Here is a 72,089-nt window from a genome sequence, read left to right as displayed (position 1 = left end):
TTATTATTATTATTATTACAATTCATGCCTCTCATCGGTAAAATGAGGATTAAATGCCCGTTCTCCCTCCCTCCTAGACTGAGTCCCACGTGGGACAGGGACCGTGTCCAGTCTAATAGCCTAGATAGATCCCAGTGCCTGGTAAATAGTGAGAGCTTAACAAATACTGCAATTATTATTACTTGGCTTTCTTTTATAAGGTCAATTTTATTTTTCCGCCCTTCGCCTTCTGGGTTGGTCAAGTCACTTCGCTTCTTTCTCTGCCTCGGTTACCTCATCTGCAAAATGGGGAGCCCCGTGTGGGACATGAACTGTGTCCAACCTGACTGCCTTGTATCTGCCCCAATGCTCAGTACAATGCCTGCCACATAGTAAGTGCTTCACAAATACCATTAAAACAAAAACAGAAAGTACCCAACTCTTTGTTTCCCTTTCACCTCCTCTCTGATCAAGCTCTTCCTTGTACCAGCTATCCCTTGGGTCCCCAAAACACCCCGATAATCAGGTGCTCCTGAGCATCTCCATTTCCCCGGCTACCCTGGTTTTCCCTCATCATCATCATCATCATCAATCGTATTTATTGAGCGCTTACTATGTGCAGAGCACTGTACTAAGCGCTTGGGAAGTACAAATTGGCAACAATTCCCAATCCAGGAGATCCAGAGGCTTCCCTCTATCTCCTGGTTCGTGGGGAGGGCCTGGAGGGGGTGAGAAGAAGGAAAGAGAGGGGTTTTTCTCCCTTCCACTGTTGATAAAGCCCATCATTGACCTCCCCTCCCCCAGAAGGGGAGAATCGGGGTGACTAATAAATAACTTTCCTGGCATTACACAGAAACTTTACCATGACGGTTGGCTAATTTTCCTGAGCGGGCCTCTGAGGCGGTTCTAGACCCTCGTCATGAAGAGGAACAAGGTGATAGACGCTCGGCTTTAAACAAAGAATGACTCACGATGTGTGCAAGAGCATGGGAAGCCCTCTGGTGTCATTTCCTGATTTCTTGACGGGAGAGGCCGTACAGCCTTCCCGACGGTCCTAACAACCCATTCTCCGCTCCCAGGGAGCAAAATAAGGGCTTGGCCAACAGGGAGGAAGCGGGAAGAAAATCCCCCCCAACACGGCCTGGGCCCAGGGAAAGGTGAGGAAGACAAAACCCTGGCTCGCTGTTAATGGCTCCAGCGATTTAATAATAATAATGATGGCATTTGTTAAGCACTTACTATGTGCAAAGCACTGTTCTAATAATAATAATGATGGCATTTATTAAGCGCTTACTATGTGCAAAGCACTGTTCTAAGCGCTGGGGAGGTTACAAGGTGATCAGGTTGTCCCATGGGGGGCTTACAGTCTTCATCCCCATTTTACAGATGAGGTCACTGAGGCCCAGAGAAGTAAAGTGACTTGCCCAAAGTCACACAGCTGACAATTGGCGGAGCTGGGATTTGAACCCCCGACCTCTGACTCCAAAGCCCGGGCTCTTTCCACTGAGTCACGCTGCTTCTCTACTTCCCTACTCTTCTCTACTACTACTACTACTATTCATTCATTCATACATTCATTCATTCAATCATATTTATTGAGCACTTATTGTGTGCAGAGCACTGTACTAAGCGCTTGGGAAGTACAAGTTGGCAACATATAGAGATGGTCCCTACCCAACAGTGGGCTCACATTCTAGGAGGGGTAGACAGAGAACAAAACAAAACATATTAACAAAATGAAATAAATAGAATAAAGATGTACATTCAATAGTATTTACTGAGCGCTTACTGTGTGCAGGGCACTGCACTAAGCGCTTGGGAAGTCCAAGTTGGCAACATATAGAGACAGTCCCTACCCAACAGCGGGTTTACAGTCTAGAAGGGGGAGACAGACGACAGGACAAAACATATTAACAAAATAAAATAAGTAGAATAAATATGTGCAAGTAAAATTAGTAGAGTAATAAATACGGACAAACATATATACAGGTGGCGTGGCAACATATATATGTTCTAAGCGCTGAGGGGGGATACAGGGTGATCAGGTTGTCCCACGTGGGGCTCACAATCTTAATCCCCACTTTACAGATGAGGGAACTGAGGCCCAGAGAAGTGAAGTGACTTGCTCAAGCTGACAAGTGGCAGAGCCGGGATTAGAACCCATGACCTCTGACTCCCAAGCCTGGGCTCTTTCCGCTGCTTCTCTGATTTGCCAGTTACGGAAGGCTGAGGTCTCTAGAGACTCGGCCAGGGACCCGGTCTGAGCCGTGGGAGCCCCTCGTTGACGACGGACGCTGACTGGAAAGGTTGCGAGGGGAAGAGAAAGGGAGAGTTGTAGATTGCAGCACGCCGCGTCTGCACGCCACGTCTGTGGGAAGCTTGAGGGCAAGGTTTTGGGGTGAGGGAACTCTTTCTGTCCCCCAACTCGGTCCCCTTGGCGTCTGTGGGAACCTTGAGGGCAAGGTTTTGGGGTGAGGGACCCCTTCCCGTCCCCCAACTCGGTCCCCTTGGCCGGCCGACGGATCCTCCTCCTGCTGAGTCACGGAGGCCAGGGCCCTTTCCGATGTCACTGGGCTTGGGGATGTTGCCAACTTGTACTTCCCAAGCGCTTAGCACAGTGCTCTGCACACAGTAAGCGCTCAATAAATGATTGATTGATTGATTGGGAACAACCTTCAGGACAGGGATTTCAGTGGCGTAGGTTGGAGGGGCAGAGAGGGAGAACTTCCAGTCTAAAAGATATGGTGGGGGGGGGGGTTTGTCCTGGTTTGGTTTGGTCTCTCCATCCCCCCCATCTTACCTCCTTCCCTTCCCCCCAGCACCTGTATATATGTTTGTACATATTTATTACTCTATCTTACTTGTACATATCTGTTCTATTTATTTTATTTTGTTAGTATGCTTGGTTTTGTTCCCTGTCTCCCCGTTCTAGACTGTGAGCCTGCTGTTGGGTAGGGACTGGCTCTATGTGTTGCCGACTTGTACTTCCCAAGCGCTTAGTACAGTGCTCTGCACACAGTAAGCGCTCAATAAATACGATTGATTGATTGATTGATTGATTGATTGATTAACTTCCCGGAGTGCTGACGTCACTTCGTGTCCCTTCCCACAAAGCCCTGTTCAATTTCCGTGTTCTATGTGTTGCCGACTTGTACTTCCCAAGCGCTTAGTACAGTGCTCTGCACACAGTAAGCGCTCAATAAATACGATTGATTGATTGATTGATTAACTTCCCAGAGTGCTGACATCACTTCATATCCCTTCCCACAAAGCCCTGTTCAATTTCCGTGTTCTAGGGATGGGCTCCCCAGCTTTCACGTGCGGGTGCCCCTGTTTCGCATTGGTTTGAGGCTCTGGAGTTCAATTATTAATTATGATGCCAGTATTGAGAAGCAGCGTGGCTCAGTGGAAAGAGCCCGGGCTTGAAAGTCAGAGGTCACGGGTTCTAATCCCGGCTCCGCCACGTCTGCTGTGTGACTTTGGTCAACTCACTTCACTTCTCTGTGCCTCAGTTACCTCATCTGGAAAATGGGGATTAAGACTGTGAGCCCCAAGTGGGACAACCTGATTACCTTGTATTCCCCCCCACCAGTGCTTAGAACAGTGCTTGGCACATAGTAAGTGCTTAACAAATGCCATTATTATTATTATTATTATTATTAGTTATGCACTTACTATGTGCCAAGCACTGGGACGATAAAATATAAGCAGATCGGACTCAGTTCCCATCCCAGTTGAGCTTCACAGTCTAAGGGGGTGGGAGAACAGGGATTTAATGCCCGTTTTAGAGATGAGAGAACTGAGGCACAAGTTAAGTAACTTGCCCAAAGTCACAAAGCAGGCGAGTGGCAAAACCGGGATTAGAATTCAGATCTCCTGAATCTAGGTCCATGCTTTTCCCTCTAGGTCGTGTTTCTTCTCAATGTCATTTTAATATTCCCTTCTTTTTTGGCGTGGCCTGGTAGATAGAGCACAGGCCTGGGAGCCAGAAGGGCCTGGGTTCGAATTCTGACTCTGCCACTTTTCTGCTGTGCAACCTTGGGCAAGTCACTTAACCTCTCTGGGCTTCAGTTCCCTCATCTGTAAAACGTGGATTAAAACTGTGAGCCCCACGTAGGACAGGGACTGCGTCCCACCCGCTTAGTTTATATCTACTCCAGAGCCTGGCACCTGCATTATTATTATCATCATCGTTATTATTATTCATAATGAACAACAACACCTGAGTGCCTTCACTTGGACTTTGAAACAGTCTCGGTTGCGGGGTGGAAGAAGGGGAAAATCCTGCAGTATTTTCATACCTGAAGTCAGTTATTTGGCCTTAATATCGATCATATGAGGCTGACCCCTTTTGACAATTTTCAAGATGTTGGCAGCGTTTCTATGGCCTAGACCCTTCAGGAAATTGCTGATTTAATTTCTTCTCACTCTCTGCTTCTCACTGTTCCCTTGAAAGAAGTCTGGAGAGGAATTTCATCCTTTTTCGGAGCCTCTGGGTCTCCCTGTGTTTTTACCAAGGAAGATAATAATAATAATAATAATAATAATAATAATAATAATAATAATAATAGCATTTGTTAAGCGCTTACTATGTGCAAAGCACTGTTATAAGCGCTGGGGGGGACACAGTGTGATCAAGTTGTCCCATGTGGGGCTCACAGTCTCAATCCCCATTTTTACAGATGAGGTAGCTGAGGCTCAGAGAAGTTAAGTGACTTGCCCAAGGTCACACAGCAGACTTGTGGTGGAGCGGGATTCGAACCCATGACCTCTGACTCCAAAGCCCGGGCTCTTTCCACTGAGCCACGCTGCTTCTCTAGATGTTAAGGAGTTGTTAAGAAGATGTTAAGAAGTTAGAGATGAAAGGGAAGCAGTATGGCCTGGTGGAAAGAGACGGAGCCTGGGAATCAGGGGATCTGTGTTCTAATCCCTGTTCTGCCACTTGTCTGCTGTGCGGCCTTGGGCAAATCACCTAACTGCTCTGTGCCTCCGTTTCCTCATTTTCATTCATTCAATAATTTATTGAGCACTTATTGTGTGCAGAGCACTGTACTAAGCGCTTGGAAAGTACAATTCGGCAACCAATAGAGACAATCCTTGCCCAACAACGGGCTCACGATTTCCGAAACAAGATGGCATCTCCAGCGGGAAAGTTGTGGAACTCTTGGCAAGAGGACTAGTGACAGCCGAAAAAGTATTTATTGAGTGCTCGCTGAATCTGGCTTGTGTACTGAAGACTTGGAAAAGTAAAACAGAAGCACAAAACACATCTCCTGCCCACAGTGTTCACCCTCTAACAGAGGAGACGGTCGTAAAAATATTTTCAAGGAGAATAAACAATCGAATGAACAACTGATAGATATAAAAGTAGGTGGCTGTTGGGTTTTTTTTAATGGTGTTTGTTAAGCACTTACTATTGTGCCAGGCACTGTACTAAGTGCAGGGGTAGATTCTAGACTGGGAGCCCATTGTTGGGCAGGGACCGTCTCTATTTGTTGCCGATTTGTACTTCCCAAGCGCTTAGTACAGTGCTCTGCACACAGTAAGCGCTCAATAAATACAACTGAGTGAAGGAATGAATACAAGATAATGGGGTTGGACACAGTCCCTATCCCACAGAGGGCTCCCACTTTTCATCCCCATTTTGCAGATTGAGTGCTCCAACCACCAGGCAACGCTGCTTCTCGTGGGTAGATGGCCCGAAGATTACATAATCAATCAATCAATCAAACAATCGTATTTATTGAGCGCTTACTTTGTGCAGAGCACTGGACTAAGCGCTTGGGAAGTACAGGTCGGCAACACATAGAGACAGTCCCTACCCAACAGCGGGCTCACAGTCTAGAAGACTGACATTTCAATCAGTGGTACTTACTGCTCGCTTACTGCGTACAATGCAAGAGTTGGTAGACAATTTCCCTGCCCATAAGTTGCTTACAGTCTAGATGTACTACTGTTACATCCACTACTAGCAGAATATTTACTCTGTTGTCATCTTTGTCATTTTACTGTATTAAACACTATGAAGTTCATTCATTCATTCATTGTCGTATTTATTGAGCGCTTACTGTGCGCAGAGCACTGTACTAAGCACTTGGGAAGTACAAGTGGGCAACATATAGAGACGGCCCCTACCCAACAGCGGGCTCACAGTCTAGAAGGGGGAGACAGACAACAAAACATATTAACAAAATAAAATCAATCAATCAATCAATCAGTTGTATTTATTGAGCGCTTATTGTAGAGCAGAGCACTGTACTAAGCGCTTGGGAAGTACAAGTTGGCAACATAGAGAGACAGTCCCTACCCAACAATCAATCAATCAATCGTATTTATTGAGCGCTTACTGTGTGCAGAGCACTGTACTAAGTGCTTGGGAAGTACAAGTTGGCAACATAGAGAGACAGTCCCTACCCAACAGTGGGCTCACAGTCTAAAAGGGGGAGACAGAGAACAAAACCAAACATACTAACAAAATAAAATAAATAGAATAGATATGTACAAGTAAAATAAATAAATAAATAAATAGAGATAAATAAAAAATAGAGATAGATAAATAAATAAATAAATAAATAGAATAAATACGTACGAGTAAAATAAATAGAGTAATAAATACGTACAAACATATATACATATATACAGTTGCTGTGGGGAGGGGAAGGAGGTAAGGCGAGGGGAGGAGGGAGAGAGGAAAGAGGGGGCTCAGTGTGGGAAGGCCTCCTGGAGGAGGTGAGCTGTCAGTAGGGCTTTGAAGGGAGGAAGAGAGCTAGCATTTAGAACAAATACCATTAATATTATAATGTTGGTATTTGCTAAGCGCTTACTATGTGCAAAGCACTGTTCTAAGCTCTGGGGGGGATACAAGGTGATCAGGTTGTCCCACGTGGGGCTCACAGTCTTCATCCCCATTTTACAGATGAGTGAACTGAGGCCCAGAGAAGTGAAGTGACTTGCCCAAAGTCACGCAGCCGACAAGTGGTGGAGCCGGGATTTGAACCCATGACCTCTGACTCTCAAGCCCGGGCTCTTTCCACTGAGCCACGCCGCTTCTCATTATTATTAGTGATCGTACTAAGCCAAGATGCGACAAGTACCTGGCCAAGCCGGATAGCTGCTTTGATGTTGGGTAGGGACTGTCTCTATATGTTGCCAATTTGTACTTCCCAAGCGCTTGGTACAGTGCTCTGCACATAGTAAGCGCTCAATAAATACGATTGATGATGATGATAGAGAGGATGAAGTTGCCAAAACAAGCCTCCAGTTTCTCCCCGAGATCTGCTAGAGGACAGCTCTCCCCGCGTTCAAAATCCTCCTAAAATACCTCCTCCTCCAACTAGTCTTCCTTGATTCACTCGCAACCCCCAGACCTGAATCAGCTGCTAGGGAAGCAGCATGGCCTCTAATCCCGGTTTCTAATCCCGGCTCCGCCACTTGACCGCTGTGTGACCTTGGACAAGTCACTTAGCTTCTCTGGCGGGGGATCGTTAGCGGGTAAGCTTTAATTTTGGTTTTGTTCTCTGTCTCCCCCTTCTAGACTGTGAGCCCCCTGTTGGATAGGGACCGTCTCTATATGTTGCCAACTTGGACTTCCCAAGCGCTTAGTACAGTGCTCTGCACGCAGTAAGCGCTCAATAAATACGATTGATTGATCGATTGATTTTTTCTTACGGTATTTGTGGAGTCAGGCACAGTACTAAGCACTGGGGTAGATACAAGCTAGCGAGGTTGGACGCAGTCCCTGTCCCGCACGGGGCTCACAGGCTTAATCCCTATTTTACCGACGAGGTAATGGAGGCCCAGAGGAGTGAAGTGACTTGCCCACGGTCACACAGCCGGCAAACGGCAACTCCCCGGCCCGTGCTCTTTCCACCGAGCCACGCTGCTTCTCAAACCACGGGGCGGAACGGTCTTTCCCGGGCCCCTCTCCGGAGCACGCGAGTTGGAAGAAAGGAAGGCCGGAGCCCGCGGAGAGGGAGCGAGCTAAAGAGGGTGGGTCGTTGAGGAAGGCAAGCCCAGCAGAAAAACACCACCGCTCCCTGTGAAATTCATCCCTGCAAACAGGTCAGCAAGAACCAGACCGTATTTAGCTGGCCGGGAAACGGCCGAATTAGATCGCTCCAACAAGAGAGGCCCGGCCTCCCTGTCTCCCGTCAGAAGCTTGCCAGTCTCCGAGGGCATCCTGCCCAACTAAGCTTGGGTACTTCCCAAGCGCTCAGTCCAGTGCTCTGCACACAGTGAGCGCTCAATAAATCCGACTGAATGAATGAATCCTACCGAGAGGCTCAAAAGAAATGAAGTGGCTTTAGTTTCCAAACCAATGACAGCGCTCTGGACCCCAGCCAGTAAACTCCCGGATGTAATCTGGGGAGGATTTTTGTTTTTATACGGAATTTGTTAAGCGCCAAGTCAATCAATCATCGTATTTATCGAGCACTGTCCCGAGCGCTAGGGAGAATACACGATAATAGAGATGGTAGACGTATTCCCTGCTTATGGACAGTCTAGAGGGGGAAGCAGATATTAATATAAATAATACAAATAAATGCATCAAAATGCCCTCAATAGTCATTCATTCATTGAGCTCTTACTGGGTACAGAACACTGTACTAAAAGTTCGGGAGAGAATAATACAACAATAAACAGACACATTCCCTGCCCACAATCAGCTTACAGTCTAGAGAAGCAGCATGGCCTAGTGGCTAGAGCCACTCTGTCACTTAATGATGATAGCATTTATTAAGCGCTTACTATGTGCAAACCACTGTTCTAAGCGCTGGGGAGGTTACAAGGTGATCAGGTTGTCCCATGGGGGGCTCACAGTCTTAATCCCCATTTTACAGATGAGGTAACTGAGGCCCAGAGAAGTTAAGTGACTTGCCCAAAGTCACACAGCTGGCTATTGGCAGAGCCAGGATTTGAACCCACGACCTCTGACTCCAAAGCCCGGGCTCTTTCCACTGAGCCACGCTGCTTCTCACTTGTCTGCTGTGTGACCCTAAGCAAGCCCCTTCACTTCCCCGGGCCTTGATTTCCCTCATCTGTAAAATGGGGATTAAATCTTTGAGCCCTACGTGGGACGGGGACTGTGTCCAACCCAATTAGCTCGTATCTACTCCAGCGCTTAGAACGGCGCCTGGTACACAATAAGGGCTTAATGAATATCAGAATTATTATTATTATTATTATTAGAGGGCTAATAGTTCAAGTCAACCAGGGAATATGGAAGTCCCAGGGGAGCAGCGGGAAGACTGCACAATGACAGTTGTGACCTCAGTTGCTCTCGCTGCCCCGGCTTGCCTCGCCCTAGACTCGGGGGGCTGCCTCGACTGCTTCACCTGTGTCTGCTTCTGGGGGTCCAGTATAGTTCCCCAACACCACAGCCCCCTCAGAGTGCAGATACTCACAGCCGGAGCAACGGCAGGATTAACAGGAGCCCTGCTTCTCTACAGCAGGCCAGGGGGCAGGGCTGAAAAGAGTGGCCTAATAATAATAACAATAATGTTGGCATTTGTTAGGCGCTTACTATGTGCCAAGCACTGCTCTAAGTGCTGGGGGAGAGACAAGGTAATCAGGTTGTCCCACAGGGGGCTCACAGTCTTCATCCCCATTTTCCAGATGAGGCCTAGAGAAGTTAAGTGATTTGCCCAAGGTCACACAGGGATAGTGGCCTGAGCTGTTGGGTAGGGACCGTCTGTATGTGTTGCCGACTTGTCAGTCAGTCAATCATATTTATTGAGCGCTTACTGTGCGCAGAGCACTGGACTAAGCGCTTGGGAAGTCCAAGTTGGCAACATATAGAGACAGTCCCTACCCAACAGTGGGCTCACAGTCTAAAAGGGGGAGACAGAGAAAAAAAAAACATACTAACAAAATAAAATAAATAGAATGATCAATCAATCAATCAATCAATCGTATTTATTGAGCGCTTACTGTGTGCAGAGCACTGTACTAAGCGCTTGGGATGTACAAGCTGGCAACACATAGAGACAGTCCCTACCCAACAGTGGGCTCACAGTCTAGAAAGGAGAGACAGAGTACAAAACCAAACATACTAACAAAATAAAACGAATAGAATAGATAGGTACAAGTAAAATAAATAGAGTAATAAATATGTACAAACATATATACATATATACAGGTGCTGTGGGTAAGGGAAGGAGGTAAGATGTGGGGGATGGAGAGGGGGTCGAGGGGGAGAGGAAGGGGCTCAGTCAGTAAATAGTATAGATATGCACAAATAAAATAAATAAATAAATAAAGTAATAAATATGTACAAACATATATACAGACTTATATACAGACAGACATATATATAGGCTTGTACTTCCCAAGCGCTTAGTCCAGTGTTCCGCACACAGGAAGCGCTCAATAAATACGATCGAATGAATGAATGAAAGTGGCGGAGCCAGGATTAAAATCCATCCCGGGCCCGTGTTCTAATCACTAGGCCAAGTTGCTTCTCCGGAGGTGAGGCGGCTTCGAGCGGCCGCACTGTGCTTTGTGGATCGTTCATTAGCTCGAGGCCCTAGGCAGGGGTTTGAAATTTCTCCCCCCTCACCCATCCACACGAGAGCCCCAGTTGGCTGTGGAAAGAGCCAGGCATGGCTGTTCATTCAGTCGTATTTATTTGCTTCTTATGAGAAGCAGCGTGGCTCGGTGGAAAAAGCCCGGGCTTTGGAGTCAGAGGTCATGGGTTCAAGTCCCGGCTCCACCCCTTATCAGCTGTGTGACTTTGGGCAAGTCACTTCACTTCTCTGGGCCTCGGTTACCTCATCTGTAAAATGGGGGTGAAGACTGTGAGCCCCCCGTGGGACAACCTGATCACCTTGTTAACCTCCCCAGCGCTTAGAACAGTGCTTTGCACATAGTAAGCACTTAATAAATGCTCCCATTATTATTATTATTATTATTATTTATTTGAGTCACAGTTTGCCAACCCCCGCTCTCAAACCTCCTGATTCCCAGAGAGGTGACATTTACGGTTTCCTCCTTGTCTACGGGGCCCGTTCTAGTCGGTCTGATCCTACACAACGAGTCCGATCCCTTCCCAAGTGCTTAGTACGGTGCTCTGCACACAGGAAGCGCTCAATAAATACGATTGATTGATTGATTCCCTAAATGATGAGCAGGGGGCTTCCAGAATTCACCTCTGCCTCGGCCCCCAGGCCCCAACAGGACCAAATCTGGCTGGGAAAACTGGGCCGGAGGCAGAATTGTCCAGCTTCAGCGGTGCCCAGAAATGCTCTCAAGTTCCTCTCTGGATTGTAAACTCGTTGTGGCCGGGGAATGTTTCTGTTGTACTCTTTCAAGAGTTTAATTCGGTGCTCTGCACACAATAAGCACTCAGTATAGTGCTCTGCACACAGTGAGCGCTCAATAAATACGATTGAACGAATGAATAAGCACTCGAGAAATACAATTGCCTGATGATGCTGATTACGATTGAACGAACGAATAAGCACTCGAGAAATACAACTGACTGATGATGATGATAATCCTAATAATAATGGGGCTTACTATGTGTCAAGCACTGGGGCAGATGCAAGTCAGTCAGGTTAGGCACAATCTTTGCATCCCTTCGGGCTCAAAGTCTTCACCCCCATTTTACAGATGAGGCAACTGAAGCACGGAGAAGGAAAGTGACTTGCCCAACGTCAGACAGCCGACAAGTGGTGCAGGTGGGATTAGAACCCACGACCTCTGACTTCCAAGCACGTGCTCTTCCCACTAAGCCAGGCTGCTGCTCTCAATACCTGCTCCACTGATCAATTGAATTTATCGAGTGCTTACTGTGCACGGAGCACTGGACATCATGCTTGGGCGAGTACAATATAACAGTTGGTAGACCCATTTCTTGCCCACAACGAGCTTTTTAAATGATGTCAATCTAGCTTTACTTGTATTTATTCGGATGACTTGACACCTGTCCACATATTCTGTTCTCTGTCTCCCCCTTCTAGACTATGAGCCCGCTGTTGGGTAGGGGCCGTCTCTAGATGTTGCCGACTTGGACTTTCATTCATTCAATCGTATTTATTGAGCGCTTACTGTGTGCAGAGCACTGGACTAAGCGCTTGGGAAGTACAAGTTGGCAACATATAGAGAGGGTCCCTACCCAACAGCGGGCCCACAGTCTCCCAAGCGCTTGGTCCAGTGCTGTGCACACAGTAAGTGCTCAATAAATACGATTGAATGAATGAATGAATGAATGAAAAGGTCCTTCCCACACTGAGCCCCCTTCTCCCTCTCCCCCTCCTCATCCCCCGGCCTTACCTCCTTCCCCTCCCCACAGCACCTGTATACATGTATATATGTTTGTACGTATTTATTACTCTATTTATTCTACTATACATACTATACTATACTATACATATTTACTCTATTTTATTTTAATATGTTTTGTTTTGTTCTCTGTCTCCCCCTTCTAGACTGTGAGCCCACTGTTGGGTAGGGACCGTCTCTAGATGTTGCCAACTTGTACTTCCCAAGCGCTTAGTACAGTGCTCTGCACACAGTAAGTGCTCAATAAATGCGATTGATTGATTGATTGATTGATTGATTATAGTCTAGAGGGTAATCAGTTGTAGACTCTGAGCCCCACGTGGGACAGGGACCGTGTCCAACCTCAGTCGTATTCACTGAGTGCTTACCGCGAGTTGTACTAAGCGCTTTGGAGAGTACGACATAACACTATAACAGACACACCTTCCCTGCCTGCATCGAGCTTACAGTCTAGAGGGGGAGACAGACATTAATATAAATAAACACACCACAGATACAACCAGATTACCTTAATTGTCAGCTGTGTGACTTTGGGCAAGTCACTTAACTTCTCTGTGCCTCAGTTACCTCATCTGTTGGGTAGGGACTGTCTCTATATGTTGCCAATTTGTGCTTCCCAAGCGCTTAGTACAGTGCTCTGCACATAGTAAGCACTCAATAAATACGATTGATGATGATGATGATGATCTGTAAAATGGGGATTAAGACCGGGAGCCCCCTTTGGGACAACCTGTAACCTCCCCAGCGCTTAGAACAGTGCTTTGCACATAGTGAGTGCTTAATAAATGCCGTCATTATTATTATTATATCTACTGCAGGGCTGGCCACGTAGTAACCGCTTACCACACAGTGCTAGTATTAGCCAAAGGCCACCGACTCAAAGGGAGGACCGTGATCGGCTAGAGGTAGCCCCTGACCGATTAATCGATCAAACCGTGTCTCAGTGGAAAGACCGCTGCTCGGAAAATCAAGAGTCCTGAGTTCTAGTCCAGGGGCTTCCTGCAGTTGGAGATCACGGGGAAAGGTCACACATGCAGTTCACGTGTCCTGCTCCTCCGCCTGCCTATTTGCTCACTGCACCATTAATGATGGCATTTATTAAGCGCTTACTATGTGCAAAGCACTGTTCTAAGCACTGGGGAGGTTACAAGGTGATCAGGTTGTCCCACGGGGGGCTCACAGTCTTAATCCCCATTTTACATATGAGGTAACTGAGGCCCAGAGAAGCGAAGTGACTTGCCCAGAGTCACCCAGCTGACAATCGGCGGAGCCGGGATTTGAACCCATGACCTCTGACTTCAAAGCCCTGGCTCTTTCCACTGAGCCGCGCTGCTTCTCAGCTGCCTCTGTTATGACGAGGGTTCCACTTTGCCGAACGCCATGTTAAGGAAAACTTTTGTGTCGTAACTACCTTCCCCGCCCCGCCGGGGCATCTCAATTTCCTCTGACACCACGTCACGCCGTGTCTCCCTCGTCCCCCTCTCCATTCATTCATTCATTCAATCGTATTTATTGAGCACTTACTGTGTGCAGAGCACTGTACTAAGCGCTTGGGAACTACAAGTTGGCAACATACAGAGACGGTCCATCCCCCCCATCTTACCTCCTTCCCTTCCCCACAGCACCTGTATATATGTATATATGTTTGTACATATTTATTACTCTATTTCTTTCTTTATTTTACTTGTACATATCTATTCTATTTATTTTATTTTGTTAGTATGTTTGGTTTTGGTTTGGTTTTGTTCTCTGTCTCCCCCTTGTAGACTGTGAGCCCACTGTTGGGTAGGGCCTGCCTCTATATGTTGCCAACTTGTACTTCCCAAGTGCTTAGTCCAGCGCTCTGCACACAGTAAGCGCTCAATAAATACGATTGATTGATTGATTGATTGATTGATTGGAACAATGCCCCCTGATTCCGTCGACGGCTCTTTAAAGAATAAAATGAAAGCACGAGGATTCGACGTCCGTTCCCCCTCCTACTTAGACCTTGAGCCCCAAGTGGGACAGGGAATGTGTCCGGGCCTGATTATCTCGTATTTACGGCCGGGCTGGGCGGATACGTAGCACAGATGTGCGTTTTTGGGAAAATGCCCCCGAATTCAGCTCTCTAAAGAGCGTGAGCTCCGGCAGAACTGAGAGGGTTTGGGAGTCGGCGAGGCTAGAAGTGGTAAGAGAGCTGCGAAGCGGAGATCCAGTATTTGTCCCAGTTGGTATGAGGCATGGAATTCAGTGATGATAAAACAGGGGTGTTCCCTGTTTTATCATCCTGAAGAAAGAAGGAAGACAGGATGGATCGGGGTGGGCGGGGGGCGGTGGCTCCTGGCGATGGGAGCCCACTGTTGGGTAGGGACCGTCTCTGTATGTTGCCAATTTGTACTTCCCAAGCGCTTAGTCCAGTGCTCTGCACATAGTAAGCGCTCAATAAATACGATTGATGATGATGATTGATGATGGGACCCTCCAATCCGTCTGCAAAAAACGCCCGCCTGGAATTTAGCCTCTTACAGACACCACAGCTGAGCAGAAGCGTATTCACAGATGCCACGTGGCCCGGCGGACAGAACCCCAGCCTGGGGAGTCAGGAGGACCCGGGTTCTAATCCCAGCTCTGCCGCTTGTCCGCTCCGTGATCTTGGGCCAAGTCATTTCACTTCCTTGGGCCTCAGTGACCTCATCTGTAAAATGGGGATTAAGACTGAGAGCCCCATGTACTACCTGTATCTACCCCAGGGCCTAGAACAGTGACTGGCGCATAGAAAGCACTTAACAAATACCACAAAAAAATCGGGTTCATGTGGCTGCTCTCTGCTTCCTCTGGGTGTTTGCACACCCGGCTGTAAGCTCCTTGAGCGCCGGGATCATGTTTAATAATGATCAATCAATCAATCAATCCATCGTATTTATTGAGCGCTTACTGTGTGCAGAGCACTGTACTAAGCGCTTGGGAAGTACAAGTTGGCAACATATAGAGACGGTCCCTACCCAACAGTGGGCTCACAGTCTAGAAGATAATGATAATAATAATAGTAATAATGGCATTTATTAAGCACTTACTATGTGCAAGCACTGTTCTAAGCACTGGGGAGGTTATAAGGTGATCAGGTTGTCCCTCGGGGGGCTCGCAGTCTTAACCCCCATTTTACAGATGAGATAACTGAGGTATAGAGAAGTTGAGTGACTTGCCCAAAGTTACACAGCTGACAGATGGCAGAGCCGGGATTTGAACCCATGACCTCTGGCTCCAAATCCCGGGCTTTTTCCACTGAGCCATGCTGCTTCTCTACCAATCTGCCAGTTTACCAATTTAGTGCTCCATACACAGTAAGCGCTCAACGAATACCATCGATTGATTGATTGATTATTGAGAGCTTACTATACGCCAGACAATGTACTAAGCACTGGGGTAGATACAGCGTGGCTCAGTGGAAAGAGCCCGGGCTTTGGAGTCAGAGGTCATGGGTTCAAATCCTGGCTCCGCCAACTGTCAGCTGTGTGACTTTGGGCAAGCTGCTTAACTTCTCTGTGCCTCAGTTCCCTCATCTGTAAAATGGGGATGAAGACTGTGAGTCCCTCGGTGGGACAACCTGATCACCTTGTAACCTCCCCAGCACTTAGAACAGTGCTTTGCACATAGTAAGTGCTTAATGAATACCATCGTTATTATTATTATTATTATACAAGGTCATCAACTTGGACACAGTCCATGTCCCACATGTTGCTCACCGTCTTAACCCCCTTTTTACAGATGAGGTAACTGAGGCACAGAGAAGTTAAGCGACTTCCTCAAGGCCTCACAGCAGACAAGTGGTGGAGCCAGGATTAGAACTCAGGTCCTCTGACTCCCAAGCCCGTGCTCTTTCCACTAGGCCATGCTACTCAGCACTCAGTAAGAGCTTGACGAATACCACTGATTTATTGATGGACCGGTTGATTAGCAGAGCCTCTATCCCTCCCATAGGCAGCATCTAGGAATCACGTGCCTCAGTTTCCCCAACTGTAAAATGGGGACCAAGACTGGAAGCCCCATGTGGGACACGGACTGTGTCCATCTTGATTACCTATATCTACCCCAGCGCTTAGAACAGTGCTGGGCCCTTAGTAAGTACTTAACAAATTCAATCGTATTTAATGAGCGCTTACTGTGTGCAGAGCACTGTACTAAGCGCTTGGGAAGGACAAGTTGGCAACATCTAGAGGCGGTCCCTACCCAACAACGGGCTCACAGTCTAGAACAAATACCATAATAATAATTATTACTATTATCAGGCAGATCCTGGGGCAAAGCAGGAGGATTCAATCCCTCAGCCCCAAATCCTGGCTCTGTGGGAGACCGAGGCAAACCCATTTTAGCAGGTTGGTAATAAATGATAAAACAGAACTGGTTGATGATGATGGCATTTGTTAAGCGCTTATTATGTGCAAAGCACTGTTCTAAGCGCTGGGGGATACGAGGTGATCAGGTTGTCCCACGTGGGGCTTACAGTCATCATCCCCATTTTACAGATGAGGTAACTGAGGCTCCGAGAAGTTAAGTGACTTGCCCAAGGTCACACAGCAGACGTATGGCAGAGCCGGCACTCGAACCCATGACCTCTGACTCCAAAGCCCGGGCTCTTTCCACTGAGCCACGCTGCTTCTCTAAACTGGTTGGCACCTCCCCATTCAGTCGATTAAAAATGAAACTTGATTTAAAAAAAAGCACTGGGGCCTGGAGGAAGGGAAAGGAGTTTTGCCTTGAGAAGCACTCTTTATTTATTTATTTTACTTGTACATATTTATTCTATTTATTTTAATTTTGTTAATATGTTTTGTTTTGTTGTCTGTCTCCCCCTTCTAGACTGGGAGCCCGCTGTGGGTAGGGACCGTCTCCATATGTTGCCAACTTGGACTTCCCAAGAGCTTAGTACACAGTAAGCGCTCAATAAATATGATTGAATGAATGAATGAATGAATGAAATGGCCCAAAGGATAGAGCACAGGCTTGGGAGTTAGAAGGACCTGGGTTCGAATCCCGGACTTCCCAAGCGCTTAGTACACAGTAAGCGCTCAATAAATTCGATTGAATGAATGAATGAATGAATGAAATGGCCCAAAGGATAGAGCACAGGCTTGGGAGTTAGAAGGACCTGGGTTTGAATCCCGGACTTCCCAAGTGCTTAGTACACAGTAAGCGCTCAATAAATGCGATTGAATGAATGAATGAATGAAATGGCCCAAAAGATAGAGCACAGGCTTGGGAGTTAGAAGGACCTGGGTTCGAATCCCAGACTTCCCAAGCGCTTAGTACACAGTAAGCGCTCAATAAATGCGATTGAATGAATGAATGAATGAAATGGCCCAAAGGATACAGCACAGACTTGGGAGTTAGAAGGACCTGGGTTCGAATCCCAGACTTCCCAAGCACTTAGTACACAGTAAGCGCTCAATAAATGCGATTGAATGAATGAATGAATGAAATGGCCCAAAGGACAGAGCACAGGCTTGGGAGTTAGAAGGACCTGGGTTCGAATCCCGATTCTGCTGTCCGTGTCTGCTGAGTGACCCTGGGCAAGTCACTTAGGTTCTCTGGGCCTCAGTTACCTCATCTTTAAAATGGGGATTAAGACGGTGAGCCCCAGGTGGGTCAGGGATTGTGTTCAACCTGGTTAACTTGTATTTACCCAACCACTTAGAACAGTGCCTGGCACATAGTAAGCACTTAATTACCATAATAATTATTAATTTTACAACTGGCAAAGGAGCCCTTGGCTTGTTTACATTTTACAGGGTTCTCAGGGGCAGAGTTGTCATCGTACCTCCCATAGGCACTAAACTCCCCGTCACCCCTTGGTGACAGGAAAAGAAAAGAAAGGAGAGGCAGACACACCACTCCCAAGGCAAACTCCCTCTTGGGCCATCCCCCTTTCCTCTTTCCCCTTCCCAAGCGCTTAGTACAGTGCTCTGCACACAGTAAGTGCTCAATAAATACGATTGATGATGATGATGATGTATATATGTTTGTACATATTTATTACTCTATTTATCTTGTACATATCTATTCTATTTATTTTCTTTTGTTAGTATGTTTGGTTTTGTTCTCTGTCTCCCCCTTCTAGACTGTGAGACCACTGTTGGGTAGGGACTGTCTCTACGTGTGGCCGACTTGTACTTCCCAAGCGCTTAGTACAGTGCTCTGCACATAGTAAGCGCTCAATAAATACGATTGATTGATTGATTGATTCTCCCACTCCCTTCTGCGTCACCCCGACTTGCACCCTTCATTCACCTCCCCTCCCGGCCCCACGACACTCAGTTGCCTATCTGGAATTTATTTATTTCTATTCGGGTCCGTCTCCCCCTCTAGAGTGTGAGCTTGTTGTGGGCAGGGAATGTGTCTATTATATTGTTGTGTCATTCATTCATTCATTCATTCATTCATTCAATCGTACTTATTGAGCGCTTACTGTGTGCAGAGCACTGTACTAAGCGCTTGGGAAGTACAAGTTGGCAACATTTAGAGACAGTCCCTACCCAACAGTGGGCTCACAGTCTAGACTGTAAACTCCTTATGGGCAGGGAATATGTCTACTAACTCTATCGTATTGTAATTATAATGATAATAATAATAATGATGGCATTTACTAAGCACTTACTATGTGCAAAGCACCGTTCTAAGCACTGGGGGGGTAACAAGGCGATCAGGTTGCCCCACAGCGGGGGGCTCATAGTCTTCATCCCCATTTTACAGATGAGGCAACTGAAGCACAGAGAAGTCAAGCGACTTGCCCAAAGTCACACAGCAGACAAGTGGCGGAGTCAGGATTTGACGTACTCTCGCAAGCGCTCAGTATAGCGCGCGGCACAGTAAATACGATCGACTGACTGATTTCGATGTGTCCTCAGAGACGCTACTTGAGGGCACGCTCGGCAATCAAAAAGATTTCCCGTAGATACCTTGTATCTTTCCTCCATCCCTCACCGCATCAAGCAGAATCTCCTCACCGTCATCATCATCATCAATCGTATTTATTGAGCGCTTACTGTGTGCAGAGCACTGGACTAAGCGCTTGGGAAGGACAAGTTGGCAACATATAGAAACAGTCCCTACCCAACAGTGGGCTCACAGTCTAAAACCGTCGGTTTCAAGGCACTCCATCGCTCCTCTCCCCCCGCCACCCGGCCCACGTACTTCACTCTCCTCATACCATTCACTCAATCGTATTTACTGAGCGCTTACTGTGTGCAGGGCACTGTACTAGATGCTTGGGAAGTCCAAGTCGGCAACATATAGAGACCCAACAACGGGCTCACAGTCTGTCTCCATCATCTCTCTCCCGCCATCGGCCTCTTCTTTTTCACACTGCCCCTGCGTAGACTACAGCTCTCTCCATCTTCAAAGCCCTTCTCAATCCACCATATTTACTGAGTGCTTACTTGGTACAGAGCACTGTACTAAGCGCTTGGGAGAGCACAATATAACAGAGTTGGTAGACACATCCCTGTCTCCTTCGGGAAGGCTTCTCTGACTAATCTCTGAACTCTCCAAACTATTTCCCTCCTCACTGCGTGACCTAATCACTTGAGGCCTCACCTTCTAAACACTTTGATACTCACCCCACCCTCCGCCTCCATATAATTTTTTTACAAATCAATCAATCATTCGTATTTTTTGAGCCCATTCTGGGCAGGGATTGTCCCTCTTTGTTGCTGAACTGCACTTTCCAAGCGCTTACTACAGTGCTCAGCGCACAGTAAGCGCTCAATAAATACATTTTGCAACGTGCAGAACACTGTACTAAGCGCTTTGAAGACTACAATACCACAGAGTGGGTAGGGACATTCCCTGCCCACAAGGAGCTTACACTTCTCTAAACTTCCCCTACCATGCTTGGGCAGTTGCGTCTCCTACCTTCATTCATTCATTCATTCAATGGTATTTATTGAGCGCTTACTGTGCGCAGAGCACTGTACTAAGCGCTTGGGAAGTACAAGTTGGCAACATCTAGAGATGGTCCCCACCCAGTAACGGGCTCACAGGCTAGAAGGGGGAGACAGACAACGAAACAAAACACGTGGACAGGTGTCAAGTCATGAGAATAAATAGAGATAAAGCTAGATGCACATCATTAATCAAATAAATAGAATAGTACTTGTACTATTTAATTTAGAGTCTGCCTCTCCTGCTAGATGGTGAGGTCCTCAAAGGCAGGGAGAGCATCTATTAACTCTATCCTACTCTTCTAAGCGCTTAGTACAGTACTCTGCACAGAATAAGTGCTCAGCAGATGCTATTGATTCACCCGCATAGAACTTTTTTTCTGAAAAACTGCCATCTCCTCTCTTCCTTTCCCCTGTTTTCCCACTGATTGATACAAGCGCTTAGTACAGTGCTAAGCGCTTAGTATAGTGCTCTGCACACAGTAAGCGCTCAATAAATAAGACTGACTGAATGAATGAATGCTATTCGTCTTCTTTATCCTCAGCATCAGACACATCCGTGATAGGACCCCAAAGGAATAATAATTATAATCATAATAATGATGATGATGGTATTTATTAAGCGTTTACTATGCTGTTCTAAGCGCTGGGGAGGTTACAAGGTGATCAGGTTGCCCCACGGGGAGCTCCCAGTCTTCTTCCCCATTTTACAGATGAGGGAACCGAGGCACAGAGACGTGCCTCACCCAAAGTCACCCAGCTGACAATTGGCAGAGCCGGGATTTGAACCCATGACCTCTGACTCCAAAGCCTGCTGCTTCTCGACCCCAAAGGAAGGAGAATCCTCTAGAACCAGAGCATTATACTGTACTCCTCCAGGCAAAGTGCGGTGCCCTGCATCTAGTAAGCGCTCAATAAATACCAGTGATTGATTGATTGATTGATTGGTGGCATTTCCTGAATCCTCTGCGTTTCCCCATTAAATCTTTTCTGACATCCACGTCAGAAGCAGTGCGGCCCAGTGGAAAGAGCCCGGGCCTGGGTGTTAGAGGATTTGGATTCTAATCTTTGCTCCTCCATCCACCTGCTGTGTGACCTGAGGCGAGTCACTTAACTTCTCTGGGCCTCAGTTCCCTCATCTGTCAAATGAGGATTAATCCCTCGTCTCCTTCCTCCTTAGACTGTGAGGCCTGTGCGAGAGCCAGTTATCTTGGACCTATCCCAGTATTTACAGCATAGAAAGCACTTAACAAATACCATTATGATTATGATTATTATCATTCCCATCTTTTTTCCTCCTCCTAGCCCACCAGAGGGTCCAATTGCCAGGGTCACACGACGTTCTTTCCCCACTGACATATTTACTAGTCCATTTATTTTGTTAATGATGTACATTTAGCTTTAATTCCATTTGTTCTGACGACTTGACACCTGTCCACGTGTTTTGTTTTGTTGTCTGTCTCCCCCTTCTAATAATAATAATGATAATAATAATGACACTGTTCTAAGCGCTGGGGAGGTTACAAGGTGATCAGGTTGTCCCACGGGGGGCTCACAGTCTTAATCCCCATTTTCCAGATGAGGTCACTGAGTCCCAGAGAAGTGAAGTGACTTGCCCAAAGTCACCCAGCTGACAATTGGTGGAGCCGGGATTTGAACCCATAATAATAATAATAATAATGGCATTTGTTAAGCGCTTACTATGTGCAGAGCACTGTTCTAAGCACTGGGGGTATACAAGGTGATCAAGTTGTCCCACGTGGGGCTCACAGTCTTCATCCCCATTTTACAGACGAGGTAACTGAGGCCCAGGGAAGTGAAGTGACTTGCCCAAAGTCACCCAGCTGACAATTGGCGGAGCCGGGATTTGAACCCACGACCTCTGACTCCAAAGCCCGGGCTCTTTCCACCGAGCCACGCTGCTTCTCTTCTCTAGACTGTGAGCCCGCTGTTGGGTGGGGACCGTCTCTATGTGTTGCCAACTTGTACTTCCCAAGCGCTTAGTCCAGTCCAGTAAGCGCTCAATAAGTACGACCGAATGAATGAATGAATGGGAGGAATCAAGCAGAAAGATCCTCCGAGTCTAGGAAGTCTGCTGCCCACTTGCACTTCCCAAGCGCTTAGCACAGGGCTCTGCCCACAGTAAGCGCTCAATAAATACGATCGAATGAATGAATGAATGGGAGGAAGCAAGCAGAAAGATCCTCCGAGTCTAGGAAGTCTGCTGCCCACTTGTACTTCCCAAGCGCTTAGTCCAGGGCCCTGCACATAGTAAGCGCTCACTAAGTACAATCGAATGAATGAATGAATGGGAGGAAGCAAGCAGAAAGATCCTCCGAGTCTAGGAAGTCTGCTGCCCACTTGTACTTCCCAAGCGCTTAGTCCAGTGCCCTGCACACAGTAAGCGCTCAATAAATACGATTGATTGATTGATTGCTGCTGTATTTGAGCCCGGGAGCTGTCGAAGCCAAGAGGGATCGGCAAGGGTGAGTTCCCAAGGAAGAAAGATCCAGAAAAGAACAGTTCATCGTGCATTGCAGCGGGGGAGAGTCATCTCGGTTTCCTCCCCGGTGACGTTTCAGAGGTTCAGAAGAAACTGTACTGTACATGTTTGTTACGCCCACTGGCAGTTGCCCAGGACGGGGCCCGCGCTCCCCCGGACTCGATTTCGGCCCCAGCGAGTGCTCCCTTCCCTCAACCCGCTCAGCGGGGATGTCACTGTTCCCGACTCGGCCTTTCCCGCTGACCTTTATTTCCTTTAAAAGTTAGGTCAACTAAAGTCTTGAGCTGCCCGGCCTGCCAACGCCAAGGTTGGATAAAATGCTTTTAGGGGCCCAGCGTTGTTTCCAGTTTCCTATGTCCTTCCTGAGCTGCCTCAATCAATCAATCAATCGTATTTATTGAGCGCTTACTGTGTGCAGAGTTGGCAGTCCAAGTTGGCAACATCTAGAGACGGTCCCTACCCAACAGTGGGCTCACGGTCTAAAAGGGGGAGACAGAGAACAAAACCAAACATACTAACAAAATAATCAATCAATCGTATTTATTGAGTGCTTACTGTGTGCAGACCATGTACTAAGCACTTGGGAAGTCCAAGTTGGCAACATATAGAGACAGTCCCTACCCAACAGTGGGCTCACAGTCTAAAAGGGGGAGACAGAGAACAAAACCAAACTTACTAACAAAATAATCAATCAATCAATCGTATTTATTGAGCGCTTACTGTGTGCAGACCATGTACTAAGCGCTTGGGAAGTCCAAGTTGGCAACACATAGAGACAGTCGCTACGCAACAGTGGGCTCACAGTCTAAAAGGGGGAGACAGAGAACAAAACCAAACATACTAACAAAATAATCAATCAATCGTATTTACTGAGCGCTTACTGTGTGCAGACCATGTACTAAGCACTTGGGAAGTCCAAGTTGGCAACATATAGAGACAGTCCCTACCCAACAGTGGGCTCACAGTCTAAAAGGGGGAGACAGAGAACAAAACCAAACTTACTAACAAAATAATCAATCAATCAATCGTATTTATTGAGCGCTTACTGTGTGCAGACCATGTACTAAGCGCTTGGGAAGTCCAAGTTGGCAACACATATAGACAGTCCCTACCCAACAGTGGGCTCACAGTCTAAAAGGGGGAGACAGAGAACAAAACCAAACATACTAACAAAATAATCAATCAATCAATCGTATTTATTGAGCGCTTACTGTGTGCAGACCATGTACTAAGCGCTTGGGAAGTCCAAGTTGGCAACCTATAGAGACAGTCCCTACCCAACAGTGGGCTCACAGTCTAAAAGGGGGAGACAGAGAACAAAACCAAACTTACTAACAAAATAAAATAAATAGAAGAGATATGTAGTGCTCAGGAGTGCTCTTACTTTGCCAGTGCAGCCGGGGCAAGGCCGGAGAGGGTGCGGCCCGGGCAGGAATCAATCAATCAATCAATCAATCGCATTTATTGAGCGCTTACTGAGCGCTCTCTTACAGGAAGAGGGCTGGAGGACCGTCCCGGGGGTCTGCGACGTCTTCAGGTTTGGCTGAGGAGGCCAGGCGGACTGAGGGGACACTTTGGACAGTCTATTAGACAGTCTATCAGAGAAGCAGCGTGGCTCAGTGGGAACAGCCCGGGCTTTGGATTCAGGGGTCATGGGTTCGAATCCTGCCTCTGCCACTTGTCAGCTGTGTGACTTTGGGCAAGTCACTTCACTTCTCTGGGCCTCAGTTCCCTCATCTGTCAAATGGGGATTAAGACTGTGAGCCCCCCATGGGACAACCTGATCTTGCAACCTCGCCAGTGCTTAGAACAGTGCTTTGCACATTGTAAGCACTTAATCAATGTCACTATTATTATAGAGAAACGGCGTGGCTCAGTGGGAAGAGCCCGGGCTTTGGAGTCAGGGGTCATGGGTTCGAATCCTGCCTCTGCCACTTGTCAGCTGGGTGACTTTGGGCAAGTCACTTCACTTCTCTGGGCCTCAGTTCCCTCATCTGTAAAATGGGGATTAAGGCTGTGAGCCGCCCGTGGGACAACCTGATCTTGCAACCTCGCCAGTGCTTAATACAGTGCTTTGAACATTGTAAGCATTTAAACAAATGTCACTATTATTATAGAGAAACGGCGTGGCTCAGTGGGAAGAGCACGGGCTTTGGAGTCAGGGGTCATGGGTTCGAATCCTGACTCTGCCAATTGTCAGCTGTGTGACTTTGGGCAATGTCACTTAACTTCTCTGGGCCTCAGTTCCCTCATCTGTAAAATGGGGATTAAGGCTGTGAGCCGCCCGTGGGACAACCTGATCTCCTTGTAATCTCCCCAGCGCTTAGTACAGTGCTTTGCACATAGTAAGCGCTTAATAAAATGCCATGATTATTATTATTATTATTATTCTCTGGGCCTCAGTTCCCTCATCTGTCAAATGGGGATTAAGACTGTGAGCCCCCCATGGGACAACCTGATCTTGCAACCTCTCCAGTGCTTAGAACAGTGCTTTGCACATTGTAAGCACTTAATCAATGTCACTATCATTATAGAGAAACGGCGTGGCTCAGTGGGAAGAGCACGGGCTTTGGAGTCAGAGGTCATGGGTTCGAATTCCGACTCCGCCACCTGTCAGCTGTGTGACTTTGGGCAAGTCACTTCACTTCTCTGGGCCTCAGTTCCCTCATCTGGAAAATGGGGATGAAGATCTTGAGCCCCCCGGGGGACAACCTGATCACCTTGTAACCTCCCCAGCGCTTAGAACAGTGCTTTGCACATAGTAAGCGCTTAATAAATGCCATCAAAAAAAACAGTGCTTGGCACATAGTAAGCGCTTAACAAATACCACAATAATACTACTAATAAAAAATTCCATATCATTTTAAAAGGACAAAACTTCTCCCCACCATTTAGCAATGTCTGCCTCCCCCAGTAGAGCGTAAGTTCCTTGTGGGGAGGGAGTGTATCTTGTGTTTCTGTTATGCAGCATGCTCAGTGGAAAGAGCCCGGGCTTGGGAGTCAGAGGTCATGGGTTCGAATCCCGGCTCCGCCACGTCTGCTGTGTGACCTTGGCCAAGTCATTTAACTTCTCTGGGCCTCAGTTCCCTCATCTCGAAAACGGGGATGAAGGCTGTGAGCCCCAAGTGGGACAACCTGATCACCTTGTATCCCCCCCACAGCGCTTAGAACAGTGCTTCGCACATAGTAAGCGCTTACCAAATGCCATCGTTATTATTACCAAGCACTAGGAGGTAACTGAGGCCTAGAGAAGCGAAGCGACTTGCCCAAGGTCACACGGCAGACGAGGGGCGGAGCTAGGATTAGAACCCAGGCCCGTGTTCTATCCACTAGGCCATGTTGCTTCCCTATTATTACATGCAGAGCAAGCTCAGTGGAAAGAGCCCGGGCTTTGGAGTCAGAGGTCATGGGTTCAAATCCCGGCTCCGCCGATTGTCAGCTGTGTGACTTTAGGCAAGTCACTTCACTTCTCTGGGCCTCGGTTCCCTCATCTGGAAAATGGGGATGAAGACTGTGAGCCCCCCGGGGGGACAACCTGATCACCTTGTAACCTCCCCAGAGCTTAGAGCAGTGCTTTGCACATGGTAAGCACTTAATAAATGTCATTATTATTATTATTATTATTATTATTATTATTATTATTATTATTATTATTACTAAGTACTTGGGAGAGTACAATATAACATAATTAGTAGACGCATGCCCTGCCCATAACAAGCTTATGGCCTAGAGGGGAGAAGGACGGATAACGGTTTTTTTAGGGTCCAGTGTTTTCACCTCCTTTTTTTCTTAAAGATTACTATTATTATTATTAGTAATAATAATAATAATAATAATAATGGCATTTATTAAGCGCTTACTATGTGCAGAGCACTGTTCTAAGCGTTGGGGAATTTACAAGGTGATCAAGTTGTCCCCCGTGGGGCTCACAGTGTTAATCCCCATTTTACAGACGAGGTAACTGAGGCCCAGAGAAGTTAAGTGACTTGCCCAAAGTCACACAGCTGACGAGTGGTGGAGCCGGGATTAGAACCCATGACCTCTGACTCCAAAGCCCGGGCTCTTTCCACTGAGCCACGCTTAGTAGTAGTAGTAGTAGTAATAATAATAACAATAATAATAGCTGCTGTAGTATTTGCTCAGTGTTTACTATGTGCCAGGCACTGTACTAAGTGCTGGGACGGATGCAAAATAATCGGGTTGGACACTGCACTAATAGTACTAATAATAGAGAAGCATCAGGGTGTAGTGAATAGAGCCTTGGAGTCAGGAGGTCATGGGTTCGAATCCCGCCTCCCCCACATCTGCTGTGTGACCTTGGGCAAGTCACTTCACTTCTCTGTGCCTCAGTTCCCTCATCTGTAAAATGGGGACTAAGACTGTGAGCCCCACGTGGGACAACCTCATCTCCTTGTAGTCCCCCCAGTGCTTAGAACAGGGCTTCGCACATAGTAAGCGCTTAACAAATACCAACATTATTATTATTATTATTATTATTATTATCGTCGCTGCGGAACCTCGGGTAAGACACTTCGCTTCTCCGAGCTTCAGTTACCTCATCTGTAAAATGAGAATTGTGACTATGAGCCCCAAGTCGGGCAGGGACTTTGTCCAACTCGATTTCTTCATGCCCACCCCAGCGCTCAGTACAGTGCCTGGCATACAGTAGTCGTTTAACAAATACTATAATTACTATTAGTAGCAGTAGTAGTAGTAATAATGATAGTGGTCTTTCTTAAGTGCTCACTAAAGTGCCACTAAGGAATGGCAGCGTGGCTCAGTGGAAAGAGCCCGGGCTTTGGAGTCAGAGGTCATGGGTTCAAATTCCGGCTCTGCCACTTGTCGGCTGTGTGACTTTGGACAAGTCACTTCACTTCTCTGGGCCTCAGTTCCCTCATCTGGAAAATGGGGATGAGGACTGTGAGCCCCACGTGGGACAACCTCATCACCTTGTAACCTCCCCAGAGCTTAGAACGGTGCTTGGCACATAATAAGCGCTTAATAAATGCCATCATTATTATCTTTTAGACTGTGAGCCCACTGTTGGGTAGGGACTGTCTCTATATCAGAGAAGCAGCGTGGCTCAGTGGAAAGAGCACGGGCTTTGGAGTCAGAGGTCATGGGTTCGAATCCCAGATCCACCACAAGTCTGCTGTGTGACCTTGGGCAAGTCACTTAACTTCTCTGAGCCTCAGTTACCTCATCTGTAAAAATGGGGATTAAGACTGTGAGCCCCACGTGGGACAACTTGATCACACTGTATCCCCCCCAGCGCTTAGAACAGTGCTTTGCACATAGTAAGCACTTAACAAATGCCATCATTATTATTATTATATGTTGCCAACTTGCACTTCCCAAGTGCTTAGTACAGTGCTCTGCACACAGTAAGAGCTCAATAAATACGATTGATTGATTGATTGAATGGGGTAGATAAAACTAATGATGGCATTTATTAAGCGCTTACTATGTGCAAAGCACTGTTCTAAGCGCTGGGGGGGTTACAAGGTGATCAGGTTGTCCCACGGGGGGCTTGCAGTCTTCATCCCCATTTTACAGATGAGGTAAACTGAGGCTCTGAGAAGCTAAGTGACTTGCCCAAGGTCACACAGCAGACATGTGGCGGAGCCGGTATTCGAACCCATGACCTCGGACTCCAAAGCCCATGCTCTTTCCACTGAGCCACGCTGTAGTAGTAGTAATAATGATAGTGGTCTTTCTTAAGCGCTCACTAAAGTGCCGAGCACTGCACTAAGGAATGGGGTAGATAATAATAATGATGGCATTTATTAATCAATCAATCAATCAATCGCATTTATTGAGTGCTTACTGTGTGCAGAGCACTGTACTAAGCGCTCCGGCAGTACAAGTTGGCAACATATAGAGACGGTCCCTACCCAACAGTGGGCTCACAGTCTAGAAGTGCTTGACAGTGGTCTTTCTTCAGTGCTCACTAAAGTGCCAAGCACTGCACTAAGGAATGGGGTAGATAATAATAATGATGGCATTTATTAATCAATCAATCATATTTATTGAGCGCTTACTATGTGCAAAGCACTGTTCTAAGCGCTGGGGGGGGGTTACAAGGTGATCAGGTTGTCCCACGGGGGGGCTCACAGTCTTAATCCCCATTTTACAGATGAGGTCACTGAGGCCCAGAGAAGTGAAGTGACTTGCCCAAAGTCACACAGCTGACAATAGGCGAAGCCAGGATTTGAACCCATGACCTCTGACTCCAAAGCCCGGGCTCTTTCCACTGAGCCACGCTGCTTCTTAACAACATGTACATAAATGCTGTGGGGTTGGGGTGGCCATCAAATGTCCGAAGGTCACGGATTAAAGCGCACAGATAATCCCTGTCCCAGAGAGGCAAACTTTCAGGGCAGATTTATGTATATATAGTACATATTTATATATATATCTATATATATCTATATAGATATATAGTACATATATTTATTTATATATATGTATACATAGTACATATATGTATATATAGTACATATTTATTATGTACATATTTATTATGTACATATTTATTATGTACATATTTATTGTACCTATTTATTACTCTATTTATTTATTTTACTTGTACATATCTATTCTATTTATTTTATTTTGTTAGTATGTTTGTTAGTATGTTTTATTTTGTTAGTATGTTTGGTTTTGTCCTCTGTCTCCCCCTTTTAGACTGTGAGCCCGCTGTTGGGTAGGGACCGTCTCTAAATGTCGCCCACTTGTCCTTCCCAAGCGCTTAGTACAGTGCTCTGCACACAGCAAGCGCTCAATAAATACGATTGACTGATTGATTGATTTTGATCAAAAGCCTGGCTCCTTGGATTAACTCTTTCATCCCCGGGATTCTTCCTGCTGGAGAACGGAAGGGCCTTTACCTGAGAGGTGAGAAAGGGTGTTAGGAGGAGGAGGAGAAGGAAGAGGGAATTGCGGGGAGGCTGTTTATGTCACCCTGCTCGATTTACCATTTCCGTGGTGGAAGTAAGGGTGCTTCTTTCATTCAATCAATCAATCAATCGTATTTATTGAGCGCTTACTGTGTGCAGAGCACTGGACTAAGCGCTTGGGAAGTCCAAGTTGGCAACATATAGAGACAGTCCCTACCCAACAGTGGGCTCACAGTCTAAAAGGGGGAGATGGAGAACGAAACCAAACGTACTAACAAAATAAAATAAATAGAATAGATATGTACAAGTAAAATAAATAGAGTAATAAATATGTACAAACATATATACATATATACAGGTGCTGTGGGGAAGGGAAGGAGGAAAGATGGGGGAGATGGAGAGGGGGACGAGGGGGAGAGGAAGGAAGGGGCTCAGTGTGGGAAGGCCTCCTGGAGGAGGTGAGCTCTCAGGAGGGCCTTGAAGGGAGGAAGAGAAAGAGATTGGAGGATGGGCAGAGGGAGGGCATTTGTGGGCCGGGGGTCGATGGCGGGACAGGTGAGAACGAGGTACGGTGAGGAGATTAGCGGCGGAGGAGCGGAGGGTGCGGGCTGGGCTGGAGAAGGAGAGAAGGGAGGTGAGGTAGGAGGGGGCGAGGGGATGGACAGCCTTGAAGCCCAGGGTGAGGAGTTTCATTCTCAGGAAATGACAAATGTGAGAGAATCGGAAGGTCTCAAACAGTTCACTTGTGTGATGACTGGAGCGAACGGTGGCTGGCGCCGGGCTAGTCTGGGAAGGCAACCACTAAGAGGTTGGTTCAACCTGAATTTCTTCCTTGGCCTCTGCCACCTCCCCAGGGCCCATTACTACATCCAGCAGAAAGCAGCGGCAGCGCTTGCCTGTGGATTGCAGGATGTTTAATATTCTCTTCCTACTGCCAAGCCTCCCGAGCGTCTGCTTGGGTGCGCGGCATGAGCTAAGCATCTTTCCAGATGCACAGTGGGTTGAGTTTCCCGGAGCAGAGGCGAGCCCGCTCCGCGATGGCGCCGGGCAATCTGGAAAAGTAGGTAATGCCTGAAATCAGATGCCGTGGCACAGGTTGTTTGGGATTCACAAAGTCCTTGAGGACGTCCACGTTCTTGCCCCGCGTCATCTAGAGACAAGTCTTGGGCAGGGTTCCTCCTTATGATCAATAACAATACTTGTTAATCAATCAATCAATCATATTTATTGAGCGCTTAATGTGTGCAGAGCACTGGACTAAGCGCTTGGGAAGTACAAGTTGGCAGCATATAGAGACGGTCCCTACACAGTCTAGAAGTTAAGCACTTACTATATAATAATAATAATAATGATAATAGCATTTATTAAGCGCTTACTGTGTTCTAAGCACTGGGAAGGTTACAAGGTGCTCAGGTTGTCCCAAGGTGGGCTCACAGTCTCAATCCCCATTTTACAGACGAGGGAACTGAGGCCCAGAGAAGTGAAGTGACTTGCCCCAAGTCACACAGCTGATAATTGGAAGAGCCGGGATTTGAACCCATGACCTTTGACTTCAAAGCCCGGGCTCTTTCCGCTGAGCCACGCTGCTTCTCCGCCAAGCACCGCTCTAAGGGCTGGGGGTAGATACAAATTAATCAAGTTGGATACGGTCCCTGCTCCGCATGGGGCTCACAGTCTTAAGGTCCATTTTGCAGGTGAGGTAACTGAGGCCCAGCGAGGTGAAGTGACTGGCTCAATCAATCAATCGTATTATTGAGCACTTACTGTGTGCAGAGCACTGTACTAAGCGCTTGGGAAGTACAAGTTGGCAACATATAGAGACAGTCCCTACCCAACAGTGGGCTCACAGTCTAAAAGGGGGAGACGAGGTCACAGAGCAGGCAAGAGGCAGCGTGGTTCCGTGGAAAGAGCCCGGGCTTGGGAATCAGAGGTCATGGGTTCCAATCCCGGCTCCGCCACGTGTCAGCTGTGTGACTTTGGGCAAGTCACCTCACTTCTCTGGGCCTCAGTTCCCTCAACTGTAAAATGGGGATTAAGACTGTGAGCCCCCCGTGGGACAACCTGATCACCTTGTAACCTCCCCAGCGCTTAGAACAGTGCTTTGCACATAGTAAGTGCTTAATAAATGCCATTATTATTATTATTATTATTATTCTCTGGGCCTCAGTTCCTTCATCTGTAAAATGGGGATTAAGACTGTGAGCCCCCATGTGGGACAACCTGATCACCTTGTTACCTCCAAGCACTTAGTCCAGTTCTCTGCACACAGTTAGCACTGAGTAAATACGATTGAAGGAATGAATGAATGAACAGTGCTTGGCACATAGTAAGCGCTTAACAAATACCATAATTAATTAATTAATTCTCTGGGCCTCCATTACCTCATCTGGAAAATGGGAATGGAGACTGTTAGCCCCATGTGGGACTACCTGATCACCTTGCATCCTCCAAGCACTTAGTCCAGTTCTCTGCACACAGTTAGCCCTCAATAAATACGATTGAAGGCATGAATGAATGAACAGTGCTTGGCACATAGTAAGCGCTTAACAAATACCATCATTAATTAATTAATTCTCTGGGCCTCAGTTCCCTCATCTGTAAAATGGGGATTAAGACTGTGAGCCCCCCGTGGGACAACCTGATCACCTTGTATCCTCCAAGCACTTAGTCCAGTTCTCTGCACACAGTTAGCCCTCAATAAATACGATTGAAGGCATGAATGAATGAACAGTGCTTGGCACATAGTAAGCGCTTAACAAATATCGTCATTAATTAATTAATTCTCTGGGCCTCAGTTCCCTCATCTGGAAAATGGGGATTAAGAGTGTGAGCCCCACGTGGGACAACCTGATCACCTTGCAACCTCCCCAGCGCTTAGAACAGTGCTTTGCACATAGTAAGCGCTTAATAAATGCCATCGTTATTATTATTATTACTCGTGAGGAACTGAGAGTCACCCAACTGCTGGGGAAGTAAATCACTTTAAATAGACTTGATTTCTCTGGCCAGCGGGGTGGTTTTATTTCCTTTTTTAGCTCTGGGATGACTGGGGGAAGCAGCCCGGTGTAGTGGCTACAGCATGAGCCTTGGAGCCATGGGTTCTAATCCCGCCTCCGCCATTTGTCTACCGGGTGACCTTGGACAGGTCACTTCACTTCTCGGGGCCTCAGCGACCTCATCTGTAAAACGGGGATTGAGACTGTGAGCCCCACGTGGGACAGGGACTGTGTCCAACCCGATTAGCTTGTATCCACCCCGGCGCTTAGTACAGTGCCTGACACGCAGTAAGAGCCTAACAAATCAGCGTGGTGTAAGAGAGGCAGCGTGGCTTAGTGAAAAGAGCCCGGGCTTAGGAGTCAGAGGACGTGGGTTCTACTCCCGACTCTGCCACTTGTCTGCTGTGTGACCTTGGGCCAGCCGCTTAACTTCTCTGGGCCTCAGTTACCTCATCTGGAAAAAGGGGATTGTGAGCCCCCGACGTGGGAAAACCTGATTACGTTGTATCTCCCACAGCACTTAGAACGGTGAAACAGAGAAGCAGCGTGGCTCAGTGAGCCCGGGCTTGGGAGTCAGAAGTCATGGGTTCAAATCCCGGTCCCGCCGCTTGTCAGCTGTGTGACTTCGGGTCCGTCACTCAACTTTTCTGTGCTTCAGTTCCCTCATCTGTAAAATGGGGATTAAAGATTGTGAGCCCCACGTGGGACAACCCGATCACCTTGTATCCTCCCCAGTGCTTAGAACAGTGCTTTGCACATAGTAAGCGCTTTATACCAAAATTATTATTATTATTAAATGCTTAGAACAGAGCACTGCATTCAGCATGGCAATCAATCATATCTATTGAGTGCTTACTGCATGCAGGACACTGTAGTAAGCGCTTTGGTGAGTATGAGAAGCAACGTGGCTCAGTGGAAAGAGTACGGGCTTTGGAGTCAGAGGTCATGGGTTCAAATCCCGGCTCCGCCACTTATCAGCTGTGTGACTTTGGGCAAGTCACTTCACTTCCCTGGGCCTCAGTGACCTCATCTGGAAAATGAGGATAAAGACTGTGAGCCCCATGTGGGACAACCTGATCACCTTGTAACCTCCCCAGCGCTTAGAACAGTGCTTTGCACATAATAAGTGCTTAATAAATACCATAATTATTATTATTATGAGGTAATAGAGTTGCTAGACATGTTCTCTTCCCACAAGGAGCTCACAGTCTAGAAGGGGTGACTGTCATTAAAATAAATTATGGATAGGTACATAAGGGATGAGGGTGGGTTGAACGAAGGATACGAATCCAACCGCAGGGGCGACGCAAAGGGAAGAGAGAGTAGGGGAAATGAGTCGAGGAAGTTCTCTCGGAGGCGATGTTATTTTAATAAGCCTTTGAGGGAGGGGAGCGTAGTGGTCTGTTGGTTATGGAGGGGAAGAGAGCTCCAGGCCAGAGACAGGAAGTGGGCAAGGGGTTGTCGGTGAGGTAGAAGAGATGTGGTGAGGTAGATGAGGTAGTTAGGGGCTCAGTAAGTACCACAGAGAAGCAGCGTGGCTCAGTGGAAAGAGCCCGGGCTTTGTAGTCAAAGGTCATGGGTTCGAATCCCAGCCCTGACAGTTGTCAGCTGTGTGACTTTGGGCAAATCACTTAACTTCTCTGGGCCTCAGTTCCCTCATCTGTATAATGGGGATTAAGACTGTGAGCCCCACGTGGGACAACCTGATCACCTTGTAACCCCAACGCTTAGAACAGTGCTTTGCACATAGTAAGTGCTTAATAAATGCCATTATTATTATTATTACTACGACTACTACTTCCATTATTATGAAAAACTCTGCTTTACTCCTCTGTTAAAAACCAAGACTCGATGGCTGCAGGTTCAAAGGGTGCAGTCTCCTGGGTCCAGCGGCTTCGGGCTTGGTTGGGTGGAAGGAATCGGGGCCCCCCTCAACAGATCCAGGAATTCAGAAATAACAATAACAATAATGTTGGCATTTGTTATGCGCTTACTATGTGCAAAGCGCTGTTCTAAGCGCTGGGGGGGATACATGTGGGGCTCACAGTCAATCCCCATTTTACGGATGAGGTAACTGAGGCTCAGAGGAGTTAAGTAACTTGCCCAAGGTCACACAGCGGACCTGTGGCGGAGACAGGATTCGAACCCATGACCTCCGACTCCATAGCCCGGGCTCTTTCCACTGAGCCTGAGTGTGATGGGTAATAAGGGTGGGAGACTCATAGAATCTGGAGAAGAATTTGAGGCGGGAGGCGGATAGAGTCCGGAGAATTTGAGCTCCCTCTGGGATGAATTTGGGACTTTTTCGTGGTATGCCATCAAACTAGGGCTAACAGATCGGCCCAAACTTGCCATCATCCAAGACAGGTATGGAATCAAGGCCTCCCACCGGTCGGCCACAACGGCTACTTAATTCGGAACATAAATAAAAACAAACACAGAATCTTGAGGGAGAAGTTCCCTGCCCGCGACGAGTTTACAGTCCAGAGTCCAGAAAGGTTCAAAGGACTAGTAGGCGTGGTATCTAAGTACCCGCTTAGTGCAATGCACTGCAATAAACACTTGGGAAAGTCCGGCAGAAGTCAACCAGACACCTGTTTCCTGCCCACAAAGAGTTAACAGCGTAATGAGGAAATAATGAATCAGAAAGGAACCGGCTTCATGGTACTCGAAATGTACTTTTTGTGTTTTCTTTCCCATCGAGTTACGAAACAAATAGAAGAGCCTTGAGGCGCGGCCGGGGTTTACTGTACGTCGAAAGGACGAAATAGCGCAGTAGACGCTCCTCCCGTAAATTGAGAAGTTAACAATAATGATGATGATGGTACTTGTTAAGGGTTTACTGCGTGTCAAGCGCCGTTCTGAGTGCTGGGGAAGATAGAAACCGATCGGGTTGGATGCAGCCCCTGTCCCCCGTGGGGGCTCCCAATCTCAATCCCCATTTTACGGATGAGGTAACTGAGGCACAGAGGAGTTATTCGACCTGCAAGTGGCAGGATCGGAATTAGAACCCAGGTCCTTCTGACTCCCAAGCCCGGGCTCTATCTATCCACTAGGCCATGCTGCTTCAGGGAAGATATCCTAACTGGTCAGAGAGCATCGCGTCAGGATGTTGAAATTTGGTCAGAGATCCCCCAAGGGCGAGTCTTCAATCAAGCAATGGTATTTATTGAGCACTTCCCATGTGCAGAGTACTGCAGAAAGCATCTGGGAGAGTACAGTACAACAGAATTAGCAGACGCTTTCCCTGCCCATAATGAGCTTACAGTCTAGAGAGGGAGAAGACATTGCTATGAATAAATCATTTGTTAAATACAGTTTAAAGATATGTACATACGTGCTGTGGGGCTGGGGATGGGACGAATGTTGAATGTCCAAAGGAGTCTTGACACCAGCCGAAAAGGCTCGTCTCTAGACCGTAAGTTCATTGTGGGCAGGGAATGTGTCCGTTTATCGGTATATTGTACTCTCCCGAGAGCTTAGTCCAGGGCTTTGCGCAAAGTAAGGGCTCAATAAATATAAATGAACAAATGAAAACCTCACGAGACCCTGGTCAGCCCAGAACTTTGTAAGCTCCAGTGCAGTCATCGTTATCTACTAGCTCTGTTGTACTTCACAAGCGCTTAGTACCGCTTACCGTTACTGTTACAGTACAGTTAGTACAGTATTATTGTATTATTATTATTAGTGCTCTGTATTGTCAATAATATTATTGATTGATCTGATTAACTGCGCTCAAATCCCTCTTACCCCACCCAAGCCTCAGCCAAAGGAAACAGGGAAAATGCACTGTGATTTTAAAGACGTGGCTCAGTGGAAAGAGCACGGGCTTTGGAGTCAGAGGTCGTGGGTTCGAATCCCGGCTCCGCCACATTTCTGCTGTGTGACCTTGGGCAAGTCACTTAACTTCTTGGAGCCTCAGTTACCTCATCTGTAAAAATGGGGATGATGACTGTGAACCCCACGTGGGACAACCTGATCACCTTGTATCCCCCCAGCGCTTAGAACAGTGCTTTGCACATAGTAAGCGCTTAACAAATGCCACTATTATTATTATTATTATTTCAGGGCCCGACATTTTCCCCCATCAGATTTTTGCCCTCAGTTTCAAATCTCAGAAAAAGCAGAACAGTCTGTAAACTGAGCCGTGGCCAGAGCCATGACATAAAGGAAGGGAAGCTGGCCTAGTTGGGAAAGGGGGGGGAGGGGGTTCCCGTGGATGGACAAACTCAAACCCAAATGAATCATTTGTGTCCAGATGATCCCATCTATCAAAAAACAACCCGATGGGATTTTGTGTAACTCCCAGGGTCAAAAGGGGAAGGGAAGAAAAATACAAAATGTGCTCTAAGTCAAATCTGTGGACATTGGAGGGGGGGGAGGTGGGGGGATCTGAATACAGTATTGCATATTTAGCTCAAACCCATGAAAGGGCAGGTTGCGGCAATGTCCTCAGCGGAGTGAGAAATACGGGGGCGGAGGTCGTGGCTTTCCAGAAAAAGGAATGAGAGGGTGAGGCGGTCAGGCAGCAAGGCCCAAGCTCTCCCGACTCCGGGGCCTCGACGGTAAAATGGGGGACCCCGGAGGGCCAAACGCAAAGGGGGGCAAGGGACCCCTGGGGTGGGGATGCCAAGTGACTCCTCCCTGTCATCTCCCTGAAGGCCTGACAGCCCTCTCCTCCCTTTCAAAGCCTCACTGAAGGCCCATCTCCTCAAGAGGCCTTCCCTGACCAAGCTCCCTTCTTCTTCTCCCACTCCCCTCTTTGTCGCCTTGACTCGTTCCCTTCATTCACCGCCCCTCCCAGCCCCATAGCACTTCTAGGTCTGTCATTTTATTTCATTCATTCATTCAATCGTATTTATTGAGCACTTACTGCCATCAGAGCACCGTACTAAGCGCTTGGAAAGTACAATTCAGCAACAAATAGAGACAATCCCTGCCCACAGCGGGCTCACGGTCTGGGGTGGGGGGGGACAGGCATCAAAACAAGTAAAGAGGCGATATTTATTTCTATTAACGTCCGTCTCCCCCAGGCCCAGACTGTGAGCCCGTTGCGGGCAGGGAATGTGTCTTGTTTATTGTTGTACTGCGCTCTCCCAAGAGCTTAGTCCAGAGCTCTGCGCACGGTAAGGGCTCAATAACTGTGATTGATTGATGGACTGACTGAATGACTGACTGGCTGATTGGATGACTGACTGACTGGATGACTGACTGACTTGCTGATTGGATAAATGACTGACTGGATGACTGACTGGCTGGCTGACTGACTGACTGACTGACTGAATGAATGACACTGTCTGACTGACTGACTGACTGGCTAACACTGGCTAACTGGATGACTGACTGACTGGATGACTGACTGACCGGCTGATTGGATTATTGACTGATTGACTGACTGACTGACTGACTGACTGACTGGCTGACTGACTGACTGACTGACACCGGATGACTGGCTGATTGACTGACTGGCTGACACTGGCTGGCTGACTGACTGGATGACTGGATTACTGACTGACTGACTGAATGAATGAATGACTGGATGACTGACTGACTGAATGAATGAATGAATGACTGGCTGACTGACTGACACCAGATGACTGGCTGATTGACTGACTGACTGGCTGGCTGGATGGATGGCTGACTGACAATGAATGAATGAATGAACAACACTGGCTGACTGACTGAATGAATGAATGACTGGATGAATGAATGAATGAATGAATGAATGACTGGCTGACTGACTGACTGACACCGGATGACTGGCTGATTGACTGACTGACTGGCTGACACTGGCTGACTGACTGACTGGCTGACACTGGCTGACTGGCTGACTGACTGAATGAATGGATTTCTAGACCGTGAGCCCACTGTTGGGTAGGGACCGTCTCTATATGTTGCCAACGTGTACTTCCCAAGCGCTTAGTACAGTGCTTTGCACACAGTAAGCGCTCAATAAATACGATTGAATGAATGAAGAGTGAACGAAAGAACGAAGGATCGGATGGCGCGGGCCCTGCCCAGCGCCCCTCTCCCTGCTCCCCCCACGGTCCCTGCCTCAATCCGTATTTATTTTGCTGCCATCGACGCCTGTCTCCTTGTTTTGTTGTCTGTCTCCCCCTTCTAGACTGTGACCCCGTTACTGGGTAGGGACCGTCTCTCTCTGTTGTCGAATTCTACTTCCCAAGCGCTGCACAAGAAGCAGCGTGGCTCAGTGAAACGAGCCCGGGCTTGGGAGTCAGAGGTCGTGAGTTCTAATCCCGCCTCCGCCACTCGTCTGCTGTGTGACCTTGGGCAAGCCACTTCACTTCTCCGGGCCTCATCTGGAAAATGGGAATGGAGACTGTTAGCCCCATGTGGGATAACCTGATCACCTTGTATCCTCCAAGCACTTAGTCCAGTTCTCTGCACACAGTTAGCCCTCAATAAATACGACTGAAGGAATGAATGAATGAACAGTGCTTGGCACATAGTAAGCGCTTAACAGATGCCATCATTATTATTTTTGCTGTCTCCCCCTTCTAGCCTGAGCCCATTGTTGGGCAGGGACCATCTCTATCTATGGCCAAACTGTACTCTCCCAAGCGCTTAGTCCAGTGCTCTGCACACAGTAAGCGCTCAATAAATACGATTGAATGACCGTGGGACCACCTGATGACCTTGTATCTCCAACAGCGCTTAGAACAGTACTTGGCGCATAGTATGCGCTCAACAAATACCATTATCATCATTATTATTAGTCCAGTGCTCTGTCCCCAGCAAGCACTCAATCAACAGGATTGAAGGAAGGAAGGAATCTCGGGCCCCCAGAGCTTAGAACAGTGCATGGCACATAGTAAGCGCTCAACAAATACCATTATTATTATTATTATTATTATTATTATTATTATTATTAATAACAGTGCTTGGCACATAGTAAGCATTTAATAAATGCCATCATCATCATCATCATCATTATTATTATTACTATCAGGGCTTGAAAAATAGTAAGTGCTTAAAAAATGCCATCATTACCATTATTATTATTATCAGTGCTTGGCACATAGTAAGTGCTTAATAAATGCCATCATCATCATTATTATTATTAACAGTGCTTGGCACATAGTAAGTGCTTAATAAATGCCATTATTATTATTATAATTATTATTAACAGTGCTTGGCACATAGTAAGCACTCAACAAATACCATCATCATTATTATTATTAACAGTGCTAGGCCCATAGTAAGTGCTTAATAAATGCCATCATCTTCATTATTATTATTAAGAGTGCTTGGCACATAGTAAGTGCTTAATAAATGCCATTATTATTGTTATTATGATGATTATTATTATTAGCAGTGCTTGGCCCATAGTAAGCCCTTAATAAACACCCCCATCATTATCATTATTATTATTATCAGTGCTTGGCACATAGTAAGCACTTAATAAATGCCACCACCATCATCATTATTAGTATTATTACTATTATTATTATTATTATTGTTATTATTATCAGTGCTTGGCACATAGTACGTGCTTAATAAATGCCACTATTATTATTATTATTATCAGTGCTTGGCACATAATAAGCGCTTAATAAATGCCACCACCATTATTATTATTATTATTAGTGCTTGGCACATGGTAAGTGCTTAATAAATGCCACCATTATTATTATCATTATTATTATTACCAGTGCTTGGCACATAATAAGCGCTTAATAAATGCCGCCACCACCATTATTATTATTATTATTATCAGTGCTTGGCACATGGTAAGTGCTTAATAAATGCCACCATTATTATTATCATTATTATTATTATCAGTGCTTGGCACATAATAAGCGCTTAATAAATGCCACCACCATTATTATTATTATTATTAGTGCTTGGCACATGGTAAGTGCTTAATAAATGCCACCATTATTATTATCATTATTATTATTATCAGTGCTTGGCACATAATAAGCGCTTAATAAATGCCACCACCATTATTATGATTATTATTAGTGCTTGGCACATGGTAAGTGCTTAATAAATGCCACCATTATTATTATCATTATTATTATTATCAGTGCTTGGCACATAATAAGCGCTTAATAAATGCCCCCACCATTATTATTATTATTATTAGTGCTTGGCACATGGTAAGTGCTTAATAAATGCCACCATTATTATTATCATTATTATTATTATCAGTGCTTGGCACATAATAAGCGCTTAATAAATGCCCCCACCATTATTATTATTATTATTATTAGTGCTTGGCACATAGTAAGCGCTTAATAAACGCCACCATCATTATCATTATCATTATTATCAGTGCTTACTATTATTATAGTAAGCGCTCAACATACCCCATGACCATCATCATTACTAGCCCAGCGCTCTGCCCCCAGCAAGCGCCCAATCCAGCAGGATCGAACGAATGAATGAACAAATGAAAGAACGAATGAATGAACGAATGAATGAATGAATGAACGAATGATAGTAATAATGATGGCATTTATTAAGCGCTTATTATGTGTCAAGCACTGTGCTAAGTGCTGGGGCGGTTACAAGGGGATGAGGTTGCCCCACGTGGGGCTCACAATCTTAATCCCCATTTTACAGATGAGGGAACTGAGGCCCAGAGAAGTGAAGTGACTTGCCCAAGGTCACCCAGCTGACAAGCGGTGGAGCCGGGATTCGAACCCATGACCTCTGACTCCAAAGCCCGGGCTCTTTCCACTGAGCCACGTTGCTTCTCCAACGAACGGACGAATGAACGAATGAAAGAACGAACGAATGAATGAATGAACGAACGACCGAATGGACGAATGAACGAATGAATGAATGAACGAACGACCGAATGGACGAATGAACGAACGAATGAATGAACGAACGAATGATGTGAATGAATGAACGACCGAACGAATGAATGAATGAGCGAACGACCGAATGAATGAATGAATGAACGACCGAACGGACGAATGAACGAACGAATGAATGAACGAACGAATGATGTGAATGAATGAACGACCGAACGAATGAATGAATGAGCAAACGACCGAATGAATGAATGAATGAATGAACGACCGAACGGACGAATGAACGACCGAATGAATAAATGAGTGACGAATGAATGAACGAACGACCGAACGGACGAATGAACGACCGAATGAATGAATGAGTGACGAATGAATGAATGAACACATGAACGAACGAATGATGTGAGTGAATGAACGACCGACTGAACGAATGAATGAGTGAACGACCGAATGAATTAATGAACCACCGAATGAATGAATGAACGACCGAACGGACGAACGAATGAATGAACGAACGACCAACCGAATGAATGAACGACCAACCGAATGAATGAATGAATGAACGACCGAATGAGTGAACGACCGAATCATCATCATCATCATCAATCGTATTTATTGAGCGCTTACTATGTGCAGAGCCCTGTACTAAGCGCTTGGGAAGTACAAACTGGCAACATATAGAGACAGTCCCTACCCAACAGTGGGCTCACAGTCTAAAAGGAGGAGACAGAGAACAAAACCAAACATACTAACAAAATAAAATAAATAGAATAGATATGTACAAATAAATTAAATAAATAAATAGAGTAAAAAAATATGTACAAACATATATACATATATACAGGTGCTGTGGGGAAGGGAGGGATGTAAGATGGGGGGACCGAATGAATGAATGAATGAACGACCGAACGGACGAATGAATGAACGAACGACCAACCGAATGAATGAATGAATGAACGACCGAATGAGTGAACGACCGAATGAATGAATGAATGAACGACCGAACGGACGAATGAATGAATGAACGACCAACCGAATGAATGAATGAACGACCGAACGAACGAATGAACGAACGGACGAATGAATGAACGAGCGAACAAAAGTCGGGCGGCGCGCGGCGGCCCGATGACGTCTTCGCTCCGGGCGCGCGCGCCCCAGGCGCCGACGTCACCCGCGACCACGTGACCCGTCCCCACGGCAACCGACCCCGCCCCCCCGCCGCCCGGCTATAAAAGGGAGCGCAGGGGGCGCGGCAGCCCGCAGTCCGCCCGGGGAGCCGCGGAGGACGGACGGCAGAGAGAGAGAGAGAGAAGGGAGCGGGTCGGTCGGAGCGATGGTGACGCTGGAGGTGTGCCCGCTGGACTGGCGCGCGCTGCGGGGTCTCCTGCGGGAGCGCGGCGCGCCGTGCCTGCTGCTGGACTGCCGCTCGTTCTTCGCCTACAGCGCGGCGCACGTGGTGGGGTCGGTGCACGTGCGGCTGAGCGGCCTGCTGCGGCGCCGCGCCAAGGGGGCCGTGGGCCTCCACCACGTGGTGCCCAGCCCGGACCTGCGGGCCCGCCTGCTGGGCGGCGCCTACCGGGCCGTCGTGCTGCTCGACGACCGCGGGAAGGACCCCGCCCGCGGGGCCCAGGCCGACAGCACGCTCGGCCTGGCCGCCAGGGCCCTGGCCCAAGAAGCCCGGGACGCGCCGCTCTCCGTCCTCAAAGGTGACATCACCCCGTCCGCCCGCAATAGCCGCCATCGTGACCCTCCTCTTCCTCATCAATCGTATTTATTGAGCGCTTACTGTGTGCGGAGCACTGTACTAAGCGCTTGGGAAGTCCAAGTTGGCAACGTCTAGAGACGGTCCCTACCCAACAGTGGGCTCACGGTCTAAAATCCTCATCAGTTCGTTAGGCGCTGGCTATGTGCCCAGCACCGTTCTGAGCGCCGGGGGGGGATACGAGGCGATCAGATTCATAATAATAACGATGGCGTTTGTCAAGCGCTTACTATGTGCAAGGCGCTGTTAGGGTACCTAGGCGATCAGGTATGTTGCCAACTTGTACTTCTCAAGCGCTTCGTGCAGTGCTCTGCACGCGGTAAGCGCTCAATAAACACGATTGAATGAATGATAATGATGACGGCATTCGTTAAGCGCTTACTGTGTGCACTGTTAGGATACGAGGTGATCAGATTCATAATAATGATAATAATGGCATTCGTTAAGCGCTTGGTATGTGCAAAGCACTGTTTGGATACGAGGTGATCAGATTCATGATAATAATGATGGCATTTGTTAAGCGCTATGTGCAAAGCACTGTCTGGATACGAGGTGATCAGATTCATGATAATAATGATGGCATTTGTTAAGCGCTTACTATGTGCAAAGCACTGTTTGGATACGAGGTGATCAGATTCATAATAATAATGATGGCATTTGTCACGCGCTTACTATGTGCAAGGCGCTGTTAGGATACGAGGCGATCAGATATGTTGCCAACTTGTACTTCCCAAGCGCTCAGTACAGTGCTCTGCACGCGGTAAGCGCTCAATAAATACGATTGAATGAATGATAATAATGACGGCATCCGTTAAGCGCTTACTATGTGCAAGGCACTGTTTGGATACGAGGTGATCAGATTCATGATAATAATGATGGCATTTGTCAAGCGCTTACTATGTGCAAGGCACTGTTAGGATACGAGGTGATCAGTTTCATGATAATAATGATGGCATTCGTTAAGCGCTTACTATGTGGAAGGCGCTGTTAGGATACGAGGTGATCAGATTCATGATAATGATGGCATTTGTCACGCGCTTACTATGTGCAAGGCGCTGTTAGGATACGAGGTGATCAGATTCATGATAATAATGATGGCATTTGTTAAGCGCTTACTATGTGCAAAGCACTGTTTGGATACGAGGTGATCAGATTCATAATAATAATAATGATGGCATTTGTTAAGCGCTTACTATGTGCAAAGCACTGTTAGGATACGAGGCGATCAGATATGTTGCCAACTTGTACTTCCCAAGCGCTTCGTACAGTGCTCTGCACATAGTAAGCGCTCAATAAATACGATTGATCGATTGATTGAACGCAGTAAGCGCTCAATAAATACGATTGAATGAATCGATAAATACGATTGAATGAATGATAATAATGACGGCATTCGTTAAGCGCTTACTGTGTGCACTGTTAGGATACGAGGTGATCAGATTCATAATAATGATAATAATGGCATTCGTTAAGCGCTTAGTATGTGCAAAGCACTGTTTGGATACGAGGTGATCAGATTCATAATAATAATAATGATGGCATTTGTCAAGCGCCTACTATGTGCAAGGCGCTGTTAGGATACGAGGCGATCAGATATGTTGCCAACTTGTACTCCCCAAGCGCTTAGTACAGTGCTCTGCACATAGTAAGCGCTCAATAAATACGATTGATTGCACGCAGTAAGCGCTCAATAAATACGATTGAATGAATCGATAAATACGATTGAATGAATGATAGTAATGACGGCCCACGTCATCCCCCGGGCCTGGAATGCCCTCCCTCTGCCCATCCGCCAAGCTAGCTCTCTTCCTCCCTTCAAGGCCCTGCTGAGAGCTCACCTCCTCCAGGAGGCCTTCCCAGACTGAGCCCCTTCTTTCCTCTCCCCCCTCGTCCCCCCTCTCCATCCCCCCGTCTTACCTCCTTCCCTTCCCCACAGCACCTGTATATATGTATATATGGTTGTACATATTTATTACTCTATTTATTTATTTATTTATTTATTTATTTTACTTGTACATTTCTATCCTACTTATTTTATTTTGTTGGTATGTTTGGTTCTGTTCTCTGTCTCTCCCTTTTAGACTGTGAGCCCACTGTTGGGTAGGGACTGTCTCTATGTGCTGCCAATTTGTACTTCCCAAGCGCTTAGTACAGTGCTCTGCACATAGTAAGCGCTCAATAAATACGATTGATTGATTGATTGACGGCATCCGTTAAGCGCTTACTGTGTGCAAAGCACTGTTAGGATACGAGGTGATCAGATTCATGATAATAATGATGGCATTTGTCACGCGCTTACTATGTGCAAAGCACTGTTTGGATACGAGGTGATCAGATTCATGGTAATAATGATGGCATTTGTCAAGCGCTTACTATGTGCAAAGCACTGTTAGGATGCGAGGTGATCAGATTCATAATGATAATGACGGCATTTGTCAAGCGCTTACTATGTGCAAAGCACTGTTAGGATACAAGGTGATCAGATTCATAATGATGGCATTTGTTACGCGCTGACTATGTGCAAACCACCGTTCTAAGCGCTGGGAGGGGATGCAAGGCGATCAGATTCATAATAATAATGATGGCATTCGTTAAGCGCTTACTATGTGCAAAGCACTGTTAGGATGCGAGGTGATCAGATTCATAATGATAATGACGGCATTTGTCAAGCGCTGACTATGTGCAAAGCACTGTTAGGATACAAGGTGATCAGATTCATAATGATGGCATTTGTTACGCGCTGACTATGTGCAAACCACCGTTCTAAGCGCTGGGAGGGGATGCAAGGCGATCAGATTCATAATAATAATGATGGCATTCGTTAAGCGCTTACTATGTGCAAAGCACTGTTAGGATACGAAGTGATCAGATTCATAATAATAATGACGGCATTCGTTAAGCGCTTAATATGTGCAAGGCACTGTTAGGATACAAGGTGATCAGATTCATGATGATAATGATGGCATTTGTTAAGCGCTTACTATGTGCAAGGCACTGTTAGGATACGAGGTGATCAGATTCATAATAATGATGGCATTTGTTACGCGCTTACTATGTGCAAAGCACTGTTTGGATACGAGGTGATCAGATTCATAATAATAATGACGGCATTTGTCACGCGCTTACTATGTGCAAAGCACTGTTAGGATACGAGGTGATCAGATTCATAATAATAATGACGGCATTTGTCACGCGCTTACTATGTGCAAAGCACTGTTAGGATACGAGGTGATCAGATTCATAATAATAATGACGGCATTCGTTAAGCGCTTACTGTGTGCAAGGCACTGATAGGATACAAGGTGATCAGGTTAATAATAATAATAATGGCATTTGTTAAGCACTTGCTATGTGCCAAGCACAAGGTGATCAGGTTAATAATGATGGCATTTGTTAGGCGCTTGCTATGTGCCAAGCACCGTTCTAAGCGCTGGGAGGGGATACGTGGCGATCAGATTCATAATAATAATGATGGCATTTGTTAAGCGCTTGCTGTGTGCAGAGCACTGTTAGGATACGAGGTGATCGGATTCATGATAATAATGGCATTCGTTAAGCGCTTACTATGTACTGTTAGGATACAAGGTGATCAGGTTAATAATGATGGCATTTGTTACACGCTGACTATGTGCAAAGCACCGTTCTAAGCGCTGGGAGGGGATACGAGGTGATCAGATTAATAATAATAATAATGATGGCATTTGTTAAGCTCTTACTGTGTGCAAAGCACTGTTAGGATACAAGGTGATCAGATTCACAATAATGATGGCATTCGTTAAGCGCTTACTATGTGCAAGGCACTGTTAGGATACAAGGTGATCAGGTTCATAATGATGGCATTTGTTATGCGTTGACTATGTGCCAAGCACCGTTCTAAGCACTGGGAGGGGATACGAGGTGATCAGATTCACAATAACAACGATGGCATTTGTTATGCGCTTACTATGTGCAAGGCACTATTAGGATACAAGGTGATCAGGTTAATAATAATAATTATAATTATAATAACATTTGTTAAGCGCTTACCATGTGCCAAGCACCGTTCTAAGCGCTGGGAGGGGATAGGAGGTGATCAGATTCACAATAATAATGAGGGCATTTGTTACGCACTCAACTATGTTCAAAGCACTGTTAGGATACAAGGTGATCAGATTACTAATGATAATGATGGCATGTGTTAAGCGCTTACTATGTGCCAAGCACTGTTCTAAGCACTGGGAGGGGATACGAGGCGATCAGATTCACAATAACGACGATGGCATTTGTTATGCGCTTACTATGTGCAAAGCACTGTTGGGATACAAAGTGATCAGGTTAATAATGATGGCATTTGTTACGTGCTTACTATGTGCCAAGCACCGTTCTAAGCTCTGGTGAGGGGATACGAGGTGATCAGATTAATAATAATAATGATGGCATTTGTTACTTGCTTGCTATGTGCCAAGCACCATTCTAAGCGCTGGGAGGAGATACAAGGTGATCAGATTCATAATAATAATGATGGCATTTGTTAAGCACTTACTATGTGCAAAGCACTTAGGATACAAGGTGATCAGATTAATAATAATAATGATGGCATTCGTTAAGCGCTTACTATGTGCAAAGCACTGTTAGGATACAAGGTGATCAGATTAATAATAATAATGATGGCATTTGTTATGCGCTTACTATGTGCAAAGCACTGTTAGGATACAATGTGATCAGATTAATAATGATGGCATTTGTTATGCGCTTACTATGTGCCAAGCACTGTTCTAAGCCCTGGGGGGATACAAGGTGATCAGATTAATAATAATGATGGCATTTGTTATGTGCTTACTATGTGCAAAGCACTGTTCTAAGCGCTGGGGGGGATACAAGGTGATCAGATTAACAATAATAATGATAGCTTGTTAGCGCTTACTATGTGCAAGGCACTGTTCCAAGTGCTGGGATAGATACAAGGTGATCAGATTAATAATAATAATGATGGCATTTGTTATGCACTTACTATGTGCAAAGCACTGTTCTAAGCGCTGGGGAGGAGACAAGGTGATCAGATTAATAATAATAATAATGATGGCATTTGTTAAGCGCTTATTATGTGCAAAGCACTGTTCTAAGCGCTGGGGGATACAAGGTGATCAGATTAACAATAATAATAATGATGGCATTTGTTAAGCACTTACTATGTGCAAAGCACTGTTCTAAGTGCTGAGGGGGATACAAGGTAATCAGGTTGTCCCTACAGGAGGTTCACGGTCTTAATCCCCGTTTGACAGATGAGGGAACTGAGGCACAGAGAAGTTAAATGACTTGCCCAAAGTCCCACAGCTGACAATTGGCAGAGCTGGGATTTGAACCCATGACCTCTGAGTCCAAAGCCTGTGCTCTTTCTGCTGAGCCACGCTGCTTCTCTTGTAGCCTCTGAGTCCGTTGTTGGGTAGGAATTGTCTCTATCTGTTGCTGAATTGGACTTCCCGAGCGCTTAGCACAGTGCTTGGCACACAGCAAGCGCCCCGTCAATAGGAGCGAAGGAGGGGACGCCCCTCAACGCGGGGCTGGCTGAGGGTCTGTCTCCCCCCTTCTAGCCTGTGAGCCCATTGTTGGGTCGGGACCGTCTCTATCTGTTGCCAAATTGTACTTCCCAAGCGCTTAGGACAGGGCTCTGCACACAGTAAGCGCTCAATAAATACGATTGAATGAGGGGGCACCCCTGAACGTGGGCCTGGCTGACCGCTCAATAAATACGACAGAATGAATGAATAATAGTGATGGTATTTATTAAGCGCTTACTATGTGCTAAGCCCTGTTCTGAGAGCTGGGGGAGGTCAGGGTGTCCCACGTGGGGCTCACAGACTTAATCCCCATTTTACAGATGAGATCACTGAGGCCCAGAGAAGTGAAGTGGCTTGCCCAAAGTCACACAGCTGAGAAGTGAAGCAGCGCGGCTCAGTGGAAAGAGCACGGGCTTTGGAGTCAGAGTTCATGGGTTCTAATCCTGGCTCCGCCGCTTGTCAGCTGGGTGACTTTGGGCAAGTCACTTCACTTATCTGAGCCTCAGTTCCCTCATCTGTAAAATGGGGATGAAGACTGTGAGCCCCCTGTGGGACAACCTGTTCACCTTGTAACCTCCTTAGCGCTTAGAACAGTGCTTTGCACATAGTAAGCGCTTAATAAATGCTATCATTATTATTACAGCCCACTGTTGGGTAGGGACTGTCTCTATATGTTGCCAACTTGTACTTCCCAAGTGCTCTGCATACAGTAAGCGCTCAATACGATTGATTGATGATTATTAAGTGGTGGAGTTGGGATTAGAACCCACGACCTCCGCCTCCCAAGCCCGGGCTCCTTCCACCGAGCCACGCCGCTTCTCTACATGGGGGCACGAGGGGGCACCCCGATCGCGGGCCTGGCCGACCGTCCATCTCCCCCTTCTAGACTGTGAGCCCGTTGTTGGGTAGGGACCGTCTCTGAGCTCTTAGGACTGTAAGCGCTCAATAAATACAACAGTGAATGACAGGCGCGTCCCACCTCTTTTGTCTTGGCAGGTGGCTTCGAAGCCTTCGCGGCGGCCTGCCCGGAGCTCTGCACCAAGCCGGCCACCCCCTTGGCTCTCACCCTGCCCCTCAGCGCCGACGGCCCTGGCAGTGCCAGCCCTACCCACAGCCCCTGCGGCACCCCTCTCTGCGACCAGGTCAGTGTGCCCTGGGTGGGCGGCCGGGGGGCAACGTTGGGCGGGCGGGTGGGAGGGCCGGGTGGCTCTCCATCCCCTCCTAACTCACTTCCCTTCTCTTCTTCTCCAACCCAGCTCGCACGCTTGGCTCCTCTGCTGCCAACCTTATCACTGTGCCTCCATGTCACCCTGGTCCACGTCCTCCCTCTGGCCTGGAGCACCCTGCCCTCCCTCCTCAAATCCGCCAGACGGTTCCTCCCCCCGCCCCTCCTTCAAAGCCTTAAGTGCTTGGCACATAGTAAGCGCCTAACAAACACCATAATTATTACTGCTGAAGGCCCATCTCCTCCAAGAGGCCTTCCCAGACTCAGCCTCGCATTTCCTCATCTCCCCCTCCCTTCCGACTCACCCACGGCTCTTAGGTATAGATCTGTCATTTTATTTACTTATAATGATGCCTGTTTACTTGTATCAATGTCTGTCTCCCCCTACCTAGACTGTGAGCTCGTTGTGGGCAGGGATTGTCACTCTTTATTGCTGTCTCCTACTTTCCCAAGCGCTTAGTACAGTGCTGTGCTCACAGTAAGCTTTCAAGTACTTCCCAAGCGCTTAGTACAGTGCTCTGCACCCAGTAAGCACTCAGTAAATACGATTGAATGAATGAATAAACGTGAATGAACGAATGCGGGGCGGTGGGCAAGCGGGGACAGTCGGCGTTTAAATCCCATCCGCCTGCACTTTAAGAAAGCACCAGTCTCGGCCCCAGGACCCAAAGCTGGTTCTAGGCAGGGAATACATCTGTTTATTGCTCTGTTGGACTCTCCCAAGCGCTTAGTGCAGTGCTGGGCGCACCGTAAGCGCTCAATAGATACGACCGATGGTCAGGAAGGCTACCGTTGGGCACCCCCGCTTCGAAATCCTTCTACAATTTGCAATCCTCATCGTTTCAGCTTGAGCGCGCGCCCCTCATTCATCAGAATCGGCATCCGTTTTTTCCCCAAACCATTACGTCATTCGCTTTGGCTTTAGCTTTTTGTGTAGCGGGCCGCGTGGCTGCCAGGGAAACAATGCCGGGATTCTGACCATTGTTCTTTTTCTCTGTCCTCGGATAGGGTGGTCCCGTGGAGATCCTCCCCTTTCTCTACTTGGGCAGTGCCTACCATGCTTCCAGGAAGGACATGTTGGATGCTCTGGGCATCACAGCCCTCATCAACGTCTCGGCAAACTGCCCGGACCACTTTGAGGATCATTATCAGTACAAAAGGATCCCTGTGGAGGACAGCCATAAAGCTGACATAAGCTCCTGGTTCAATGAAGCCATTGACTTCATAGGTAAGTCGGGTTTCCTCCTTCCACTCCTGCCCCCTCCTACCCTCTCTCTTCAGAGAACAATCACCTTGCGGAAAATCAAACTCTTCCCCCAAACTAACATCCTTCGGAGCTCGAAATCGGAGCCCGAAAATGGGCCTATACAAGACGCCCCCGCCCCCCTCAGCCTCCCTGAAGGAGAGCTCTTTTTAATTATAATGTACTGTTACCGAGCTAGAGGTTCGGATTTCACTGGATCTATAAAAACCTGTAAGTGGAGGAAACTAGTGGTTCTATTTCTCCGCCTCCCCCCCACCAGGACTAGGGTGTGTTAGGGTCAGTCATCATTACGGGACCTAGAAGGTTGCCATTTTGACAGTTGTTCAGATTCCCTGGCTCCAGAGGATTTGGGTTAAAACTGGGTTCGGTGTCCCCGGGGCGGCACCGACAGGTCCCCCCTTCTAGACTTTGAGCCCACTGTTGGGTAGGCACCGTTTCTATATGTCGCCAACTTGCACTTCCCAAGCGCTTAGTACAGTGCTCTGCACACAGCGCTCAATAAATACGATTGAATCAATGAATGACAGGCAAGGTCACCTGTTTGCCCTCAAATTTCAGACTCGGTGAAGAATGCCGGAGGACGAGTGTTTGTCCACTGCCAGGCAGGCATCTCCCGCTCCGCCACCATCTGCCTCGCCTACCTCATGAGGACCAATCGGGTCAAACTGGACGAGGCCTTCGAGTTCGTGAAGCAGAGGCGAAGCATCATCTCCCCCAACTTCAGCTTCATGGGGCAGTTGCTGCAGTTCGAATCCCAGGTTCTGGCCCCCCCACTGCTCCGCCGAAGTCGGAAGTCCCGCCTTGGCCGTGCTAGACCGAGGGGCTAACACCACCACCGTCTTTAACTTTCCGGTCTCCATCCCCGTCCACCCGGCGGCCACGGCTCTAAGCTACCTTCAGAGTCCGATCACTACTTCCCCCAGCTGCTGAGGGGCCTGGCAGTCGTTTCAAACCCCTCCAGGGCTTGAGACTCGTGTCTGTCCGAGACAGAGTGCAATAACTTTGGAAGGTGTGATCCTCGATAGCCTTCGGCGTTCCGCCCGGCCCTGCGCTTGGGGCTTCTGAACCACATTGTAATATGTCGTGGGAGATGCGGACTGACGAGACGTCGGACAGTGGGCATCTCTCACGTCGACTAAAACTGCTAGTGGGTGTGGGACCAGTGTTGGCTGGCATACCACGGGGTATGGAGAAGGGACCCAGAGGATGCAAAGACACTGCTCACCTGGTGAGCTCTTCCCTTTTGTCTTCTACCTTTCCTACCCACCTCCGCCGCCCCTCTACCCTTAAGAAACCCGCTCCTTACGTTCGACAAACCTGCCTCCATTGACATTCCTGGACATTCTAGAGGCGGGTTCTTCCTTCCTTAATGGCTTTTATATATGTAATAAGGAAAAACTTCCATTATTTATTTTTTGTGTAAATATATTCTGCCTTTACCAGCCTCTCTCCACCCCTAGATGAACCGAATACCTCAGTTGTTTTTTTTTTTCTTTTGAGTACTGCGATCCTGTAAACACAGCTTAAACCCATACTCTCCATGCTGACGGAAAAGCACCTGGCGAGAGGGCTTTGAGTGGTCAACAGTTGTATGTTTGATTATTTATGATCTGAAATAATATATTTCTTCTAACAAGAAGACATTTTGTTACATAACTGACTTTTTTTTTATACAAGCAGAATAAATTATGACATTTCTACTGCTATTTGATTCTTAACGCCACGTTTCCTTGGCCTCTGGGGAAATCTGATCGAGAAATGGGCGGTGAATGGCCCGGCCCAATGGTTGGCAACCTCGGAGGCGGATCCTGGGTTCGAGTCCAGGGAAATCCTGGGACTCTGGGGCAGGTCTTTCCATCACTAGGGCTTGAGAGGTGGAAAATTAGTAAGGGCAAAGGTCTAAATGGAAAACTAGATGCTATGTCAAGTCCAACCATAATGGGTAACAGAGGGAAGGAAAGTCTATTTCTTTGCAACTAACAAAACATGCCAGTCCTAATGCTTTGCCATAAAAAAAAATTAAGCACCTAAACCATTCTCTTGAAAGGGTTGGGGGTGGGTGAGGGGGCACATTTGCAGACTCCTATGACTATATTCAAAAGTTAATGGTACTTCTGAAAATGCCCAATTCGCTTCCAGGAAAACCTTCAGCCCTAGGAGAATCTGCTTTGTGGTTCCTCTGAAGGTTTCCTCTTTTCCCTTGGTGGCACTAGGGAAAAGCTAGCTGGATCCAAATATCGAAACAACAACTGCTCGGTTTGAATAGGAAGCGATTTCTGCCACATCTTTCGTGGCCAAGCAGCTCCCTCAGCTTTTAGAAGAAAGGCTACCCTGACTTCGCTGGGGCTCCGATGCCATTTGTCGGAACGCTCACCTTGCAAAGGTGAGTGAATTCTTCCCATGTCCCATCCTAAGTGAAGCTCTGGTTCTTTTTTCCTCCAGTGAGCGCGTGTGAGAGTGACTACGCTAGCTCAAAATGGCCCCACGACTCCTCTCTCATGACTTCCTTTGTTTAGCACAGCACACGGCACTCGCTTGTAAGGCCTGCCAGAAAGATCTCTGAACCGCAAACCAGATCCTAACAGGGCAGGGTTGGAGGAAACAGGGATGAATTCAACAAGCCTGTCAAAACTCATTACCAGGGTGAGCTTCATCTCCGAGCTGTCGTAATGTTTTCAAGATAAATAAATAATCCACAGCTCCTCTCCCAGATCTGATCAAGCTAGGGTCACAATCCTTATTTCACGCAAGTCTATTAATGAAGTTCCTTCCAAGGAATTGTGTCCTTGACGTGAAAGGCATGAGTCCAACTCTTCCTGCTTGGCACAGAGCTAAGTTGAGTTGGAAGAGTAGTGGAAAAATACAAGCTTAGCTGCAGCTAGAAGGATGGGAAAGACTCACGGAGTGCTTTTCCCCGGGTCTTTCGCCCCTCATCTGCCGTGGGGCGTTGCTTGTGTGAAAACCATAAAACTGGGACTCACCAACCGGGTCCAATTGGGCCCAAGAAAGGGAAAAGGTGTTTCCAAGCGCCGAGAAATCTGGAGGCGACAGGGTCCCTGAACCAAGCTGAAGATCGTACTTTTCCCAGTGAGGAGAAAAGTTACGTAGAAATTCACCGTGTATCCTTGAGCTGTGAGGACTTAACTTCCCAGAAACGATGTATGTTTCTTCTCTATCCTATTGGAAGTTTCGCTGAAGTTTTAACTCCTTGCCACACTTCAGCTGGGGGTGGGTGTGGGGTGGCTAGCTGGGCCCTTTAAGATTGGGTGTATACTTCTGCAATTATTCAGTTGCCCACATCCCCATGGCAACCCCTAGGAGTTTCCCTTTGCTGAGGAAGGTAGTGATGTCAGTTCCCACTGCTGACAAATCAGTTTGTCGGGCGATGAGAAACGGGCCTGTGTGGAAATGCGGCCTCTGCGGCCGGGTGTTAGGGCCCCGTTACTAAAACACATGGGCAAACAATAGAACTCAGGGACATGGAAGTAAACACAGAGTAGGGCAGGAAATAGCCCCAGCGCAGCTTTCTCCTTTCAGAAGAACTGCTAGGGGCTTTCCTCCGTTTGAAACCACAAGCCCTCAGACAAGGGCCCGGCCCCAGTGGCATCTTAGAGGGAACAGTCTGGTTCCGATGGGAGGGAAATCCCCCCCAGCCCGGCAGGCCCCTCTTACAGGCAGGGGCTCTGGGCCCTGAGGGGTTGAGGGTTTTGGGGGGGCTTGTCCGCATCACCCTCCCTCCCCTTGGACTTTCCCAGGCCCCTGGGCCAAACCGCCATATGAAGAGTGACACTCTTTCTTTCTGCCTGCTGGAGGAGGGGAGAGGGACTGAGCTAAGGAAGAAAGGAAGTGTGAAAGTGAGGGAGGTAGAGAGGGGCAGACATTTTGTCACTCCAGAGGGACTATATGCCCCTCCCCTTAGATTTTTAATAATAATGATGGTTTTTGTTAAGTGCTTAGCGCTGGGGAGGATCCAAGATGATCAGGTTGTCCCACACGGGGCTCACAGTCTTAATCCCCATTTTCAACGGCTAATTTGTCATCAATCGTATTTATTGAGCGCTTACTATGTGCAGAGCACTGTACTAAGCGCTTGGGAAGTACAAATTGGCAACATATAGAGACAGTCCCTACCCAACAGTGGGCTCACAGTCTAAAAAGTGGGCTCACAGTCTAAAAGATAAAGACTGTCGATAAAGACTGTCAGCTGTGAAATGTCGTCCTCCACCCACGGAGGGATGAATCCTCAGGCTCCTCACAACTCCCGGCACTGTTTTTTGTTTTTGTTTTCTTGTATTGGTTCAGTGTACTATGTACCAGGCAGGCACTGTACCAAGGACTGGGGTAAATACAAGGTAATCAGGTTGGACACAGTTCCTGTCCCCGTTAGGGCCCGCAGTCTTAATCCCCATTTTACAGATGATGTGGTAACTTTAGACACAGAGGAGGGAAGTGACTTCCCCAGGGTCACACAGCAGAAAAGTGGCAGATCGAGGATTATAATCAGGGTTCTTTGACTCTGAGGCCCGTGTTCTTTCCACTAGGCCAAGCGGCTTCTCCCCCACTTCTCTTACGGTCGTTACAGAGGCTCTTGCTCACCCTGTCCCTGTTCTCTCCGGAAATGGTGGCAGCAGGGAGCCCCCCTAATGGCCTCTGCTTCTGCCCTCCCCAACTCCGTTATTTGTTTTTTCCTCTGCTGCTCCTGTCAAAATGATCTCCAGCCCGTAGCCTTTAAGCCCCCTTTGGACTGTAAGGTTGTTATGGGCGGGGAACATTTCTCCTAATTCCGTTGTACTGTACCCACCCAAGCGCTTAGTACGGTGCTCTGCACATAGGAAGCGCTCAACAAATACCACGGATGGATCGGTAAGGCCCATTAGGGAATTTGCCACTGAAGGTAGGAAACAGGAAAGTAGAACTGGGACTGGTCTTTGGTTCCAGAACTTTGAAGCAGGAAAAATTTAGGGATATGGTCAATTTAGCCTCCCTCTGACATTCCATCTCTACGAAAAGCATCTCTAATCGGGTTCTAGTATTGTCTAAGAAAAGCACTGCAGTGGGGATGCTTGGAGGAAAGGGAGATTTGAGGGCAAGGAGTATAGGCCTGGGAGTTAGAAGGTCATGGGTTCTAATCCCGGCTCCACCACTTGTCTGCTCTGTGACCCTGGGCAAGTCACTTCACTTCTCTGGGCCTCAGTTCCCTCCTCTGTAAAATGAGGATCGAGACTGGGATCCCCCCCCTTCTAGACTGTGAGCCCACTGTCGGGTAGGGACTGTCTCTATATGTTGCCAACTTGTACTTCCCAAGCGCTTAGTACAGTGCTCTGCACACAGTGAGCGCTCAATAAATACGATTGATGATGATGATGATGACAAGGGACCTGATTTGCTTGTATCCACCCCGGTGCTTGGGAGGATACAATACAGCTGGCGGGGACAATTCCGTCCCTCCAGGAGCTTCACGATCTAGTGGAGCCGGGGCAGGGAGGGCTCAGGAAGGACAGAGCCGCTGGCTGAGAGAAAAGACAGATGGGAAGCAGGGTATGAATTAGAACCTGGTCTGGGAAAGCTAGATTTATATGGTCAGGGAAGCTCTCACCAGCCAACGGGTCACCGTTGGATCGCTGGCCAGAAGAACAGGAAACATTTCCGGAGGGGAGATGGGAAACGGACCAGGTCAGCCTTGCTGGGGGTTTAGCGGTACCTTTCGGCTACAGTAACGTCTCCCCTTCTTCCCGAGTTTACAGCACGAGGGTCCCTCTGCACCCCGCCAGAGAATACTAGCATTTGCTCATTTTGCCCCTCGCTTCTCTCTAGAATAGGGATGCTTAGTTTCGACTGTTATTTTAGGTCAACGCTTTCGATGTTGGGCAGGGGCCGTCTCTAGACGTCGCCAACTTGGACTTCCCAAGCGCTTAGTCCAGTGCTCTGCACACAGTAAGCGCTCAATAAATACGATTGATTGATTGATCCCAGGACCAATGAGCTGGCTCTTTTGTGGTGGCTCAGGGTGGAGCGGGAGAGGAGGCCAGTGGGGCTGACCCGCAGGAAAGGCTATTCCTGTTTTGTTTTGTTGTCTGTCTCCCCCTTCTAGACTGTGAGCCCGCTGTTGGGTAGGGACCGTCTCCAGATGTTGCCAACTCGTACTTCCTAAGCGCTTAGTACAGTGCTCTGCACATAGTAAGTGCTCAATAAATACAATTGATTGATTGATTCAGAGAACCTCCTTCTAGACTGTGAGCCCGCTGTTGGGTAGGGACCGTGTCTAGATGTTGCCAACTTGTACTTCCCAAGCACTTAGTACAGTGCTCTGCACGCAGTAAGCACTCAATAAATACGATTGATTGATTGATTCAGAGAACCTCTTTCTAGACTGTGAGCCCGCTGTTGGGTAGGGACCGTCTCTAGATGTTGCCAACTCGTACTTCCTAAGCGCTTAGTACAGTGCTCTGCACATAGTAAGTGCTCAATAAATACAATTGATTGATTGATTCAGAGAACCTCCTTCTAGACTGTGAGCCCGCTGTTGGGTAGGGACCGTCTCTAGATGTTGCCAACTTGTACTTCCCAAGCACTTAGTACAGTGCTCTGCACACAGTAAGCGCTCAATAAATACGATTGATTGATTGATTGAGAGAACCTTCTTCTAGACTGTGAGCCCGCTGTTGGGTAGGGACCGTCCCTATATGTTGCCAACTCATACTTCCCAAGCGCTTAGTACAGTGCTCTGCACACAGTAAGCGCTCAATAAATACGATTGATTGATTGATTGATTGAGAGAACCTCCTTCTAGACTGTGAGCCCACTGTTGGATAGGGACCGTCCCTATATGTTGCCAACTCGTACTTCCCAAGCACTTAGTACAGTGCTCTGCACACAGTGAGCGCTCAATAAATACGATTGATTGACGCCTGGGTTGAAGCCTTTCCCATTCCTGGCAGTAGATGTGGGTGGGGGATGACCATTCACGAAGGGGAAGGATGCCCAGGGTGGAGTTCCACCCAGGATTGACCCGTTGGATGGGCTGGGTCGGGCCAAGTCCACGGATTCGGTCTTGGCCCAGATAGAGAAGCAGCGAGGCCTAGTGGCTCCCTTTTTAGACTATGAGCCCACTGTTGGGTAGGGACTGCCTCTATATGTTGCCAACTTGTACTTCCAAGTGCTTAGTACAGTGCTCTGCACACAGTAAGCGCTCAATAAATACGATTGATTCAAGGCCCTACTGAGAGCTCATCTCCTCCACGAGGCCGTCCCACACTGAGCCCCCTCCTTCCTCTCCCTGGCCTTACCTCCTTCCCCTCCCCACAGCACTTGGATATATGTATATATGTTTGGATGTATTTATTACTCTATTTATGTATTTGCACATATTTACACTATTTATTTTCTTTTGTTAATATGTTTGGTTTTGTTCTCTGTCTCCCCCTTCTAGACTGTGAGCCCGCTGTTGGGTAGGGACTGTCTCTATATGTTGCCAATTTGGACTTCCCAAGCGCTTAGTACAGTGCTCTGCACACAGTAAGCGCTCAATAAATATGAATGAATGAATGAATGAATGAATGAATGAATGAATGAATGAACCCAGGCCTAGGAGTCAGAAGGACCCATTTTCTAATCCGGGCTTTTCCACTTGTCTGATGGGTGACCTTGGGCAAGTCATTTTCCCCTGGACTGATCATCCCCATGGCTCAGTGGAAAGAGCCCGGGCTTTGGAGTCAGAGGTCATGGATTCAAATCCTGGCTCTGCCAATTAACTGTGTGACTTTGGGCAAGTCACTTAACTTCTTTGGGCCTCAGTTCCCTCATCTGGAAAATGGGGATTAAGACTGTGAGCCCCATGTGGGACAACCTGATCACCTTGTATCCCCCCCCAGCACTTAGAACAGTGCTTTGCACATAGTAAGCGCTTAACAAATACAAAAATGATTAACTTGTACTTCCCAACCACTTAGTACAGTGCTCTGCACACAATAAGCGCTCAATAAATGTGATTGAATGAATAAATTCTCCTCTAGACTGTAAGCCGGTCTGTCGTATTGTACTCTCCCGAGCACTCGGTACATAGTAAGCGCTCAATATATACCACCGATTGACTGATTCACTTCTCTGTGTCTTGGTTATCTCATCCGTAAAGTGGGGATGGAGACTGTGAGCCCCATGTGGGGCATGGACTGTGTCCCAACTGATCAGCTTGTGTCCAGCGCTTAGAACAGTGCTTGGCACATAGCAAGCGCTTACCAAATACCATCATTATTATAATTATTATCTATCCCAGCGCTTCGTACAGTGCTCAACACAAAGTGCTTAATAAATACCACTAATATACGCAGGCTCTTGACCACCCCCTGCCCCATCAACTATTCAGGGTGGATTTGGGGTAGCTGGTTTGAGGGACCGTCTCTATGTGTTGCCAACTTGTACTTCCCAAGTGCTTAGTCCAGTGCTCTGCACACAGTAAGCGCTCAATAAATACGATTGGATGAATGAATGAATGATGCCAAATGGGTGTAAAGAGCATCTCTGCTGGGTTATTTCCTTCACCCAGTTGCCTGGCTATGCTCCTGAGGGTGACCAGGGATGGGTGGCAGGGCGGTAGCCAAATCTTTCATACCGTCATCAGCCTGGCTCCGGGAGCCCCATGGCACTTGTGTCCAGATCTGTAATTTATTTATTTATTTATTTAGTTTAATATCTGTCTCCCCCTCCATTCATTCATTCAATCGTATTTATTGAGCGCTTACTGTGTGCAGAGCCCTGGACTAAGCGCTTGGGAAGTCCAAGTTGGCAACATCTAGAGACGGTCCCTACCCAACAGCGGGCTCACAGTCTAGAAGGGGGAGACAGATGACAAAAGGAAACATATTAACAAAATAAAATAAATAGAATAAATGTGTACAAATGAAATAGAGTAATAAATACATACAAACATATATCCAGGTGCTGTGGGGAGGGGAAGGAGGTAAGGCGGGGGAGAGGAAGGAGGGGGCTCAGTGTGGGAAGGCCTCCTGGAGGAGGTGAGCTCTCAGTAGGGCCTTGAAGCCTGTTGTTGGGTAGGGACTGTCTCTATGTGTTGCTGACTTGTACTTCAAAAGCACTTAGTACAGTGCTCTGCACACAGTAAGCGCTCAATAAATACAATTGATTGATTGAAGGGAGGAAGAGAGCGAGCTTGGCGGATGTGCGGAGGGAGGGCATTCCGGGCCAGGGGGATGACGTGAGCCGGGGGTTGACGGCGGGACGGGCGAGAACGAGGCTCTAGACTGTAAGCTTGTTGTGGGCAGGGACTATATCTGTTCTACTGATATAGTGTACTCTTCCAAGCACTTAGCACAGTGCTCTGCACACAGTAAGCGCTCAGTCAATACCACTCACTGACTAACAGTGAGGAACAGGCCCACCAGAGTGGGTCACGCTGTCCTCATTGTCTGCCCTTCTCCCTCCCCGCTTGTCCGGCTCCTGACTGGACTCTTTTTATAACTCGCTCACTTAATTCCTCCATTTATAGCTCCTCTCCCAAGCCACCAGCATCAAGGACTTCTGCACACGGGTCTGCAGGGTATTCATTCATTCATTCAATCAATCGTATTTATTGAGCGCTTACTGTGTGCAGAGCTCTGTACTAAGCGCTTGGGAAGTACAAGTTGGCAACATATAGAGACGGTCCCTACCCAACAGCGGGCTCACAGTCTACAAACATATATACATTCATTCATTCATTCAATCGTATTTATTGGGCGCTTACTCAAGCGCTTAGTTCCAGTGAGTTACAGCTCAATAAATACGATTGAATGAATGAATGAATGTCAGCACCCTTCTTCAGCCTGGGAGTCTATTGGCGAAGCCATTCATTCATTCAGTCGTATTCAATCAATCAATCGTATTTATTGAGCGCTTTCTGTGTGCAAAGCACTGTACTAAGCGCTTGGGAAGTACAAGTTGGCAACATATAGAGATTTATTGAGCGCTTACTGTGTGCAGAGCACTGTACTAAGCGCTTGGGAAGTACAAGTTGGCAACATATAGAGATTTATTGAGCGCTTACTGGGTGCAGAGCACTGTACTAAGCACTTGGGAAGTACAAGTTGGTAACATATAGAGACGGTCCCGACCCAATAAGCAGGTTCACAGTCTACAAATGTATATACATTCATTCAATCGTATTTATTGAGCGCTTACTGTGTGCAGAGCACTATACTAAGCGCTTGGGAAGTACAAGTTGGTAACTTATAGAGACGGTCCCGACCCAATAGCGGGCTCACAGTCTAGAAGGAGCCAGAGGGACTTGCATTGATGGGGGCGGGAAGGGGGGTCCCCCCCGAGTCCCTCACCCCTCTGGTCCCCTCTTCAACTCTTAATAATAATAATAATAGGCATTTGTTAAGCGCTTACTATGTGCAAAGCACTGTTCTAAGCGCTGGGGAGGATACAGGGTGATCAGGTTGTCCCACGTGGGGCTCACAGTCTTAATCCCCATTTTACAGATGAGGTAACTGAGGCCCAGAGAAGTTAAGTGACTTTCCCAAGATCACACAGCAGACATGTGGTGGAGTCTGGATTCGAACCCATGACCTCTGACTCCAAAGCCCGTGCTCTTTCCACTGAGCCACGCTGCTTCATCCTTCCCAGCAATATCTCTAGAGGAGATCGCCTTCTCTCAATATCAGCCCACTGTTGGGTAGGGACCGTCGCTGTATGTTGCCAACTTGTACTTCCCAAGTGCTTAGTACAGTGCTAGGCACACAGTAAGCGCTCAATAAATATGACTGAATGAATGAATGAGGTGGGGAGAGAGGAAAGAAGCGGCAGGGAGCCAGTGTGCCAACCTGAAATTGGAGGCTGGAACTCAACTTCAGTCAGTGCCAGCTGTTTGCCCCCTGGGCACCCATGGCAGTTCCGCCCTACTCCTTGTTGGCATGAGCTCAGAGCAGGCCGCCCTTAATTTGGGGCCAGGAGTAGGAGGGGAAAAGACCGAAGGGTTGGCACGGTGTGCTGAGCCTGAGGCCCTCAAAGCTCTTCCCCAGAGAACTGGAAAAGCTTCGGGTCAAAGCCGCTTAGTTTCTCTCTGGTTTCCATAGGGAGCAAGTAGACAAAAAGCCCACGAGCGAGTCGGGGCAACAGGCACGGAGAGGAGGTGAGGGAGGTGCCTTGGGAACTCAAAGCATTCATTCATTCAATCGTCTTTACTGAGCGCTTACTGTGTGTAGAGCACTGTACTAAGCGCTCGGGAGAGGATGATATAACAATAAACATAATCCCCGCCCACGGTGAATTTACAGTCTAGAAGCAGGTTGACCCACTAGAAAGAGCCCAGGCCTGGGAATTCCTTCTCTGCCACTTGCCAACTGTGTGACCTCCGGCAAGTTACTTAACTTCTCTGGGCCTCGGTTTCCTCGCACGGAAAATGAGGATTAAATCCTCCTCCCTCCTACTTAGGTTGCGAGCCCCTTGTGGGACAGGGACTGTGTCCGACACCATTAACTTGCACCCACATCAGTGCTTTGAACAATGCGTGACCCATAATAACTGCGTAAATACCATTAAAAAAAAAACCCAAGTCTGAAAGTCAGGGGCCCAGAGACTGCTAATAATAATAATAGTTGTGGTGTTTGTTAAGCACTTAGTATGTGCCAGGCACTGTACTAAGCCCTGGGGTGGATACTAGCAAATTGGACACATCCCCTGTCCCCCATGGGACTCACAGTCTTACTACTCACTACTCGCCTCGAGCCCAATCCGACCCTCAGCTCCCAGGCAGAGAATGGGGCGACCAGTACATAGCCCCGTCTTAATCCACGCAGACGCAGACTTGGTCCCTCCGGTGTCCCGAGCATCAGCGCGGACAGGAAAAACCACCGCCCGAGAAGGCTAGGTGTTCATGGAGTCAACTCACTGCTTGTTTTCCAAACAAATCCCCAATCCACGTGTTTCCGGCTCAACGGTTCCTTGCGTCATTTTCCATCCGTGGGAGCCTGGCAAAGAGTAGCTTTCGCCTTTATTTAGATTTGTTGGAAACCGTTTGGTTCCACCCAGTCAGAGGTGGATTTCAGGCTCTGAGACTCCGTGCTCAGGTGGGCCCTCTGATCCGGCTGAGTGTAATGATAATAATAATGATGGCATTTGTTAAGCGCTTACTATGTGCCAAGCACTGTTCTAAGCACTGGAGGAGGGGATAGTAGGTGATCAGGTTGTCCCACGTGGGGCTCACACTCTTCATCCCCATTTTACAGATGAGGGAACTGAGGCCCAGAGAAGTGAAGTGACTTGCCCAAAGACACAGCTGACAAGTGGCAGAACCGCGCGTCCAACTGTACTTCCCAAGCGCTTAGTACAGTGCTCTGCACACAGTAAGCGCTCAATAAATATGATTGATTGACATTGATTAGAACCCATGACCTCTGGCTCCCAAGCCCGGGCTCTTTCCCCTGAGCCACGCTGCTTTACGCTGAGTGTGCTTCTCCCTGACCTCAACCAGACAACTTGAACAAGATTGGAAGCTCCTCGAGGGCAGCGATTGCATCTACTAATTCTACTGTATTCTCTCAAGTGCTCAGTACAACACCCTGTGTAGAGTAAGCGCTTAAGAATACTGGTCGATTAACTGATCGAGACAGGAAGCAGCGTGGCTTAGTGGATAGACCAGGGGCTTGGGAGTCAGAAGGTCATGGGTTCTAATCCTGGCTCTGTCACTTGGCTGCTTTGTGACCCTTCATTTCTCCGTGCCTCAGTGACCTCATCTATATAATGGGGATTGAGAATGTGAGCCCCACATGGGACAGGGACTGTGTCCAACCTGATTTGCTTGTATCCACCCCAGTGCTTAGTACGGCGTCTGGCACATAGTAAGTGCTTACCGAATACCATCATTATTATTACTATTGATCAATCAATCAATCAATCGTATTTATTGAGCCCTTACTGTGTGCAGAGCACTGTACTAAGCGCTTGGGAAGTAAAAGTTGGCAACATTGATGGAACTCTGAAGACTGGCCCAAGGGCCTGTGGGGTAGTGGAAACCTGGGGGCAGGAGAACAGGTATTTAATGGCCATTTAACCGACGAGGAACCTGAGGTCCAGAGAAGTTGACTGACTTGTCCAAAGTTACGGAGCAGGCAGGTGGCAGAGCCGGGATTAGAACCCAGATCATCTGTGACTAACAAATCCAGCCCACTCCCTCCACTTCTCTGCCGCTAACCTCCTCACCGTACCTCGTTCTCGCCTGTCCCGCCGTCGACCCCCGGCCCACGTCCTCCCCCTGGCCTGGAATGCCCTCCCTCCACACATCCACCAAGCTCTCTTCCTCCCTTCAAAGCCCTCCTGAGAGCTCACCTCCTCCAGGAGGCCTTCCCACACTGAGCCCCCTTTATCCTCTCCTCCTCCCCATCCCCCCCACCCTACCTCCTTCCCCTCCCCACAGCACCTGTATATATATTTGGGCAGATTTATTACTCTACTTATTTTACGTGTCCATATTCACTATTCTATTTATTTTGTTAATGATGTGCATCTAGCTTTAATTCTATTTGTTCTGATGACTTGAAACCTGTCCGCATGTTATGTTTTGTTGTCTGTCTCCCCCTTCTAGACTGAGCCCGTTGTTGGGTAGGGACCGTCTCCGTATGTTGCCGACTTGTACTTCCCAAGCGCTTAGTACAGTACTCAGCGCTCAATAAATACTGTTGAATGAATGAATCCAGCTCCCAGGCCCGTGCTTTTTCCTCTAAGCCATTCTGCTTCTCTAGCCTCCAGAGGGAAGGTGTGGGTTTCCCTTTGCCCTAGTTGAGCCCAGCTGGAGCTATTCAGTGTGGAAAACACGCATGGGAAGCTGACGTTCGTCCACGTGGTCTCCTCTCCTGTCCCAGGAAAATCCAGACTCAATTCAGCTCAGGGGGGGAGATAACAACCCCTAAGCTGCCCTTGGACCTGGGCTTTCAGGAGGGCAGAAGGTGAGGCGGCTCAGGGCTCTAAGGAATCCTGCTTCGGTTCAGAATGGAATAATGTCCGGTTCTTTCCACCGCTCCCGTGCTCCTTCCTGGGGAAATATCATCCTCCCCCGTGCAATCTTTCCACTGACCAAAGGGCCAAAGGCAGCCTGTTCATTCATTCATTCAATCGTATGAATCGTACGGAGAGAAGCAGCGTGGCTCAGTGGAAAGAGCCCGGGCTTTCGAGTGAGAGGTCATGGGTTCAAATCCCTGCTCTGCCAATTATCAGCTGTGTGACTTTGGGCAAGTCACTTCACTTCTCTGTGCCTCAATTACTTCATCTGTAAAAATGGGGATTAAGACTGTGAGCCCCCTGTGGGACAACCTGATTGCCTTGTAACCTCCCCAGCGCTTTGAACAGTGCCTTGCACATAGTAAGCGCTTAATAAATGCCATCATTACTATTATTATTATTTACGGAGCGCTTACTGTATGCAGAGCACTCTACTAAGCGCTTGGGAAAGTATGGTATAACAATAATCATATACATTCCCTGCCCACATTGAGCTTAAGTCTAATAATAATAATAACAATCATGGTGCTTCATAAGCACTTACTGTATGCAGAGCACTCTACTAAGTGCTTGGGAAAGTATGGTATAACAATAATCATACACACTCCCTGCCCACAATGAGCTTAAGTCTAATAATAATAATAACAATCATGGTGCTTGATAAGCGCTTACTGTATGCAAAGCACTCTACTAAGTGCTTGGGAAAGTATGGTATAACAATAATCATACACATTCCCTGCCCACAATCAGCTTATAGTCTAATAATAATAATAACAATCATGGTGCTTGATAAGCTTGTGAGCCCCCCGTGGGAAAACTTGATCACACTGTATCCCCCCCAGCGCTTAGAACAGTGCTTTGCACATAGTAAGCGCTTAACAAATGCCATCATTAATTAATGTGCCAAGCACTGTTCTAAATGCTGGGGTAGATATAAGGTAGTAAGGCTGGAAACAGTCCCTGTCCCATGTAGGGCACACACTCTTAATCCCCATTTTACAGATGAGGTAACGGAAGCTCAGAGAAATGAAGTGACTTGCCCAAGATCACACAGCAGACAAGTGGCAGGGACAGGATTAGAACCCATGACCTTCTGATTCCCAGGCCTGTGCTGTATCCATTAAGCCTCATTAGAGACTAGACTCTAGAGCCGGTGGGGGTGGCCCGACTGGCATCTCATCTGTAGACGGGGGAAGAAGACTGTGAGCTCCACTGTGTCCAACCCCATTTGCTTGTATCCACCCTGGCACATATTGGCACATTAGTAAGCACTTAACAAGTATCACAATTATTATGAGGTCCAGTTAGAAGGTGAAATTTGGCAGGAATGAAGAGAGTGATCTAGGTAAGAATGTGGGAAAAAACGTTCTGCGTAAAATGAGGAAAGATAGGGGAGCGCCTCAAAGCCGATCATGGGAAATGGGAAACCACTGTAGGCCTTCTTGTCCATGTGGTCTTAGTGATCAGTGATTGACTGATCACTATCACCTGATCACCTCCTTCCTATCAATCAATCAATCAATCATATTTATTGAGCGCTTACTGTGTGCAAAGCACTGTACTAAGCGCTTGGGAAGTACAAGTTGGCAACATATAGAGACAGTCCCTACCCAACAGTGGGCTCACAGTCGAAAAGGGGGAGACAGAGAACAAAACTGTCCCCCCTCATCCCCCCTGGCCTTACCTCCTTCCCCTCCCCACAGCATATATATATATATATATATATATATATATAGATAGATAGATAGATAGATAGATAGATTTGTCTGTACATATTTATTACTCTATTCATTTTACTTGTACATATTTACTATTCCATGTATTTTATTTTGTTAATATGCTTTGTTTTGTTGTCTGTCTCCCCCTTCTAAACTGTGAGCCCACTGTTGGGTAGGGACTGTCCCTATATGTTGCCGACTTGTACTTCCCAAGCGCTTAGTACAGTGCTCTGCATACAGTAAGCGCTCAATAAATACAATAGAATGAATGAATGATTGAACTAAGTTGTCCTTCAGACAAGGAGAAAGATTGGGGAGGCCTGGTAGCTCCATGTGGGACAGAGACTGTGTCCGTCCTGTCTACTGCTGTGCTCAGCACAGTTCTTGGCACATAATGAGGACTGAACAAATACTACAATCATTATCATCATTATTATTATTATTTTGAGATGCAGAATAGGATGGGGCTGGGATTTGTTAAGAGCTTAACAAATACCATCATTTTAGAGAAGCGGCGTGGCTCAGCGGAAAGAGCCCGGGCTTTGGAGTCAGGGGTCATGGGTTCAAACCCCGGCTCCGCCAACTGTCAGCTGTGTGACTTTGGGCAAGTCACTTCACTTCTCTGGGCCTCAGTTCCCTCATCTGTAAAATGGGGATTAAGACTGTGAACCCCCCGAGGGACAACCTGATCACCTTGTAACCTCCCCAGTGCTTAGAACAGTGCACATAGTAAGCGCTTAATAAATGCCATTATTATTATTATTATTATTATTATTAACCCTCCCTTTCCTCCCCACCACTTCCTCCACCCTTTCCTGCTCTGCCCCCCACCAGTGTGCCCCTCTGTGAGATGGGGAAATCTCATCTGTGGAACTTGCAGTTGAGGGTGGAGGAAGTTAGAGAAAGTGGAAAGAGGATGTGGTGAGGAAGCCGCCCCTCTCATCATTATGTTGCCGACTTGTACTTCCCAAGCGCTTAGTACAGTGCTCTGCACACAGTAAGCGCTCAATAAATACGATTGATTGATTGATTGATCATAGAAACGCAGCCTGCCCGGAGCTGGGGATGGGGGAAGGGAGGGGAGCCTCTCCTCTGGCCGTGGTGGGCAGGCAGCCCCTCGTTCGGAGAAAGCAGGGCACACGCAGATGCCAGTCTCTGTTCCTGGAGACATGGCAGGGATTGTGCTCTTCCACAGGACAGCTTGATTCGGTCCGGCTGGAGTCTAAGAAAACCAATTATCGGCCTGGGTCAAATACCATTTCTGGGCGAAGGGGCAGGGGGACCGATCTTAAGGAAGACTGGGAAGCAAACTAACCTAACGGATAGAGCACGGGCCTGAGAATTAGAAGGCTCAGGGTTCTAATTCCGGCTCTGCCTCTTGTCTGCTCCTTTCACTTCTCTGTGCCTCAGTTTCCTCATCTGTAAAATAGGGATTACTACTGTGAGCCCCAGGTGGGACGGCCCCTGTGTCCCACCTGAAATCTATCCCGGCACTTAGTACAGGGCCTGGTACGTGGTAGCACTTAACAAAAGCCATAAAAAAATTAAAGATTGCAGCGAGGGTACGGGACACCAGCAAGTTGGGATAAATAGGCTAAAAGGAGGTTGGAAAGATGGTCAACAGGCTTTCAGGGAAAAGCTTGGACAGGCACCACGAAGAGGAGGCAATGAGGCTGGGCAGGCCTAGGCCAAAGCTGGATGGCTTTGACAAGAAGAAACCCTTCCCCTTGACTGACTTCCAACCCAGCGTTGTGGGGACTCCAAGGGGAATAGCAGTGGAAACAAGGAGGAAAATGAGCTAAGTCAATCAATCAATCAATCAATCAATCGTATTTATTGAGTGCTTACTGTGTGCAGAGCACTGTACTAAGCGCTTGGGATGTCCATCACCTCCAGGAGGCAGGCACATTAGACAGTAGTAGAGAAGCCAGTTCCCCTGAACACGGGAGGCCCTACCATCTTTTTTTTTTAAATAGTGTTTAGGTGCTTACTATATGCCAGGGACTGTACTAAGCACTGGGGTAGATACAGCTAATCAGGTTGGACAGAGTCCCTGCCCCACATGGGGCTCACAGTTTTAATTCCCATTCTTCTAGACTGTAAGCCCGGTGTGGGTAGGGATCGTCTCTACTGCTGAATTGTACTTTCCAAGTGATTAGTACAGTGCCTTGCACACAGTAAGTGCTCAATAAATACGACTGAATGAAGAATGAGAATATTGGGATCTGTTAAGCGCTTACTATGTGCCAAGCACTGTTCTAAGTGCTGGGGAAGATACAAGGTGATCAGGTTGTCCCACGTGGGGCTCACAGTCTTAATCCCCATTTTACAGATGAGGGAACTGAGGCCCAGAGAAGTGAAATGACTTGCCCGAGGTCACACAGCCGAAAAGTGGCGGAGGTGGGATTAGAACCCCCTCCTCCCCCTCCCCATCCCCCCCCACCTTACCTTCTTCCCCCTCCCCACAGCACCTGTATATATGTATATATGTTTGTACATATGTATTACTCTATTTTACTTGTACATATTTATTCTATTTATTTTATTTTGTTAATATGTTTTGTTGTTTGTCTCCCCCTTCTAAACTGTGAGCCCGCTGTTGGGTAGGGGCCATCTCTAGATGTTGCCAACTTGTCCTTCCCAAGCGCTTAGTACAGTGCTCTGCACACAGTAAGCGCTCAATACATACGATTGAATGAACGAATGAATGAACCAAGCCCGGGCTCTTTCCACTAAGCCATGCTGCTTCCCTGTAATGAATGAATGAATGACTACAGATGAGGAGACTGAGGCCCAGAGACGCGCTTAGAAGAGTGCTTTGCACATAGTAAGTGCTTAACAAATACCATTTAAAAAAAAAAGTTAAGCGACTTGCCCAACATTATACAGCAGACAAGTGGCAGAGTGGGGGATTAGAACCCAGGTCCTTCTCATTCCCAGGCCTTTGCTTTATCCACTCTGTCACACTGCAAGGGAAAATCTGCTCAAGGGATGGCTGGCCCATTTGACCAGAGATGGGCGCCAGGGCTGGAGTAGAGGGGTGACTTTCTGATCTCCCCCCGGAGAGCCAGGACTTAAATGTGAAATTTTAATCAATCGGTCAATCAATCGACCAATCGTGTGCCAACAGCACCTCAACCACTCTACTAATTCATTCATTCATTCAGTTCATTCAATCATATTTATTGAGCGCTTACTGTGTGCAGAGCACTGGACTAAGCGCTTGGGAAGTACAAGTTGGCCACATCATCATCATCATCAATCGTATTTATTGAGCGCTTACTGTGTGCAGAGCACTGGACTAAGCGCTTGGGAAGTTCAAGTTGGCCACATCTAGAGATGGTCCCTACCCACTAGCGGGCTCACAGTCTAGAAGGGGGAGACAGACAACAAAACAAACCATATTAACAAACGAAAATAAATAGAATAAATATGTACAAATAAAATAAATAAATAGAGAAATAAATACATACAAACATATATACGGGTGCTGTGGGGAGGGGAAGGAGGTAGGGCTGGGGGATTCATTCATTCAATCGTATTTATTGAGTGCTTACTGTGTGCAGAGCACTGTACTAAGCGCTTGGGAAGTACTAATCACTAGGGAGAATTAACAGACTTGCCACCACAGAGCCCTGGCCGAGGCCAACGCCACAACCCCCAGAGCCCAGGCCGAGGTCTACGCCACAACTTCCACTGCCCAGGCCGAAACCAACACCACAACCCTCACAGCCCAGGCCGAGGCCAACGCCACAACCCCCACAGCCCAGGCTGAAGTCAACGCAAACGACTCCCTGTCTCAGGAGGAGATGAGGGCCCCTGGAACAGGAGCCTGAGCTACCAAGCTGGGGATGAGAATGGACCTGTTTGGCGGGGGTGAGTAAGAAGCAAGTCAGGGCAAGCAGCTGAGTGTGTATGTGTGTGTGTGTGTGTGTGTGTGTGTGTGTGCGTGCGTGTAAGATCAAGGAATAATAATAATAATGGCATTTATTAAGCGCTTACTCTGTGCAAAGCACCGTTGTAAGCACTGGGGAGGTTACATGGTGATCAGGTTGTCCCACAAGGGGCTCACAGTCTTATTCCCCTTTTTACAGATGAGGGAACTGAGGCCCAGAGAAGCCAAGCGGCTTGCCCAAAGTCACACAGCTGACAATTGGCGGAGCCGGCATATGAACCCATGACCTCTGACTCCAAAGGCCGTGCTCTTTTCCACTGAGCCACGCTGCTTCCCACACCGTGGTTCCCAAGCCTGAACCAGGGCTGCAGGTAGGGGCTCCACAGCCGGTCATGTCCCACACAGTCAACTCCCTCCCAGCTGGCAGGCTCGGTGGAGTCCGGGCCTCCCTCGGCCAAGGATGGGGTCGTGACTACAGACATCTCCATCCGGGACGCATTCTAATTTCAGGAAGGGACACCGAGCCTCCACCAGGTCCAGCGTGCCACGATTCTGTGGGCAGGGACCGTGTCTACCATCTCTGTTATATTGTACTCTCCTAATATGATCCAGACGGCAACTTCGTTCCTCTAATGCCAACCTTCTCACCGTACCTCAGTCTCATCTATCTCACCGCCGACTTCTCACCCACATCCTGCCTCTGGCCTGGAACGCCCTCCCTCCTCATTTCCGGCGGATAATCATTCTCCCCTACTTCAAAGCACATCTTATTGAAGGCACATCTCCTCCAAGAAACCTTCCCTGACTAAACCCTCCTCTCCTCTTCTCCCACTCCCTTCTGCAATGCCCTGACTTGCTCCCTTCATTCATCCTCCCTCCCAGCCCCACAGCACATTATGTATATATCTGTATTTATTTATTTATTCATATTATTGTCTGTCTCCCCCTCTAGACTGTGAGCTTGTTGTGGGCAGGGGATATGGCTGTTTTGTTGTATTATACTCTCCCAAGTGCTTACTGTAGTGCTTTGCCCACAAAATGTGCTCAATAAATACAACCGAATGAAGTGCTTAGTACAGTGTCCTGAACACAAGTGCTCAATAAATAACACTGATTGATTGATTCTGCTCAGTGCTGCCAAAGCCAGCCTCCCTTCCCATCCCTCTCTACCTGCCCCATCCAGAGCAAACCTGAGTTCCAGGGGAAACCAAGTCTAGAAAGAGTTCAGAGTCATTCTGAGATCAGTAGGGAGCCTGAAGCCGTGGCTGCTGGGCTCATCCTGCAGGCACTGTAACTTAATAATAATAACAATAATGATGGCATTTATTAAGC

At 47.5% G+C, this 72,089-nt stretch overlaps 1 protein-coding gene across 1 annotated transcript; it reads left to right on the top strand.

Annotated features, from left to right (window-relative positions):
* The first annotated feature begins 42,689 nt into the window (after positions 1 to 42,689).
* DUSP1 (dual specificity phosphatase 1) lies at positions 42,690 to 52,858 on the top strand. The gene is given in 5 exon segments (XM_038740697.1): positions 42,690 to 43,070; positions 49,660 to 49,805; positions 50,897 to 51,116; positions 51,711 to 51,919; positions 51,921 to 52,858. Coding segments are annotated over 5 exon segments (1,110 nt in total). The 5' UTR covers positions 42,690 to 42,697; the 3' UTR covers positions 52,083 to 52,858.
* The last annotated feature ends 19,231 nt before the right edge of the window (positions 52,859 to 72,089 follow it).

Source organism: Tachyglossus aculeatus, chromosome X1 (assembly GCF_015852505.1).
Source record: "Tachyglossus aculeatus isolate mTacAcu1 chromosome X1, mTacAcu1.pri, whole genome shotgun sequence".
NCBI classification, from domain to species: domain Eukaryota; kingdom Metazoa; phylum Chordata; class Mammalia; order Monotremata; family Tachyglossidae; genus Tachyglossus; species Tachyglossus aculeatus.
Note: the sequence above shows the minus strand (reverse complement) of the source record. Positions and strands in the feature narration are given on the sequence as shown.